At 39.1% G+C, this 72,089-nt stretch overlaps 1 protein-coding gene across 1 annotated transcript; it reads left to right on the forward strand.

Moving 5' to 3' along the window:
- Positions 1–10,905: 10,905 nt before the first annotated feature.
- Positions 10,906–55,444, forward strand: LOC101675074 (NXPE family member 4). Its single transcript, XM_004828337.2, is given in 8 exon segments — positions 10,906–11,070; positions 43,728–43,748; positions 43,750–44,161; positions 44,164–44,458; positions 44,970–45,000; positions 45,003–45,036; positions 49,785–49,991; positions 54,804–55,444. Coding segments are annotated over 8 exon segments (1,806 nt in total).
- Positions 55,445–72,089: the final 16,645 nt, after the last annotated feature.

Below are 72,089 nucleotides of genomic sequence, written 5' to 3' on the forward strand. Positions count from 1 at the left end.
TTCGTAGAAGGTTTCAAATTGGAAAGTGTGAATTCTCTGACTTTTTTTTTTCTCTCTGAGATTGTTTTAACTATTCTGTGTCCCTTGAATTTCCACAAGAATTTTAGGACCAACTTGTTATTTTCTGAAAAAAAAAAAAAAATCCACTGAGAATTTGATAGAGATTGTGTTAAATCTGAGGACCAAATTGAGGAAAACTGTCATCCTCGTAATATTAAGTTCTCTTATCCATGAATGAAAGAGATCTTTCATGTTTTTAAGGTCTTTAATTTCTTGCAACAGTGTTTTGCAATATTTATATTATAATCTTTGTACTTATTCTTAACTATTAGATTTTTTTGCTGCTAAAAATAAAATGATTTTCTTAATTTTCAGATTGTTCATTGATAATTTATAGAAATACAATTCATTATTTATGGCCACGGACTTTATTTAGAAACCTGTTCAGACTTTATATTCTAATTAGTCTAGTTTGTTTAGAAATATAAATTAAAATAATCTAATATTATTGGAAATAAAATCTAAGGCATGTATTTTATAATTATTTTAGTACTTCCACTTCTTTTAAATTTTTGTTTAAATTCCAGTTAATGTACAGTGTAAAATTAGTTTCAGGTGCATAGTACAGTGACACAAAACTTGAATACAACATCCAGTTCTCATCACAACTAGTGCTCTCCTTAATCTCCATTACCTATTTCACCCATCCCCCACCTCCATCTTTGCTCTAGGAACCATCTTGTTTGTTCTTACAGATTAGAGTATGTTTCTTGGTTTGCCTCTCCCCACCCCACCCATGATTGTTTTGTTTCTTAAATTCCACATGAGTAAAATCATATTTTATTTTTCTTTCTCTAACTTATACTATATCATAATAAAGGGAACAATCCAATAATGTCTAACATTTATAAACATTTATGCACCCATCACGTATCTCTCTCTCTCTATTTATCTATATATGACATAATGACAGAGAACAGTAGGAAAAAAATGAGGGGCCCCTGGATGGCTCCCGTGGTTTAGTGTCTGCCTTCAGCTCAGGTCATGATTTCAGGGTCCTGGAATTGAGCCCTGGATCAGGCTCCCCACTTTGCAGGGAGTCTGCTTGTGCTTCCTCTTTGCCCCTCTCCCCACTTGTATTTTCTCTCTCTCTCTCTCTCTCTCTCAAATAAATGAAAATTTTTTTAAAAGTAAAATAATGAAATCAAGAGATGGTTCTTTGAAAAGATAAACAAAGTTGACAAATCCTTAGCCAGACTCAAGAAGAAAAAAAAAAGAACCTAAATAAAATCAGAAATGAGGAAGAAGTAACAACTGACACAACAGAAATACAAAGGGACAAGATTCAACATCCATTAATGATAAAAACTTTCAACAAAATCAGGATAGAGGGAACATACCTGAACATTATAAAGGCCATATACAAGAAACCCAAGGCTAACATCTTCCTTGAGGTTGAAAAGCAAAGCTTTCCATATAAAGGTCAGAAACAAGACAGGATTTCAACTGTCATCACTTTTATTCAACATAGTACTGTAAAAGTCCTGGCCAAATCAGAGAGGAAAAAGAAATGAGGCATCCATAATGGTAAAGAAGTTAATCTGTCACTGTTCACAGACAACGTTATACTGTCCGAAGAAAATCCTAAAGATTCCACCAAAAAAACTACTAGAAAATAATGAATGAATTCAGTAAAGTGGGATGAAATAAAATTATTAGCCAGAAATTTGTAGTGTTTTTATACACTAACAACAAAGTAGCAGAAAGTGAAATTTAAAAAGAAACACACTATTTACAAATACATCAAAAAGAATAAAATATCTAAGAATAAACCTAGCCAGAGATGAAAGACCTGTACTCTGAAAACTCTATAAACGAGTAATGAAAGAATTTGAAGGTGACACAAATGGAGAAATAGTCCCATAGATTGGAAGAACTGATATTTTCAAGTGTCCATATTACCCAGAACAATCTACAAATTCAATGCAATCCCTGTCAAGATACCAATAGTATTTTTCCCAAAACTAGAACAAATAATACTAAAGTTTGTATGGAACCGCAGAAGAACCTGAATAGCCAAAGCAATCCTGAGAAAGAAGAACAAAGTTGAAGTATGATAATCCCAGATATCAAGGTATACTACAAAGCTATAGTATCAAAACAGTATAGGACTGGTGCAAAAATAGATACATAGATCAGTAGAACAGTACAGAGACCCAAGAAATAAACCCACATACATGTAGCCAATCCATCTATGACAAAGGAGGAAAGAATATGCAATGGGGAAAAGACAGTATTTTCAATGAATGGTGCTGGGTGAATTGGACAATCATATGTAAAATAATGAAAGTGGACTACATCCTAAACCATACATAAACATAAACTCAATGGATTAAAGACCTAAATGTGAGACCTGAAACAATAAAAATTTTAGAAGAGAACATAGGCAGCAGTTTTTCTGACATCAGCCATAGCAACCTATTTCTGGTTAGGTTTCCTAAGGAAAGGGAAACAAAAGTATAAATAAAATATTGGGACTACATCAAAATAAAAATTTTTTGCACAGCAAAGGAAATCAACAAAATAAAAAGATAACTTACGAGATGGGAGAATATACCTGTAAATAATATATCTAATAAGGGGTAAATATCCAAAACACATAAAGACCTCCTACAGATCAACACCAAAAAGCCCCAAACACTCCAATTAAAAAATGGGCAAGGACCTTAATAGCCGTTTTCCCAAAAAGGACATACAGATTGCCAAGTGACACATGAAAAGATGCTCAAAATCACTAATCATCAGAGAAAGGCAAATCAAAACCACAATGAGATATCCCCTCACATCTGTTAGAATGGCTAAAATCAAGAAGATGAGAAACAACAAGCGTTGACAAGGATGTGGAGAAAAAGGAACATTGACTACTGTTGGTGAGAATGCAAGTTGAGCTAGCCACTATGGGAAACAGTATGGAGGTTCCTCATAAAAATAAAAATACCATGATCCAGTAATTCCACTACTGGGTATTTACTCAGGGAAAATGAAAACACCCAATGACGTTTATTACAGCATTATTTACTGGATAGATGAATGGATCAAAATTAGATGGTCTGGACCAGTGTTTCAAGGTGGGGTGGGAAAGTAAACCACATCATTCCCCAGCCTTCCTGCAGCTCCTCCCCATGGCCATTCACAGTGTCAGGGTGGAGCTTTCCTTTGTTACCCTGTCTTCATCTCTCTGGCCATTCTCTTTGTTCAGTGGCTGTTCAGTCAGCCCTCACTTGTTCCTCAGGAGGAATTTTTCTATTTTTAGATGTAGTTCAGGCTCTTCCTACATTTCCATCTTGAACCAGAACACAATTTATATATATATATATATATATATATATATATATATATATATTATCTTTTCTCTTGTTGATGAAGTATATCATGTTGATTAGTCTGTGAATATTGAACCCCACCCCCACCCCCTGCATCCAATAATACAAATGTTATGCTCAGTGGTGTCACGGAATTCCCTTAACTTTTTCTCCTATTTATTATTCTTTTTTCTTTTTGTTGGTTTTTTCTTTTTTTTCTTTTTGTTCAGCTTAGTTGCTTTCCATTACTCTATCTTCTAGCTTGCTGCTACATTTTCCTGCTTCCTCTAGTGTACTACTTACTGCTTCTATTGTATTTTTAATTTTAGTTATTGAGTTCATCATCTATAATTGGGTCTTTTTTATATTTTCTATCTCTTTGTTGAAGATTTCAGTGAGATTGCATTCTTTTCTCAAGTCCAGTGAGTATCTTTATGACCATTACTTTAACTACTCTATTAGTCATGTTCCTTATCTCCATTTTATTTAATTCTCTTGTTGTGATTGGTCCCTTTGTTTCATTTGGGGCATATTCCTCTGTCCCCTCATTTAGTCTAACTCTGCGTCTGTTCCTATGTGTTAGGAAAGTCCGCTATATCTTCTGATCTTAAAATAGTGGTCTTGAGATAGAAGAGATCCTGCAATGCCCAGTAGTGCCATGTGCCCTATTTATCAGAATCTGTTGCTTTGGCGGTATCGCCTATGTGTGTTACGTGTGCCCTATTGTTGTGGGTGAGCCACTTTGTCCTTCAATCCAGTCATCTCAATGGTTTTCTTTGCTAGTTGTGGGCAGGGTTTGGTCCCTGTGCTATTGCTGTGCCTTGGGCTTGACTTTGGTTGAATCAGATGTTTGTTGGTGGGCAGGGCTTGCAGTCAGACCAGATGTCTGCCAGTGGTGTATCTGTTGAGGTTGCAGTGATCCCAAACTACCAGCCTCCCTCTGGGCCATCTCTTTTGAAGTGTTCGTTCATAGATGGGGCTTGTAGTTAGACCCGGTATCTTCCCCCAACCTATTGCTGTAGCTGCAGTTGAACTTGTGTAGGTAGTTATTTCCCACCCCACCCTCACCCCCAGGCAGGACTGCCTTCGGGGTGGTGCTGGCCACTGTCAGGTGTGCTTGCACAATGCTATGCTTGTGGCATCACTTAGGATGGATGCCTACCAACTGATATGGGTTGGATGGGGTGGCTTCACAGGAGATTGTGGGGCTGGGGTACATTAATAGGGTATACACTGGTCTGCTTTGGGGAAGAGACCTGGAACTACTTTTGAGGAGCTCCTGCCTAGGAGGGGCAGGTTGGATGGGTAGATCCAGGTGGGGCACATTGTTAGCAAGAAAGGTGGAGAATGCTTGCTCAGGTTCCCTTACAAAAGCCTCTCGGGATAATTCAGGGAAGCACCCTACAATTTTGTGCCACTCCACTTCTGGCAAATATCTCATTCAACCAAAGTCAAGCCCAAGGCAGAGCAACAGCACAGGGACCAAACCCTGCCCACAACCTTTATCTAGGCTGGTGGGCAGTGAAGAGAAATCATAGAAGCCAGCTCTTTTGTTTTTTGAGAACTCTCCTAAAGATTCCTGCCCCTCCTGCACAAGGTCTGACATTAGTAAATAAATCCCCTTTCTGTAGACCCCCAGGCACGTTTCAAACTGTCCTTTCTGTGCTGTATCCCAGTGGTTGTTGGTTATACTGTCTTTTTATGGGTAGGGACTCAGTTTCCCATCTCCTTCCAGCTCTCCCAGAGCAAATCCCACTGATTTTAAAGTTGCTAATGTTAAGCCGCAGTGATTATAAAAACTCACAAAGTTAAGTCCTCTGTTTTTCAAAGCCATATATTATGGGGATTTGTCTTCCTAGTGTAGGTCTCCTGTGCCTGAAGTGCCTAGTGTGAGGCCTGCTCTTCTCCTTGTCCATACTTTCAATGCCCCTCTTTCTTGTGGTTATTCTCACAGGTTGGTTAGTTCCCAACTGGGTCTCTACCCTTCTTACAGATTTTCAATATGTCTTCTTTCTACAAGTAGCTGTGGAGAATCTGTTCTGCCAGTCTTCAAGTCATTTTATGAGTTATTTATGCTGAAGTAGTTGTTACCTAGGTGTACCCATGGGATGAGTTCAGCTTAGGATCTTCCTACTCTGCTGTCTTCCCGTCCCATTTTTTTGTCCCTTTGTTCCTTCTTCACTGCTTTCTTTTGTATTATGTGAATGTTTTCTATTGCAACTCTTAATTCCTTTGGTGATGTTTTTACTATTTAAAAATTTTTAATGGTTGTTCTGACAATTACCTTATGCAATAGATCCTGGTGATCTGTGGTAATGGTGTTCTATTGTGTGTGTGTGTGTGTGTGTACATACATGCATGCATTGTTATGTCAATTCAGATTACTCTTTGAGTCACTTATTTTCACTCTGAAGAATTCCCCCTTACTCTTTCTTGTAAGGCAGATCTGTTAGCTATGGATTCTCTCCATTTTTATTTCTCTGGGAATGCCTTTTATTTCTTAACCCTTAATTTTGAAAAATGGTTTTGCTGGGTAAAAGATACTGGCTGATGAGTTTTTTTTGTTTTTCCCATCTCAGTACTTTAAATATATCATTCCAGTGCCTTCTTGCTCCATTGTTTCTGATGCAAAAGCAACTGTTAATCTTAGTATGATTCTCTTGTACATGACCGGTCATTTTTCTCTTTCTGCTTCTTGGATTTTCCATTTGTCTTTCAACATTTTTTTACTGTTTTGTGTCTGGATGTGGACCTTTGTATACTATTCTATTGGAAGTTGGTTGAAATTCCTGGATGTATAGATTTGTGTTTTTAATCAAATTTGAGAAACTTCCAATCATTATTTCTTCAAATTTTTTTTTTACTTTTTTCTTCCTCTCTTCTCCTGTGGTTCTCCCATTATGTATGTGTCATTGCTTTTAAGTTGTACCGCATATCCCTAAGGATATTTTCTCTCTCTCTTCTTCAGAATGTATAATCCCTATCAATTTATCTTCAAATAAGCTAATATGCTTACTTAAATCTATTAAGGACCACTAGTGGACCTTTTAGTTATTGTCCTTTTCAACTCTAGAATTTTCTTACACTTGTTTTTTTTAATAATTTCTCTGAATTGATCTTTAATGAGATTTTGTCAAAATACCCTTCTCTCTAGAAACAAATTTTCCCTTACCTTATTCCTTTAACATATTTATAACTGTTATTTTGAAGATTTTTTCTACTAGATCTGACACCTTGACCCTCTTTGAGGCCATTTCTTTCTTTCTTTTTTTTTCCCTTCCCCAATCCTACTTTCCTGTTTCTTTGCATGGATCATATTTTTTTGTTGTTGAAAACTGGGCATTTTAGATAATATATTGCAGTAACTTTATGTTCTAATCTCCGCCTATAAATCGTGATGTTGTTGTTTGCTTGTTTATTTGTTTAGCGACTTGGCAGGACATTTTAGAAAAGCCTGTTTTTCCTGGGGTATGCAGATACTGATGTTCGTCCTCAGAAAGTCTAATCTTGGGCATTCATGTAATCACTCTGAGATGACAGTGGTTTTATCATGGTTCTCCTTTACCGTCTCTTATCTGGATCTTTCTGTTAAGCTCTCTGCTTCTGTGGGTATAACACGGAGCTGCTTGTCCAAATTTGAAGGGTCCCACAATGAAACTAAATCAATAAGCCCAGGGTCCCTAGGAATGCATCCAAAGATTTGGAGAATATTGTGAAATATTTTAACATTGTGGGTTATCTGGTGTAAGTAGTTTTGAATCTATCCTGAGTTGGTAGCTCCATATCTCATTCAATTAATCTCTCTGTCTTGAGAATAGATCAGTTCAGTTAAAGGGTTGTGTCTCATGTCAGGGGATGGTGACCTAACCCAAGTTAGGTCTATATGATGCAAGTGTGTGCACCAGGTATTGAATAAGGAGAAAAAGTAATTGTTTCAGATTTCATAAATCTATATTTAATAAAGTATTTCATAAATGTATACTTTACCAAATTGTTGGAAGCCAGAGTTAGCTTATTGGAAAATTCCCTTTAATCTGGAAAACAAAAGATTAAAAAACCAGCAGTGTTTTAAATGGAGGTCATAAAAAATTATAATCATCCTAATCTGTTCACTCAGTCATATGTAATTAATCATTGATCTTTTGTTAGCAGTTTTATGAATCCCCTTTTTCCTTAGAGTTCTGAATTTTTACCCAGTTCTGTGGTATGACCTAAAATTATCAGAAACTTGTACTTGTCAGAGACCTCTCCATGAATCTCCTTGAAGATGAAGTACTCTTGCAAAAGCATCAGAGTAAAACAATAACTGTTTATAAATGACAAAATGACCTAAAAATGTCAATGGTTAGAGATCTGATGAGAGTTTATTATAATGCAATTGACAAAGAAATTTGATTATTTCTGTGACATATATTTTAAAATAACTGGAATTATGACTGGTAACGTTACACATTTGACTTTTAGGAATTTCATGTAACTTCTTGAACACTTATATTAATAATATATATCTATACGAGGATATTTATAAAAAGGTATAGCATTATTTCTTATTTGAGTATACATTCCATGTAATTTAACACATCAAATAAGTCTAGTTTAATGTCTCCTTTTATAAAGAGAGAAAACAAAATTTTTAATATGTTCCAGGGACTCTGAAAACTCTCAAAGTTCCAGTTCAAAAAGACTTCATTTAATCTTGATTTGAGAAAGTTTGTCAAAAGTACCAAAATGTTTTGGATGTGTGACTAAATAAGATCAGAGAACATTATGAAACAATACTCATTATTTAACCAAAATGACAAGAGATCTTAAAGGCAAATACAGAAGGTTACATAATTTTATGCAAACCTAGCTCTTAATATTGAGAAGACAGTTTTCTTAAGTAATCAAAAACCTGATTAAGACAACATGAAACACGGGAAATTATTTTGATAAGACACAAATCTTGGCTTTCTAGTCTGATTGTTTAAGAGGTAAAAATCTTCCATAATCTCTTATCAGAAGCAAACCAATACTCCAAGAAAACTTTGTTCTTTTAGCAGGTCCAAGAAAATTACATAAGTGTGCTACTGATAGTAAAGCTTTAAAAAAAGAGAAATCCATGTAATAATGATTCAATTTTAGCTAACTTGACCATACATAGTAAAAGTCTCTCTCTCTCCTCCCCAAGTTGCTATACCACTTTGTTCTTTATTTTCCTTCCCATTCTGAGAACACCAGCTTTACTTTAAAATAAAATGACTTTTTGTTTCCCTTCACAAAAATGTATCTCCATCCTTCATACCTTTTGTGCTCAAAAACACATCCTATTCCCCTTGCATAGGTTCTTTTATTATTTCTAAACGTTTTAATCACATATGTCAATTAGAAAGCTTAGCCTTTAAAAACCTTAATTTCAAGTAAAAAGTAAGAAGTAAGCAACTGTGAACTGTTACGCCAATTTTCTTTAGATTGATAAAATTATGAGTAAATTTTAAAATTTCTAGAAACGTTTCTTCAGAGCACAGTATTTCAGTGTGGCACAAGGCATGTTCATTCATCCACCCAAATATCATTAGTTTCTCTGTGTGACTAGGGGATGGAAGGCAAGCTGAGGACAAAGCAGAAGCTGACAGCCCACTACACACACCTGTGGTATGTAGATGACATTCCTCAGTCACTCCTGACTGCCCTAATCGGAAAACAGTTAACATGTAGAGATCACCATCCTGCAAGACCCCTCAGTTCACAAATGTCTTAGTGATCTACAAAAACAAAACATTTCTATCAATAACCCAGCTTCCAGAAGGAAATCTAGTTAGAATTAAATGTCCTTATAACCTGCAGGCCATTGACAGATACTGGAAGCAGGCAGAATGTAAGTTTCCTCTGAGAAGTTCCTAGTTATCTTCATGTTAATGCCTTGCTAGAGGGAAAACCAGCCTTTACTTGACAAGGGCAAGGTCTGGGTATCCTGGGAGTCTTCTTTAACATGTGAAAATCCTTTCAAAACCTCCCTTTTTCCTTACCTCCCCTAATCCCATAGTATATAATGAGCCACACATCACAACCCTGGGGCAGCAGCTCTTTCCACCCACAGGTCCTGTCCCCTGCATTAATAAACCACCATTTTCACCAAAGACGTCTCAAGAATTTTTTTCTTGCCCGTGGGCTCCAGACTCCATCCCACTGAACCTCATCTCTATTCCAAAACCCCATCATCTGTACTAAGAGATCAAAAGTAGGTAGACAAACCTGCTTAGTAATTAATGTTTTAATATTTTAACTTATATGGAAATGATCTAGGCACTCAGGGAGCTCCCATCATTTAATTTAACTGAGCAACATTCTAAAATTAGAAGTAACCAAAGGTTTGGGAAACTATTTTTAAGTAGACATACCATAAATAATTCCCAAAAAGGTCACCTAAAAACTTAGCTGGCTAAAAAGCTGTCTAAATCACTTGATCCCAACAATTCTGATTAGACGACCCATGAAAATTTCATTAGACAGTTCACAAAATCACCTGTTACCCCAACAAATTTTTTGCCAACAAATTTTGTAATAGAAATAACATAAAATTATTTGACTAATAAATTCGGGTGGAATAAAAGATGTTTATCTGCATTATATTTAAGGCATACCTACTTTAAATAAATGAAACTAACTAGTTTTATTTACTAAAGATTGTCCCAGATCATGTGAACTTTAAATGAATTGGGTTAGTTTCTCTATTTCCGATTTTTAGGAACACTTAATTTTATGTGCTTATTTTAAGCTGATTAAATAGAGTTGTTTTATAGCTAAATTTGGCAATCCCGTCCAAAGGTAGGAAAATAGTACACATCTGCAACATACCCATATAGACACAGACAGGCTCCAGCATAAATCTTAAAGGTTACATTCCAGAATTTTAGCCTAGAATTGGATACAATATAAAACTCAGTAGTTTATAAATAACAGTTGAATCCAAGTAGCGTCTGGCAGAGGAAAAAGTAAAGATTACCCACTTCAGTGGATAAAACTTGTTACTAATTGTGGAAACTTTAAAAATTTATATTTGTCCTTGACAGGGAAACTTAAAGAGGCTGTGGACTAGATTTTGGGCAAAAGAGCTCTTTTAGCAGTTATATTTTAAAAGGCCTCTTTTGGTTTGGGGTTTGAGGTTTTTGTTTTTGTTTTTCCCTTCATTCTCCAGTGATTGTGAGCGGAGCTTTAAGTTATCTCCTGGGATGTTTACATTTCAAAGTCATGGTAAGATTTACATCTTCAAGGGACTGAGAAAGAAAATGTAAATTTTATCCTAGGAGGTTTAGTGCGGTTTTTTGGATCCTTTTGGCAGTCCCAATTAAAATGTAATAGTGTCATCCTGTAATTAGGGGAGTGCCATGTAAAGAATAATTCTCTGGACTCAAGGTCAAGTGGGGCATCTTCAGAGTTGGAAACAAAGAGGGGTCAGTTGGGTCCCTATTTAGGGAAATGATAAAACCCAGGAATATGCAGGAGGAGGAGGGTTTTTCATTAATGTTTTCTATTCACTGAGAGCCCTCTCTGTGTCGCTGTGATGGAAGTACCAGGTAATAAATATCCAAGTGACAAGTGGAAGGACTCTGGTTTGCCGGTCAATGGCTCTAAGGGGGCTCCGCCTTCCCTTTTCCGCTTTCCCTCAGCAGGGGCCTCAATAACCCTGTCAGCTCTTCCCTTGGTGACAGGAATGAATGCCTCAGGGGTATGATGCTCAGTTCTCGTCCACTCAGGAAAAAGCCAAAGAGTCTTGGAATCTGTGGTATCTTGGAGGAAATGAACATTAAGCCTAGATGGATCTTTAAGGAAGTTATAGATGGTAGGGTTTTTAGAGACACTGCCCAGTTCATACATTTCATTCACTGTGAGTAAAAATCTAGACCCTGTTCCAAACAAACAAAAAATGCACGATAGCCAACTAGCTCTCCTCTCTCCTTCCTGCTGCATAAAATCTTTAAGAAAGGTTTAAGTTAAGGTATAGTTTTTTATTTCAGTTTCTGTTGTTTTTATCTGGTTACTTTAATTACATGTTGTTATCAGAAATGTTTGGATAATGTCACTGCGAGGCTTCCTTAATAGGTGGTTGCTTTCTTTTCTAGAGTGTCCCAAGAGATTTCTCAAGCATTGGGGTCGGCCTGCATTAGCCTGTTATGCACAGTGTTTTGGAGAGCCCCAGGCCTCTGGAGTGTAATAATAGAGTCTTGACATGTTGGCATATGGCACTGAGTCATGTCCAGGAAGCATTCACCAGGTTTTGCATTTATCAGAAAGTTGGCCTACTTCCTCAGGGTTCTTGGGAGGCACCGCACATTTGTATACGTCCGCTAATTTGTTAACAACATCACACCAGGGATTGGACCTATGATATCCCATGGGGCCAGGGGATGAAGAGTAATAGTAATGAGGGAAGTGGTGACAGAGAGACCATAAGCCTCTGTGTATTTTCCCTCTGGTGCTACCACTATTTTCTGGTTGTAAGGCTCTTCCACTCTTCTGGGTTAGGACACATATTCCAAGCGTAACCCACTAACTCAGTGGCCACAAGTGGAAATCTCCTGTCCTCCTCACCTACAGGAATGTTTTCCTTGTACCTTTAGCCCGGAACCCCTCTGTGTGCTATGACAATAGCCTTATAATCCAAACACCCTCACTATCTATCCTTGGCCTTGAGGCATGAAGGACGGACCCTTATGCACACTAATATTCAACTAAGGCCTTTATTGTCTCATTGACTGTGTGGCCTTGATCAGTCTGGTCTGGGAATATATTAAATTATTACAGTGGTCATGACCTTTGGGTTGGATAGAGCAGGCAACACGCTACCTAGGCAGTATGCAAATCACATCGCAGCCTGACAGACCCTCCAGCGAATGGGACTCTTTTTCCAAAGGGCTAGGTGCCTAGTCAAGCAAGTTTCAGGAATAGGGCATTCCCCGGACTAATCCCAATTGTTTTGTGCCAGTACCAGGCTATCAATAACCAATGCTGGGGTTAGACCAACCCTTGTAGTTCTTGCAATAAACATCAAGAAACCTTGAAAAGGAAAGGTTTATTTACAGAATCTGGACATTATACAGCATACCTGGGGCCACAAAGATCATGGGAAGTAGAGAAAAAGATGGGATATGAAGTTCTGCTTTTACTGGGGATGAGGATAGGGGCTTAGAGTTTCACAGGCTCATTCTTTATTGGTGAATTTAAAACACAGAAACAGGAATTTACAGTGTGGGAAGAGGAAAAAAAAAAGGAAGTGGCGCAAATGGCCGGTTATTGAAATCAACAAAGATCTCTAATACAAAGACACCTCCTTGGGGAAGGTGGCCTGCTTCTTTATCTAGTTGAGTGACTAGCCCTGTGTTTAGTAGAGATAGCCATCTCTGAAGTGGGGGTCTCAGCAATCAAAGCCTGAACCAGGCACTTGTGTTACCAAAAACAAATCAAAACCCTCTCAGGGTCTACACTATGAGATGGGTGTGTGATATGTTCAGGGGTGTGTTTTCGATGTGTTTTATGTATCAATATGTAGATTGTAAATGCAGGTTGGTGCTTCTTTTTCCTTTGGTAATTTTGTCCATCAGTACTGAACAAAAATTCAGCTCATATAAAGGCTATTTATATGAAAGAACATAAATACAGTAAGAGAGCTTTCCACTATGAGCTGGAATTCCAGCTACTGGGAGTCTGTCACGGGCATACAGTAGCAATCTAGAGTGGAAGTTGGGTCTCTAGGACCTCTTTAGAAATTATTTGGCAAAACTATGTCAAATCATCAGAGAAAGACAATTATCATATGATTTGCCTGATATGAGGAACTTGAGAGGCAACGTCGGGGTTTTGGGGGGTAGGGAAGAAATCAATGAAACAAGTTGGGATTGGGAGGGAGACAAACCATAAGAGACTCTTAATCTCATAAAACAAACTGAGGGTTGGCGGGGGAGGGAGAGAGGGGGGAGTTACAGACACTGGGGAGGGTATGTGCTATGGTGAGTGCTGTGAAGTGTGTAAACCTGGCGATTCACAGACCTGTACCCCTGGGGCTAATAATACATTATATGTTAATAAAAAAAAAATTTAAAAAACAACTACGCCAAATAATGATTTTTTTAATTTCAATTCAATTAGCCAACATAGAGTATATCACTAGTTTTTGATGCGGTGCTCAGTAATTCATTGCATATAACACCCAGTGCTCCTCACATCATGTGACTGATTTTTAAGATCCAGAAACTCGGGGCGCCTGGGTGGCTCAGTGGGTTAAAGCCTCTGCCTTCAGCTTGGATCATGATCCCAGGGTCCTGGGATCAAGCCCCACATCACAGGCTCTCTGCTCAGCAGGGAGCCTGTTTCCCTTCCTCTCTCTCTACTTGTGTCTACTAGTACTGTCTGTCCAATGGATAAATTAAAAAAATCTAAAAAAAAAAAAAAATCCAGAAACTCAAGGTCAAAGTGGTTTTATGATGTAATAAAGACTACATGGCTGATTAAACAATGAATTTAGGACAAAACAGGTCTCTCACCCACCAGTCCAGTGAATTTCACTTCCACCATGTTATTGTATCTGGAAAAAAAAACCCCAACTCTTTTGGACTGAGAGTCCATAGATAATATTTGAAAACAAATAAGAACTGATGTGAGAGTATATATTTTAAATCTCAATAGTTCTCATTGGAATTATTTGGGAAATCTTCCCCACCCTCAAATTAAGGGTAATTGTGGAGTTGTGGGACTTTCACTATAAAGCAAACCCTGGCACAGGCTCCAGGTGAGAAAGGAATGTTGTAAAGCCGAGGACGCCGCTGTGTGTGGGGAGATGGTCTTAAAAAGAGGAATGGACCTGCTCCTGGGGAGTACAGGTGTTCGTTTTCCATGCTTTGGTTCTTCGAAAACAATCAGGGTCTTAATGAGAGGGGGTCAAGTCTGAGGTCTGGAGCAGTCCGCAAATCATAACGAAGGCGGTAGGGACGATGGGTAGAATGGCATGGCTGTCTGAAGATGGGGAATGAGTCTTTGGAAATCTGGAAAATGTGCCGCAGGGCCAAATAAGACCGACTGCTGGGTGGTTTTTCCTAAGATGCTGGACAGTATAGAACAAACAGAGACTTCAGAATCAGAAAGATGCACATTCACTTCCTGACCCCGTGACCAGCTCCGTCTCTTTTCTAGTAAAATGAGGATAATAATACCTGCACAGAAGTTCATCATGAAGGTACAGGTTTCATTGCAAGTAAAGGCCCTTGGGCATTGTCTCCTTAGGATAAATGGTAGCTTTATTTAGCGTCAGACTATGTAGGAGGGAGCAGTTCCTCTAACTTTGATGTTCTCAGCTCTCCTTTGAGTTCCTGGACTCTGACCCAGACTTTATTTCCATGTTTGCCACCTACGCACTCTGCCCTTATGACTCCAGATTTTGAATTATTTTTAACTCATCACATTATCCCCCACCTACACAGAGTCTAACAGTCTGTTCTGGACCTCCATGTCCCATTGAGTTAACACTCAATGCTAACTATGTGGGGTTCAGAGAAGTTGTCAGAATATGTTAAAAAGTACAGGTCTCTTTGCATGCTTTGAGATCTTTGGACTTTTCACACCCCTTCATTTCTTTTCTTTCTTTCTTTTTTTTTTTTTTTTTAAGATTTTATTCTTTTACCCTACAGACAGAGATCACAAGTAGGCAGAGAGGCAGGCAGAGAGAGAGGAGGAAGCAGGCTCCCCACCGCACAAAGAGCCCGACGCGGGGCTCGATCCCAGGACCCCGGGATCATGACCTGAGCCGAAGGCAGAGGCTTTAACCCACTGAGCCAACCAGGCGCCCCACACCCCTTCATTTCTAACACTGATAAATTGAGTACTGATATAACCCTCATTACAGTATGGCTACCGATGGGGTTAAAATCATCACCTATGTTCATAATACTTTAAACTTTGAGTGAATTTGGGACATACCTTTTTCTTAACGGATCATCCAGCTGGAATAGGCTTACAACCCTACCATTATAATTGAAGAGATTTGGGGTGGGGGGAATCAGCATTTCAAATTATTTAGCATATAACTGGCTGAGAAAATATTTTTGAAAATCGCCAACATTTTTTGGATTTATCTTAAGTATTATATTCTGTATTTTACCAAGATAATAGTATTACTGCAAAGTAGGTAGGAAAGGTATGGCAAACCTATTATAAGCATCTATAATAAAACTCTAATTTGTGATTTTATGGGGAAATGGGTGTCTAAGATAATATATGATGTCATGTGTTTAAGTGTGTACTACTATGTATGTACCTTTAAGAGAGCAGTACCTTCAAGGAGCTCCTTTTCATCACGGTGTACAGAACAGCCTGACAGCAGATGTGGAAAATGACATACTGTCCAGTTTTCTTTTTTTTAGGCCAGTTTATCGAGGCATAATTTACAGAGAGTAAAATTCAGCATTTTTCATATATAGTTCAGAGTTTTGACAATGTGACCATTACCACAATTAGATGTAGAGCACTCCATCACCCAAAACCCCATCCCATGTTCCTTTGCGGCCCCTACATGCCGTGTGTCTATCAGCAGTGTGTTCCTTTTCACTGACGAGTATTTTTCATTTTATGGATGTATTCCCATTTGTTTACACAGCTTAAGGACACTTGGGTTATTTCCAAGTTTTGGCAGTTTTGAATATAAAACATTCATGAATGGGTTTTTGTATGAACATAAGTTTTCTTTTCTCTTGGGTGGTGGTCATGCTGATAAGTATGATGTCTGTCTATTTTTAACATTATAAGAAATTGCCAACCTGTTTTCCATAGAATCTGCACCATTTTTGCATCTTCTTTATCCTTCATCAGTCGATGGACATTTGGGCTCTCTCCATGGTTTGACTATTGTTGATAATGATGCTGCAAACATTGGGGCACATGTATCCCTTCACATGTGTGATTTCTTTTTTTTAAGATTTTATTTACTTATTGGAGAGAGAATGAGTGAGAGAGAGCATGAGAAGGAGAAGGTCAGAGGGAGAAGCAGACTCCCCAAGGAGCTGGGAGCCCTATGTGGGACTCGATCCTGGAGGTCCGGGATCATGACCTGAGCCAAAGGCAGTTGCTCAAGGAACTGAGCCACCCAGGTGCCCCACATCTGTGTTTTTATATCCGTTGTGTAAATACCCAGTAATGCAATTGCTGGATCATAGGGTAGCTCTATTTTTAAATTTTGAGGAACCTCAATACTGTTCTCCAGAGTGGCTGTACCAGCTTGCATTCCCACCAACACAAGAGGGTTCCCTTTTCTCCACCAGCTTGCATTCCCATCAACACAAGATGGTTCTCTTTTCTCCACATCCTCGCCAACATCTGTTGTTTCTTGTATTGTTAATTCTAGCCATTCTGACCAGTATGAGGTGGTGTCTCATTGTGGTTTTGATTTATATTTCCCTGATGATGATGAGCACTTTTTCGTGTGTCCATTAGACATCTGGATGTCTTCTTTAGAAAAGTTTCTATTCATGTCTTCTGCCCATTTCTTAACTGGATTTTTTTGTTTTTTGGGTGTTGAGTTTGATAAGTTCTTCAAACCCTTTATCAGATATGTCATTTGCAAATATCTTCTCCCATTCTATAGGAATGTTTTAGTTTGCTGTGCAGAAGCTTTTCATCTTGTCCCAAGAGTTCACTTTTGCTTTTGTTTCCTTGCCTCCAGTTTCTGGTAAGAAGTTGCTGTGGCCACGGTCAAAGAAGTTGCTGTCTGTGTTCTCCTCTAGGATTGTGATGGTTTCCTATCACACATTAGGTCTTTCATTCATTTTGAGTTTATTTTTGTGTGTGGTGTAAGAAAGTGGTCCAGTTTCATTCTTCTGCATGTTGGGGTCCAGTCTTCCCAACACCATTTGTTGAAGAGACTCTCTTTTTTCCATTGAATCTTCTTTCCTGCTTTGTCAAGGATTAGTTGACCATAGAGCTGATGGTCCTCTTCTGGTTTTCTATTCTGTTCCATTTATCTGTATGTCTGTGTTTGTGCCAGTACCATACTGTCTTGATGACTACAGCTTTGTAATAGAGCTTGAAATTAGGAATCGTGATGCTGCCAGTTTTGTTTTTCCCTTTCAGGATTGCTCAGGGTATTTGGTGTCTTTTGGGATTCTGTACAGATTTTAGGATCATTCAATTTCTGTGAAAAAAAGTTGATGGTATTTTGATAGGGACTGCATTAAATGTGTAGATTGCTTTGGGAAGTATAGACATTTTAACAATGTTTGTTCTACCAATCCAGGAGCTTGGAGTGGTTTTCCATTTCTTTATGTCCTCTCCAATTTTTTTCCCAAGTGTTCTGTAGTTTTCAGAGTACAGATCTTTTAACTCTTTGGTTAGGTCTATTCCATGATATCCTATTGGTTTTGGAGCAGGTAAATAGGATCAATTTCTTGATTTCTTTTTCTGCTGCTTCATTATTGATATATAGAATACAATAGATTTCTATACACTGATTTTACATCCTGTGACTTTGCTGAATTCTGTAGTTTTTGTTTGTTTGTTTGTTTTTAAGACCATGTCATGGACGTGTAGTAGTATCTCATCATGATTTTAATTTTTATTTCCTAAATGTCGAGGGATGTTAAGCATCTTTTTAGATGATCATTTTGCCATTGTTAATGAAATGAATAAGCTTTCGCTCACTCCTTAATTGGATTATTTTCTTATTGAATCTTGGGAGAATGTGTGTGTGTGTATGTGTGTGCATGTGTTTATTCTTTCTCGTCTGAGTCCAAAGGCTTGAGAGCTGGAAACATATCTGGGGGCAAGAAGAAATAGGTATCTCATTTTAAGTAGTGAGACCAAATTCACCATATCTTCACATTTGTAGTCTCTTCTGGCCTCAGTGGATAGGATGATTTCTGTTTACACTGGTGAGGGGTGAGGGCAAGAGTGATCTTTACTCAGTCTACTTGGAATCATTAATTCCTTCTAGAAACACCCTCCTAGATATTCCCCTAAATAAAACTTTACCAGCTATATGGGAATTTTTTAGCCCAGTCAAGTTGACACTTAAAATTAACCATCACAGCTCTCAGAGACATAGTTCACGCCCGTGACTGTCCCTGTCTGATAATTCCAAATCTGGGTCATCTTTAAGACCAAATTTGTTGTTTGCCTTGCTCTTTACCATGGATTATTTTTCTTTGTTCATTTTGTGTGTTTGATTTTTTTTTGATTGCCAAACATAAAGTTGAGAACAGTATACACTGAAATAAATACTATATTTATGCACAGAAAAGTTATACCCGTTCTCCAAGGCCATTAGTGTGTGTGTTGGGGAAGGGGGAATCACTTAGTCTAGGCAGGAATTGAGGTGGATTTGGGTTTTTGTTGTTGTTATGATGACTTGGTTTCACCATTGGCTTCAAAATTCTCTGAACCTACTGGTATTTAGGGTGGATATCATTTCAAGAAAGGGTTTTTCTCAGTGGTCCTATTTCGTTCTTAGTGTTCTCCTTCCCTGTGTCTTACAACGCGTCTTTCTCCAAGTTCTTGTTCTTCCCTGATGGTTGATGGTTGTTGCTTTTCACTTGGTGCTGTCTGCCCTACTGGAGAAAAGAAGTGGGACTCTCTGGGTTCTGACTCAGCCTCAGTCTTAGGCATGCTTTGTGTCCCTAGGTTGGGTGGGGGTTGGAGTGGCTTTCTCAGGGATCCTGCCTCCCTCCCCTCAGCATTAGGAAATCTCTAAAGGTCTGGGTCCAGGTCAGTTTCCTGCCCCACCTCCACCCCCAAGAGCACACAGTTTTATTTCTCCTCCATTTCCCCAGCTATAGTCTGTCTTCATAGGTGCTCTAGAAAGGCTACGGTTCATGGTCCTTTCCCAGCAGCATAAGGCCTTAGTTCTTAGTGGGGGAGGATGCAGGGGAGACTTTGCATCTTTCCCATCAAGGAGCTTCTCTCTCCTGCAGGCCTGCCCCCACTGAGGAGGCTTTGTCCAGTCTTCGGCACAGACCCCAGTATAGACATAGACTGACCACTCTTCTGGTCAAGAAGAGAAGAGTGGTCAGTAAGTATCCTATGTCTTTACTCCTAAGACTTCTGTTCTCTCACACACTCAGCCCACACTCAGCCTTTAACAATTTTTTTTAATGTAACTAAATTCTTGTTACTTGTTACTCGCTGTTCCCTCAAAAGTCAGTTTTGTGTCCCTTTTGTCCTTGGAAGTACTCTTTCATTAGATTTTAAGTTAGATAGTTGGTCTGTGGTCCAGTTTCTGGTTAAGTTAAGCAAGAGTTAGCATTTGGTAGATCATCTGGATTTTTCCTCTCGCTGTGGGAGTAATAGTGTTCCTGCTGGCTAAATATATCGAGGCTGAAGTTAGAAGTCCTCTGGGGTTTCTGTTAAAAGATATAAAACTGTTTTAGAGAGATAAGATCCTTGAACCAGAGAAGAAAACTCTGATTTTGTTGTTGTTGTTGTTGTTGTTGCTGTTGAATTTGTTTATTTATTTTGAGGGTGAGAGAGAGAAAGAGAGTAGGAGAAGGGGCAGAGGGAGAGGGAGAGAGAGGATCCCAAGCAGACTCCCTGCTGAGCACAGAGATGAGGCAGAGCTAGAGGCCATGACCGGAGCTGAAACCAAGAGTTGGACACTGAGCCACCCAGGAGCCACAGAAGACCCTAATTTAAAGAAAAACCATGCTCTGTCTGCTGATTGGACACTGTCTACAACTAACAGTAAGTAATTGCATGCTTTCTTCCTTTTGGAGAGAGGAAGATGATGGCATTAAAGAGATTGATACGTTTTGCTCAGAATGTAAATTTGAGACTGTATATTAATTTCTAACTGAAAAGAGTATATTCATCTAAATTAGTGGACAGTATACTATAGTAATTGCTAGGACAGAGGTTCTTAATGTGTGTGTGTGTGCGTGTGTGTGTGTGTGTGTGTGTGTGCGCGCGCACATACCATAGAATCCTTTCATGATTTCTGGACCTTAAATGTATTATTAAATGTATAGGACTTCAAAGAAAACCAATTACATCAAATTACAGTTTTCAAAGTATTTCAAAATCTGCTGTAGACCTATATGCCCTTCTATTTACCACATTAAATAAAAATATCTAACGTTAAGTCAAATAACTACAATTTCAAAGTAGTAATGGGAGTAAATACTGTTTTATGATATCTGCAACTGTGATATGATTCAAAATATTTGCGATTTCTAATCATGTGAATGTTAGATATCGCTAATATTCTGGCACTATTGTAGAGTCGAAAAAATTTTTAATGCTGAATTTTAGCAAGACTTTAGTGAAAATGAAATTTAATCTTTTTTTTTTCCAGCCAAGGTCACACCCTCCTTTGATTCCTATCTATGGATGCCCCAAGGGGATCCTGGATTAAATGGTCTCTGTGCTGAAGCAGAGAGCCATCAAAAACAATCCAGGGTAAATATAACACTGTATGTTAACTGTACTGGAGTTAAAATTTTAAATAAAAAAACAATCAGGTAGAGGAAAGTCAGAGAAGGGCTTCCTTCCAGGTGGAGGTCACAATATCTAGAAAAATATGCAGTTGGGTATGAGTGTAGCACATTCAGAGAACTGAAAGTAGTTTTGTATTTTGGAGCACAACTGTCATTACCCTAGTTACCTTCTACTGAGAACTTTTTAGAAGCAGAGTACTGTGTTAAGTATATTAAAAACACTCATGTAATTAAGTCCTCACAACCTCTCTTTGAGATAAACATACCTGATTCCCATTTTACAGATGAGGAAACTGAGGTCCAAAGAATTTTAAATAACTTTCCTAAGGTCACGTAGCTGGTACGTTGTAGAGCATGTACTTAAACCTAAATATCTTTCACTCAAAGCTCAGGAAGGGCTTTGGGTGTGTCTTTGTCTCTGTGGGAGGGAGACCTTCCACTCTGGAAATGCTCCAGAATAAAGTCTTGGAGGCCGTTCTAAGCGTAGATTGTATTGTGGAAACCAACTTTCCAGCTTCATCTCCTGCCTCCTCACATGTTCCGTAGTCACCCTGTGCCACAATTACTCCCAAACGTAACTTGATTTTTGTTACCTTTATGCTTTGTATTTGCTTCTTTCTCTGCCTCGCGTGCTCCAGGCATGTCTCCGTCTCCCGGTTAACTAGAACTCAGAGTGTGTGGTGAGCTCCTCCCTAGCCCGCAAATATAGATGCCAACCGTGTTTAAGAAAGCTTTCTAGAGGCAGGTGGGTGAGAAAGCAGGGTAAAAGCAGTCCTAACAAGAAAAGAGAATACAATATGGAGTACAAGCAGCAAAGGGTAAAATGTTTTTAAAGCTGTCTTCTGGGTCAGAAAAAGAAAGTGGCATCAGAAGAGCAATCAAGAGGAAAATTAGATGATTCACTGCTTGTATAACAAGACTGTTGAGCTTACTGAAAAAAATAAAGGAAGTGTATGCTGACTGAAAAGACTAACACTTCCTTGGACAATTCTGCCTGGGGTTTCAGCCTATATAATATGTTTGTAGAGTTTGTTTCCTTTACATCTCTAATCTTAAATTGTTCAATATCAAACAAGAAAGGTATGTTTTTTAAAATCCCTTTTCCCAAACAGTTTTATAAATTCGAAACTTATAAAACCAGTAAGTATTGGTGTTCATGCTTTATGGAAAATCCTTTTATCAAAAATCCACATATCTAACCCATATTTAATGAGAACCCTTAAAAATGTGCAAGGCACCGTGGGAAGTGTAATGATGAATTGCACAGCAGCAGAACCTCTAAGATGCCACACAGAGGCTGCAAATTTGCATCTCACAGTCATGTATTATTCGCTCCAGATTTTTAGAAATATAAAAAATTCAGGAGATTTCATACATAGTTATCTGGGTTTCTGGTTTCAGTTGGAAAAGCAGTGAGTTGGCTTGCAATCCCAAACAGAATGGGCTAGAGCCAAATGGGCCGCCTTTTACAGACCGAGGCATGCTTTCCAGTGTGCTGATGTCACCACCTTTCTGCCAACACTTGGGAGTCTCAAAAGGCAGATCCATTTTCCATCCTGTTCTCTTTCTCATCCTTCAACTTAAAAGAGTCTACAAGTTGATTCAGTCACTACAATATCCTTCACTTCTATCTCCTTCTTTTCATTCTAACTTCAAGAGTGATTCAAGGACTTGATTCTCTCCTGATGAGAATTTTTATCCTAGCTAACATACACTGAGTAGCCCTCATTTTATTAAGCATTTTACATGGGCCATCTCATTGAATCCTTGCACCAGCCCTGTAGGACGAATTCCATCACAGCCCTTATTTTACGATAGAGAAAACTGACACACTAGAAACTTAATGCACCTGTTCTACATCCCACAGCCTGCAAGTGCAGTAGTCTGACTCTTGAAACTATACTCTTAATCCCACAAATAAATTGTAGAGATAGTTTCAAGCTCAGATACAGGTGGCCTGATGATTTTAAGCCTTTCCAAAGGGTGGGAAGGAATAAAAGGCTGTAGAAAATCATTTTCCATTCCATTTCCATTCCATTCCATTTCCATACAACCTCCATAAATATTCTTTTACAAAAGAGATCTGCCTACTAACTCAAGTGACGTTTCAGAGTCCCCTTTCAATATGACTCCTCTCACCGATTATCCCTCTCCCATCTTGAGTCTTACCAGGGTGCATTGCCCCACAGGGTAAAACACCATAGACGGTAAACAAAAGAACAATTTGAAATACTGGGTTTTTTGTGTTGGAAAAAGTGAATAGCTTTTGCCGTTGGGTAACTGGTCCTTTTGAGGTTCCAACACAATGTCAAGTACTTCAAATCAGCATAAAGAAAGATGGTGTCGGAAAACAGCATGGAGGTTCCTCAAAATGTTGAAAATAGAACTGCCCTATGACCCAGCAATTGCACTATTGGGTATTTACCCTAAAGATACAAACGTAGTGATCCAAAGGGGCACGTGCACCCGAATGTTTATAGCAGCATGTCCACAATAGCCAAACTATGGAAAGAACCTAGATGTCCATCAACAGATGAATGGATCAAGAAGATGTGGTATATATACACAATGGAATACTATGCAGCCATCAAAAGAAATGAAATCTTGCCATTTGCGACAACATGGATGGAACTAGAGCATATCATGCTTAGCGAAATAAGTCAAGTGGAGAAAGACAACTATCATATGATCTCCCTGATATGAGGAAGTGGTGATGCAACATGGGGGCTTAAGTGGGTGGGAGAAGAATCAATGAAACAAGATGGGATTGGGAGGGAGACAAACCATAAGTGACTCTTAATCTCACAAAACAAACTGAGGGTTGCTGGGGGGAGGGAGGTTGGGAGAAGGGGGTGGGTTATGGACATTGGGGAGGGTATGTGCTTTGGTGAGTGCTGTGAAGTGTGTAAACCTGGCAATTCACAGACCTGTACCCCTGGGGATAAAAATACATGTTTATAAAAAATAAAAAATTTAAAAAAAAAAAGAAAGATGGTGTCGTGTTGCTATTCTAACAATGCTCTAATAACTCCTTCTTGGTGTTATCACCTTCATTGTACCACAGGCTTCAAATTCTTTGTTGCCCTATGCTTAGGGTGGGGTCGAAAGGTAGGCAGATCTTTCCTCAGTGTTCCTGCTACATCCTGTGTTCTTGACCATCTCTGAAGCCAATGGCACCATGATGTCCATCCCCAACCCCCTCACAGTAGCAGGCTGCTGTTGTGCCTTTGTCACTGGGTAGCAGTCCTGGAGTGGAGGCAGGAGAGATTCTCTGTTTTCCTGGCTCAGCCCCAGTCTTAGGCAAGCTCTCTGTGCTAGAGTCTTTGAGAGAGCCTTTCAGAACCCCTCCTCCTTCCCGGGGCAGCTGCTCTCTGGCTTGGATTCATGGTTGATCTTGGGTGGAAGTTTCCTGCCCTGCTTACCATGGTAGCAGACCTTCACTTGCTATCAGTGTTGATCCTGGGTCCAGTATGGCTCCTTGTCCCTTTCCTAGGAGTAGAGAATTTGCTCTTTTGCCTCCCTCTCTTTGCAGTAGTGGATTTTTGCTAGTGTCTTGGGGACAAGAGAGCTACGTATCCGTCTCCCAAGGGAGATATATTTCTAATCTTCCTCTCTCAGCAGTGGGGTTTTGTCTGAGCCCTTGGAGCTACAGAGTTCTCAGCCTTTCCTCAAGCAGTTTAAAGCTATTGCTTAAGGCTTGGAAGAGAAGTCTGCAAGGCTTTATACTCATCCCTTAGCAGATACCAGTCACTTCCTTCATGCCTGCACCAAACAGTGGTACCTTCTCAGTCTGCTGCTCAAACCCCAGTCTTCCTCTGGAGCACCAGTGCAAAGCCATGAGGAAGAGCTTATGGGTGACTGTGACCTACTCATTTCTGGTATGCCCAGTTATTTCAAATGAATACACTAAGCCCACGCTTGACCTTGAACAAGTTTCTTCTTTCCTTTCTCTATCACTCTCTTCTCTTTCACCTGTGTTCCAGTGAAGATAAAATGGTTTGTATATCTCAACACTTCTTGAAGGGTTTGTCCCTCTTCTTGTTTTTAGTCTTTTGTTTTTTTTATGAGTATGGTTGACACAGTGTTACATTAGTTTCAGGTGTAAATAGTGATTTAGCTTCTCTGTACCTTATGCTGTGCTCGCCAGAAATGGAGCTGCCATCTGTCACCATGCAATGCTACTACAACAGCGTCAACTATAATCCCTAGGCTGTGCCTTTTATTCATAACCATGACTTACTCACTTGGTAACTGGAAGCCTCTATCTCCCTCTCCCCTTTCCTTATTTTTCCCATTTCCTGAGGCCCCTTTTCTCCAGCAACCATCAGTTCTTTGTATTTATAGATCTGATTCCACCTTTTGTTTATTCATTTGTTTTTTGTTTTTTGGGTTTTTTTAGATTCAACATGAGCAAAATCATATGCTATTTGTCTTTCTCAGTCTGACTTACTTCACTTAGCATAATGCCCTCTAGGTCCATCTCTGCTGTCATAGATAGCATGATCTTATTCTTTTAAAAAGTGCTTAATATTCCATTATTTGTAATAGAATCTATTTATTTATTTATTTATTTATTTATTTCACATCTTCCATATCCATTTGTCTATCTATGAACAGGTTGCTTCCACAATTTGGTGATTGTAAATAATACCACAATAATCATAGGAGTGCATATATCTTTTTGAATTAGTGATTTTGTTTGCTTTGGATAAATACCCAGTAGTGCAGTTAATAATCATATGGTATTTCTATTTTTAAGAGTTACTTATTTTGGAAAGAGAGAGAAAGCAGGGGGAAGGCCAGAAGGAGAGGAAGAGAGAGAATCCTCAAGCAGACTCCCCACTGAGCACAGGGCCCAACCTGGGGCTCAATCCTAGGACACTGAGATTATGACCTGAGCTGAAATCAAGACTCAGCTGCTTAACCAACTGAGCCCCCTAGGCACCCTAGTATTTCTGTTTTTAATGTTTTGAAGAACTTTCATACTGTTCTCTGCAGTGGCTATACAAGTTTTTATTCCTACCAACAGTATGAGGTTTTCTTTTTTTCTACATCCTCTCCAAGACTTGTTATTTTTTGTCTTTTTGATTCTAGCCATTCTGACAGGTATAAGGTGATTTCTCACTGTGGTTTTGATATGATTTTCCCTGATGATTAGTGATGTTGAACATCTTCTCAAGTGCCTGTTAGCCAACTGTATGTCTTCTATTCAAGTCATCTGTCCCCTTTTTTTAAAGATTAATTTATTTATTTTAGAGTGTGTGTGCATGCAAGTTGGTGGGGGGGGGGGCAGAGGCATGGATCCCACAACCCATAAAGCCATGAACTCAGCCAAAACCAAAAATGGGACACTCAACTGACTGAGCCACCCAGGCACCACTCATCTGCCCTTTTTTAAACTGGATTATTTGCTTTTTGCATCATTTGAATGTCTTGCTACTTGAGCTCTCTACTCAAGAAGTTACACTTTTGTATATTATCTGGCTTTTTTCCTGAATGTTAGAATAAGAATGTGTTTTTTGCAGCTTGTTATGTCCTGTAGAAACAGAAGTCTTTATTGACTTAGTAAAATATTACTTTATTAAGGTATATTTCACATATTGTATAATCTACCCATTCCACGCATACAGTTGAACCCTCTTTCAAACTGCATATATATCCACCCACCACCCCTAGAAACCCCGCTTTAGTGATTAGCTGTAACTGAGAGGAGTGTCATAGCCCTGAAGAGTATGTTTAAAACATGGAAAATGGTTGGTAAACATTATCCCAAAGGTAAAAAGACTGTGCAGTGTGCAGTCAAAAAGGGCCCCTGGATCTGTCCTTCTTTTGCAATCTTATAATTACTTCTTCCTAGCTGCCCTCCTGCCCTCAGACCTCCTCCATTTCAACCTATTTTTGTTTCAATGCTATGTACCACCATTACCATGAATCAGTTTTAGAATATTGTCATCACCCCAAGATGACCTTTCTTTTTTTTTTAAAGATATTTATTTATTTATTTACTTATTTAACAGAGAGAGAGAGAGAGAGAGAGAGATCATAAGTAGGCAGAGAGGTAGGCAGAGAGAGGAGGAAGCAGGCTCCCTGCTGAGCAGAGAACTTGATACGGGGCTTGATCCCAGGACCCTGGGATCATGACCCAAGCTGAAGGCAGAAGCTTTAACCCACTGAACCACCCAAGCACCCCCCTCCAAGATGACCTTTCATGCCCATTTACCATTAATCCCGCTTCCCAGCTCATCCTCATCCCCAGCCCAGCAACCACCATGGTAGTTTCTGCCTTTATAGATTTGCCTTTTCTAGAGGCAATTTTTTTCATATTGCAAGTGAAATCATGCAGCACGTAGTCTCCTGTGTCTGCCTTCTTTCACTGAGCACAGTAGACTGGAGGTTCACCAGACCCTGGAATATACAAGTAGTTCCTTCCTTTTTATTGCTGAATACTATTTCATGACATAGATATGCCACATTCTCCAGTGAGCAGACATTCAGGTTTCCTCCAATTCAGAGTTATTGTGAATAATGCTGCTGTGAACATTCATTCACAAATTCATGCATGGCTCATTGAATTTTTTTTTAAGATTTTTATTTATTTATTTGACAGAGAGAGATCACAGTAGACAGAGAGGGAGGCAGAGAGAGAGAGAGAGAAGGAAGCAGGCTCCCCGCTGAGCAGAGAGCCCGACGTGGGACTTGATCCCAGGACCCTGAGATCATGACCTGAGCCGAAGGCAGCGGCTTAACCCACTGAGCCACCCAGGTGCCCCTGGCTCATTGAATTTTTAATTGTTCCTCTTTGTTTTATTATCAGCGGTCACTCAACTATATCAGCTGTGGTCTGTAGGTCAAAAGTGGCCCACATCTTGTTTTTCCAAATAAAACTTTATTGGAACACATCCCAGCATACCTCTTCGTCCAGTCTGTGGTTGTTTCCACATTGCAGTACAACAGCAGAATTGAATATTTGTGACAGAGACACTCAGGCCTGCAAAGCCTTGAATATGTACCATCTAGCCCTTTATTGAAAAATAAATTGCTCACCCATGCTCTAGAGTTTAATAAAGTAAATCTTTCATTTATCACAGTCTGTTTTCTAGGAATATACTGCTTCATGACTAATGTAGGAACTCTTCAGCAGCATAATTCTGTTTACTCCCTGCTACCTTTATGCCCCTGGGATCATATAGTTTTATTTCTATTTCTGCTAAGCTACTCCTCAATATGTAATATATACACACATATTTTAGGTTGCATTTCTTAGGAGAACCCTAATACACTTTGTATTTCATCTTTTTCTTTGGCTATTAAAAGATTTCTCATCTTCATTTCTCAACAGTTTGACTATGATATGTCTGGTCAAGGAAGTCTTTGTTTGGTTCTCCTGAGGGTTCATCGAGCTTCTTAGATGAGTGAGTTGAAGTCCTTTATGAGTTTTGGAAAATTCTGTCATTATTTCCCTGGATATATTTACCTCCCCATTATCTCTTTTCTATTTTAGGCCTCTAGTTACTTATGTACCAGACCAGTTGATATTGCCCCACAGATCTTAGATATTCTCTTGGTGTTTTTTGCTTTCTCATTTTTAAAAAAATTTTATGTAATTGCTATTGGCCTGTCTTCAAGTTTGCTGTTCTTCTTCTGGGTCTAGTCTGCTGTAATTCCAATAAAATTTTCATGTCTGTGATTTTTTAATTTTAAACACTTTCTTCTAAGTTCCATCAAAATAATTAGCTCTCTTTCGTTATTTTTATCTCTCTGCTGTAATTTCTATATCTAGTCATGCTGTCCAATTTTTCCACTAGATTTTTTTAAACTTATTTGTCATGGTTATGTTAAATATCTCTGTACTGATCCCAGCAGCCTTTGAGTCTTCCTTATGTGACTTGTAATTTTTGACTGTCAGATATTTTGTATAAATAAGTAGTAGATATTGAAGGAAGGAATATTTCCCCCCCTCCCTAAAAAGGGTGTGCTTCTTTGGTCAAGTTACCAGAAGGCAGGATTGGGTCAACTTAGTCTATAGTTGAGTTGTGTCTGGGCTTTATCTTGAGTCAGTGCATCACTGGCTTTAAAATTGTTGAGGGCAGGTTCAGGGCTCTTTCTCCAAGAGAGCTTGGACCTGATCATGCACAAGACTCCACAGATCCCTTCATGCTTCAGGGACCAGATACCAAATCTCTAGTTCATGACACTAGCTTCTTTGGTTCTCTGGAGATTCCTGTTTGCTCTCTGGTCTTACTCTAGAATCTTCTACATCCAGAGGACTTGTCTCTAAACTTTGGGGAGCACGGCCGTGCATTAGATCAGTGCAGCCTGACGTGCTCTGGAGGCATTTCTCTCAGTCTTCCCCATCTCTCCAGCCCCCTCACTTGGGCAGACCCTTGCAGTGGTGAAGGCCTGGACTGCCTCCTAGTAACGTGGCTCACAGCATCAGCAGGCCTTGTGAGTCTTGGAAGGAATCTCTCTCAGCCTCTCAGCTCCTACATCTCAAGTATAACAGGTGTCTTAGACTTCTCCTGGTCTTAGAATACATTCTGTCTTGCTCTGTTAAGTCTTATGTTAATGTAGTTTAGTTTCAATGACACAAGGTTAATAGTCACAATTTATAACAAACATCTAAACAAAACTTAGAAGGAAATTTACTTCGAATACATTTAAAAGGAGAAAGGTGTTGGGTTTTTTAAAGATTTTATTTATTTATTTGACAGAGATCACAAGTAGGCAGAGAGGCAGGCAGAGAGAGAGGGGGAAACAGGCTCCCTGCTGAGCAGAGAGCTCGATGCAGGGCTCAATCCCAGTACCCTGGGATCATGACCTGAGCCACAGGCAGAGGCTTCAACCCACTGAGCCACCCAGGCACCCCTAAAAGGAAAAAGTTTTAATAACTCTTGAACTTAAGAAACCAGAGGATACAGTCCCAATAAGCAATCAGATAAAAGAAATCGAGAACCAAAAAATAATAGTGAATGTATGGTTTTATTCAGATACCACATGTGCCATTTACCAACATACCAGTCTATTCTCCACAACCAGCTAGGCATCTAACAATTCAGTTCTGTCACTAATTGTCCAGAGTTAGCAGAGATCCCACAGGTTAAGAGTTTAGTCCCACAAGACAGCCCCCATATCACATACTAGCTGCAAGTCTCAGGGGCCACTTGTACTTTTGACCAACCAGTATACACGTGGGGGTTCCCACAACCCTCTTCTCAGGTTTGATTGTTCACTAGAATGACCCACAGAATGCAGAAAAGCACTTTACTATTACCTGTTTATCATAAAGGGTACAACTAAGTAACAGCCAAATGGTAGAAATGCATAGGACAGAGTATGAAAAGAAAGCTCAGAGCTTGTACACCCTCTCTGGGTGATCTTCCCTCTCAGGACACTGATGTGCTCACCAGCCCAGAGGCTCTCTAAATACTGCTCAAGAGTTCTTATAACTCAATCTCCAGCCCTTTCCCTCCCCAAGGGGGACTGTAAGTTCCCACTCTATAATCACATGTTTGGGTTTTCTGATGACTAGTCCCTATCCTGAGGTCATCTACGGTCCCACCTTGGGTCACCTCATGAGCCCCGCTGTGGTCTAAAGGTGCTCATTATGAAAAAAAAAAAAAAATTCCTACTCCTCAAGAAACTGAAAGTCTTAGGAGCTTTGTATCTGGATCCAGGGACAGAAGCCAAATATACTTTTTACTATGCCATAGAGAGTAGTAACAAAACTAAAATAAGGTTGTTTTTTTTTTTTAAAGACTAAGAGGAAAGATACGTCTCTTAAAAATTGACAGTCTTAATGAACAAAATATAGAACAAGAGTAAATGCTATAAATCTATTCAGCAACAAATTTGAAAACTAGAAGAAACGATACATTTCTGGAGAAATGTAAAATTCCAAAATTAACTTAAGGAGAAATGGAAAACTTAAAAAAAAAAAAAAGCACTAAGCATGAAGAAAATAAAAATAATTAAAGACTTTATTTTAAGCAAGCACTAAATTTAGATGGTTTTGCAAGTACAAGTTATTAGACTTTTATGTAAGAGATTATCCTATCTGAAACAAGCTGTTTCAGAAAACAAAGGAAAAGCCTGCAATTTATCCTATGAAACTTTATACGAAAACTGATAAAGACAGTACAATAAAAGAAAATTATGAGCTTATTTAACTTAGGAACATTCATATGGAAATCCTAAGTGAAACATTAGTTAGCTAAATCTATCAGTATAAAGATAAATAAAATACCCATACCAGTGATAAGGAACCATTCAGGGTATCAGAATACAGCTTAACTAGGGATATTAAATAAAGCCCCATATATGGCCTCATGTTGGTTTTACAAGGGTTAATTTCAGTGTAAGGCACTTTGCCAGCAGGTAGGCTCTATGGGGTTAGACCCTCTACGCAGTCACCTTTCCAGGTGTGCTATCGGTGCCTTTCCTCTCAGAGTTCATGTGCTGGTTTACAGAACTCCTAGTCTCATATCCAAAGTTCTTTATTTATCAATGTTTGCAGCAAGTGTGGTATAATTTGCCTTGTTGTTTCCACCAAGTTCTTTTGCTCTAGCTTTTCTTCTTGTATTTTCTTTTTTCCCCTTAAAGGTTGAATTGCACAAACATTGAAAATCATGTATAACACCTTTTTGTAAGGATATTCCTAAGAGTAAGATGTGTAATAATTTAAAAAGAAAAATCCTTAAAAAGAGAAGATGAAAACTATTATACAGTTAACATAGAGAGAAAGCCTTGGCAGATTGTATTCCCAAAATGAATTCTAACTATTGAAGGAATTGTGTCATTTTAATGGTATTTGGTGTCATTATAGTAAAATAGATGTTATTTTGATGCTGAAAATATTTAGAGTATCTTATTGAAATTAATAGTAACAATTACTTAATGAGAATTCACTTTAATAATTCAGGTTTAAAAAAAAAAAAAGATAAATTCCCCACTTAAGGTGAAGTAATCTTGATAATGGGACCATATGTGGTTTGTCTAAAGATCTTCCAAAAAACAAGAAAAAAAAAAACCTCTCAGTGGAAATTTACTAGACTCCCATTAAGGAATTCAAGAAAAAGTAATGCTTATTCTCATAGATGCATAAAAGTATTTGATAAGGTTATTTATGTTTATAATAGCTATTGACGATAAAAACTCTCAAAAAAATAGCAATAGAAAAAAATCATTCATCTTAAAAAAAAAAAACAAAACTATCTGCCAAAATTCTGCAGCAGTCATTTTACTTAAGAGTGAAAATTTAGAAATAGTTCTTTCAAGATATGGATGGAAATAATAAGGATGACCACTGTTATCCCAGGCCAGAACATAAAGATAAGAGGAATTTCCAAATATAAGAGCTTGAAAAGACACAAACTGTCATTATTTGCAGATCCTAGGATATCTTCTTTAACCTAGCAAATTGAGAGATTTTTAATCTGCTTTATGAGTGATTGATCTACTACCTTTATTGTATGTTTACTTTAGCTCATGAAAGGTTTTTGTTTTTGTTTTTGTTTTTTTGGTCATAACTTTCTTACTTCCAGATCTGGCCTTTTTTTTTCCACTTAAAGAAGTCCTTTTATATTTTTAAGGCTAGTTTACTGATGTTGAGCCTCTTTAACTTTTTTTTGTCTGGCTGATGCTTTATATCTCCCTTCCATTCTGAACAATAATCTTGCCAGTAAGAGTATTCTTGATTGTAGGGTTTTTTTCTTTTTCAGCAGTTTGAATAGATCATGTTACTTCCTTCTGGCATACAAAAAAAAAAAAATTTTTTTTTAAGGTTTTATTTATTCATTTGAAAGAGAGAGCGAGAGCAGGAGAGAGAGCGCACAAGCAGGGGAAGCAGAAGAAGGAGAGGGAGAAGCAGATTTCCCACTGAGCAGGGAGCCTGATGTGGGGCTCCATCCCAGGACCCTGAGATCATGAACCAAGCTGAAGACAGATGTTCACCAACTGAGCTATCCAGGCGCCCTGGCATATAAAATTTCTGTTGCCAAATTAGCTCTTAGCCTTATGGACTTACCCTAGTAAATAATTATTTCTCTCCTGTTGCTAAGATTCTCTCTTTGTCATTAACCTTTGAAATTTTAAATGTTATGTGTGTTGGGGTGGACCTCCTGGGGTTCATCTTCTTTGGAGCTCCCTGCTTCCTGGATCTGGATGTCTGTTTCTTTGCCAGGTTAGGGAAGTTCTCTGCTATTATTTTTTCAAGTAAGTCTTCTTAGTCTCTTCTTCTTGTGGCACCTTAAAATGCAAATGTTAGTACAGATGACGTTACCTCAGAGATCCCTTAACCTGTCATCAATTTTTTTATCCCTTTTTCTTTTTGCTGTTCAGCTTGGGTGCTCTCTGCTACTTTGTCTGGACCACTGATCTCCTCTTCTGCATCCTCTAATCTGCTAACGATTCCCTCTAGCGTATTTTTCATTTCAGTTATTTCTTCAACTTTGATTGGTTTTTATATTTTCCCTCTTTGTTGAAGTTCCTGCTGACTTCTTCCACTCTTGTCTTTATGCCCTTTACTTTGGATTGTTTTTCTGGTAGGTGGCTTATCTCCATTTTGTTTAGTTCTTCTTCTGAGGTTTTGTCTTGTTCTTTCATTTGGAACATATTCCTCTGTTGCCTTTGTTTACATTCCTGTGAGTTTTCATCCCCCCCACCCCATGCATTGGACAAATGGCCTTGTGCAAGAATACCCCCTGCATAGACTGCATATACCTGGTGGCTTGGCCAGCTGGCTGTGATTGCAGCCAGTGCAGGTTGGGAGACTTGGGACCCTCTACGCTGGGGTCACCATGGTGGGATGGCTGGAGCCAACATGGGCATGGCCTGGAAGGTCCAGGGCACTCTGTGCAGAAGCACTCTGTTGAGACAACTGAAGTGAAGCAGGCAAGGGCTGGGTAGGTCCTGGGACACTCTATGTAAGGGGCATCTGGGCAGAGCAGCTGGAGCCAAAGCAAGTATGGAATGGGGGCACCAGTGTACTCACTCAGGGGGAGCCTGACGAAATGGCTGGAGCTCAAGTCAGTATAGACCAGATGGTCTAGGGACACTCTGTGCAGGTAGCTCCCTGATGGGACAGCTGGAGCCGAGGTAGGTAGGGGCCACAAGGTCTTGTGGAACTCTGCACTTGGGGGGCTCTGGTGGGACAACTGTTGATGAAGCATATACAGACCTGGGGTGTTCCAAAATGCTCTGTACCTCTGTTGTCTTGGTGAAATGGCTGGGGCTGTGGTAGCACTGTTCAGGGGTGTCCTGGGGGCATGTAATTCTGGGCCTGTCTTCTGGGGCCTCCTTGGAGGACAGCTGAAGCTGGTCACATAAGGTCCCCATCTGAGATTCCAGGTGGATATCAATTTGGGGGAGACAAAATTCAACTCATTATCTTATATCAAACAATTTGACCAAACTTTCTTATTACTTCTAATAATTTGTGGATTATCTGTGTGGATTTTTATATTATGAAACAGACAATTTTATTATTTTGTTTCCTCTTGCCTTCCCCCTACCCCCTCCTTTTAGGTCTTCCTACTTTTAATACAACTCCAGCAAAACATTGAGTAAAAGTTGTGGTGGCAAACTATTTTAATTTCTTCCTAACTAGTATAAATTCTTCTAAAACTTTAGAGGTAAGTGTAATGTATTAGATGTAGGGTTTTAATAAATATCCTTTATTATACTAATCAGGTTTCTGTTTCTAGTTTGCTGAGATGTTGTTTTTACATTGTTTTATTTTTTAATTATAAATGAGTGCTGCATTTTATTGACTTTTTTTCAGCATCAAGTGAAAGGATCACATTTCCTTCATCTAAATGTTAATGTGGTTGTCAGGAAGGAAAAACTGTTCCTCTATTCCCTTCTGCTTAGTAAAGGGAGTCCTGTGAATTACACTGACAAAAGACAAAGTAGCATGAAGAAAAAAATGTTCAGATATGTGCATGTGGGAGCCAACAAAAAAGTAGCTGTCTTATTAAATGTTTGAGGTTGGAGGCTTATCCATCTAATTTATTAGGGAAAAGGGAGGAGGGAGAAAAGGCTCTTGGGGAAGAACAAATAAGTTTCTTTAGAGAAGACAACCTGTTCTTTAGAAGAACAAATAGGCTATAAGAAAATTTGTGATAATGTTGGTTTATGCAGGGGCCACTGGTCATTTTCACAGAAATGAAACTCCCCAGAGGGGCATTTATGATAGCTGCTTTTCCCAGAAGTTGCTGCTCTTCCTCAAATAAAGGATGCTCCATGAAAGGTTCTTTCTGCATCTATTGAATCTCAAAAGTCTTCAGCTTAAAATAAGCTCTGTATGAACCCTGGGGTTCTGACTTGGATCCCTCATGGCAAAATAAAGTGGAGGTCCATTGCTGTCTTTCTGGGACAAAATGAAGCCGTGGTGGTTTTCTTCCTCTGTATATTACAGAATTCAACTGGGTAGTTACCTACTTAGCATTATTCAGCTCTGCCCTATAGTAAAATTAATTTTTTCCCTTCTGTACTTTCCTCACAAAATAGTTTGAGGGATTTTCAGCTTTCTTTCTATTTCTAAATAGTTTATATAACATAGGTAAAAGGGTAGAAATCAGGTAAAACTTGTGCTTTGTGGTACAAGTTGAAGAGGTTTTTATTATGAATTTATATTCTTTAAAAATTACACTTTGGATTTTTTAATAAATTTAATTTTTTAATTTTTTATTAACATATAATGGATTATTAGCCCCAGGGGTACAGGTCTATGAATCGCCAGGTTTACACATACCTTCCCCAATGTCCATAACCCAACCACCTTCTCCCTACCCCTGTCCCCCCGGGAACCCTCAGTTTGTTTTGTGAGATCAAGAGTCTCTTATGGTGTGTCTCCCTCCCGATCCCATCTTGTTTCATTTATCCCTTTCCTACCCCTCAAACCCCCCATGTTGCCTCTCAACTTCCTCATATCAGGGAGATCATAGATTTTTTAATAATTTAATTTTTTAAAGATTTTATTTATTTGGAAGAGAGGAAGAGAAAGAGAGCATGAGCAGGGGAGGGGCAGAAGGAGAAGCAGGCTCTCCTGGAGGTGGGAGCTTGATGGGGGGCTCCATCCCAGGACCCTGAGATCATGACCTGAGCTGAAGGCAGATGCTTAATGGACTGAGCCACACAGGTGCCCCTAATAAATTTAATTTTTTAGAACAGTTTTAGATTTAAAGAATGGGGAAGATAGTAGAGTTCCTAAATATTTTTTCATTCTACACTGTATTATTAAAATATTGTCATCAAACATTTATATTATGATATAAACATGCATATGTTGTATATGTTACTATGAGAACACATATTCTATGGTATATGGTTATAATTAATGAGCCAGTATTGATACATAGTCATTAACTAAAAACTATATTTAGATTTCTTTAGTTTTTAATATAATGTCCTTTCTCTGTTCCAAGATCCTATGTTACATTTAGTTGGCATGTCTTTTTAAATTCCTTCTGGCTATAATAGTTTTTCCAACTTCACTTGTTTTTGAGGACTTGATTTTCAGGAGTACTGATCAAGTATTTTACATAGAGTGTTCAGCAGTTGGGATGTATCTGGTATTTCTCATGGTCAGGTTGAAGTTATGGGTTTGGAGAAAACTACAGAGGTGACGTGTCTTTTTTATCACTGTGTATCAAGGGTACATCTTATCAATTTGATTTGTCACTATTGATGTTGACCTTGGTCATCAGGCTGAGGATATTCACCAAGTTTCTCTGCTGTTGGAGTTCTTCTCCCCGCCCCCACCCTATGTCATAATCTTTCCAAGAAAGGTACTATGCATAGAATAAGACCTTTCCTGAGTTTATTTCTTCTCCCATCAATTTTATTGCCTTATATTTTTAAAATAGTTCCTGTGTCAAGCTTTGTAAATGTATGGCTCTAGTTATTTTAGTATTCTCTCGTGATTTCGAACGTCTTTGCATCAGCTGTAGTAAACCCGTTTTTCCCCAGATGGATTATTTGTATATTTTTCCTTTCTGTTGATCAAATTTATTGGAAAGGTGCACATGTTTTAGTTTTGTTCTAGGAATTAAACTTTTGTTCTGATGGTTATTACTTCTTTGTTTTAGCTCCTATCAACATCTGCTCTTTTACTTGGCATTTCTTTACTACTTCAAGTTTACCACGCTCTTCTTTGGTGTTCTGGACGTGGGCATCCAACTCATGTGGTCTTCATTCTTCCTGCTATCTAATGGCTGTATTTACAGTTGTAAATTTCCCTCACAGTATAACGTGGTGGCGTTCTACATTTGATGGAAGGAATTTCGTTATTATTCACTGTCCACATTTTGTTGTGATTTCATTGTGATTTACATTTAAATAATGAATTTAACAGCTGTTGAGGTTTTTTCTTGTGACCCCATACATGGTCTATTTTTTTATTTTCACATGTACTTGAAAATAATATGTTTGTTTGTTTACTTGGATTTTACCTTGTCTTTCTTGGATTCTTATGGATGTTGACCTATTTATTTCTTTGCTCCAGATCTTTTGTCTTTCATATTCTTTCAACTCTTTACTCTCTGATTTCTGGGAACGATCCTCAACCTGATCTTTCACTTTCCTAACTGGCCTTCTGTATGCATTCTCCTCTTGCACCAGACTATCATTTATTCCGGGTATTATTTATTTCAGACCAAGAAGCTTCAACTGGTTCTTTTTTTTTTTTTTTAGATTTTATTTATTTATTTGACAAAGATCACAAGTAGGCAGAGCAGCAGGCAGAGAGAGAGGGGGAAGCATGTTCCCTGCTGAGCAGAGAGCCTGATGTGGGGACTCAATCCCAGGGATCATGACCTGAGCTGAAGGCAGAGGCGTAACCCACTGAGCTACCCAGGCACCCCTCGACTGGTTCTTTTTTAATGACTACTTGTTTTCTGCTTTCCAATCAGACAATCAGCATCTCCACTTGCTCTCTAATACTATAATAACTCTAATTCTTGTTCAGTGTGGTCCATTACTTTTTCCCTTTCTTACGTAGTGCGTGTACCTTCGGCTGTCTCATTATTTTTCCTGCGATGCCACATTTCCCTGGGATTATCCATGACTGTCAACAGTCCTGTCTCCCTAGGAGAACCTGCCAAACTGTAAGCCCTAGCTCGTGCCCTCGGTGTAGTGAGTATACAGAGATTCTTGGAAGGGGTCTTTAGAGCTAAGAGCCCATTTTGATTTTTCCTCAACAATTTCCAGTTTGTCATGCACACACACTGTGACACTGACCTCAAGTGACTTTTCTGTGCCTCCCCCGAAGTACAGCTTGTCCCAAGAGCTGTCATCCTCTTGGGACTCGATCCTCTAAACCACAGCTTCTCAACCAAAAATGGTGTTGGGAAATATGTGCAGGGAATTCGGCGGCTGCTGTGATGACACTGTTGCTAAAGCATTTGGGGCAAGGGGTTGGGAATATTAAACATGCTATAGGCATGGAGAAATCCCACACAATAAAGTACCATCTTGAAAAAAATGACAGTAGCCTTCCCATGGGTAGCAAGAAGACAGGAGTTAAAGCTGAGGACTAATTCACTCATTTGCACCTGCGGGTTTCGCCTCCCTGCTCTCAGGTTTCTGTAGCAGGGCTGGATGCTGCTACACCGCCTCCAGGTAGGTCCTGAAAGATGGTGCTGCCCATTCTCTCCCCTATAGTCACCAGGTAGCAGTGTTCTAACCAGGGCACTGCAAGGAAATTAAAAGGACCCAGAATGCTTGCCTCCATCTTTACCCTGTTCCTGACTACCAGCTTTCTCCTGCCCTGGTTTGGCTTCCTCCTCCTAAAGGCTAACCTCCAACAGGGACATCAGAATCCAATCATCTTGGACTTCCTCAGGATTTCTTACAGCTTTTACTAAGATCTAAATATACCAGCTTCTCCCTTCTGTGGCACACCTGGTGTTGAATCAAACAAAGGAACCAGCATCCTGTTAGTATTCTATCTTGGAGCCTCAATCTAGGAGCATGGAGTCTTAGCAACATGGGAACAGAAAGGTACAGTGGATCGCTAATTTTAGCTAATTTTGAAAATTTGGAGCATTAAAAGTGGATTTACCCCCAGAAAATAAGATATACAAAGACATGTTAAAAAAAAAAAATGCTGGGGCAGCTGGGTGGCTCTGACTCTTGATTTTGGCTCAGGTCATGATCTTGGGTGGTGGGATCAAGCCCCACGTCAGTTTTCATGCTCAACATGAAGTCTGGGTGAGATTGTCTCTCCTTCCCTTCTCCCCATCCTTCCCATGTTCTTTTTCCCTCTCTCTCAAAAAATAAATAAATCTTAAAAAAAAAAAATAGTGCAACATTCATAGATGAAAAACATACCAAGCAAGATGAAAAGCCTAGAACTCTATCAGGTATAGATGACAACATGAAACAGTGGAAGTCATAGCACCTCTTCTGTATAGACATAAATCATTTGCTGAATTATTTGGTAGACAATATAGGGAAAATGAAACATTTCATGGAGAAATATATTATTTCTACCATTTGAGAAAGTTTTTAAAAATTTATAAAGATTTTATTTGAGAGAGAAAGAGCACCCACAAGCCAGGGTAAGGGGCGGAGGATGAGGGGTGGGGAGCTTGACAGAGGCAGAAGCAGACTCCCCACTGAGCAGAGAGCCCAACACAGGCTCATTTCCAGGACCCTGGGTTCATGACCTGAGCCAAAGACAGATGCTTAACTGACTGAGCCACCCAGGCGCTCCTAAGTTTTTTAATCTGAAATAATTTTATAAGTATAGAAAGGTTTTCAAAAGCAGTATAGAGAGTTCTTATATAGTCTTCAGCCAGCTTCACATAATAACATCTTGTATGATTATTGGACAGTGTACAGAACCAAGAAATTAACATTGGTGCATTAGTGACTGTTAGCTAAACTACAGACTTTGAATGTCACAGTTTTTTCCACTAATGTCCTTTTTCTGTTCCAGAACCGAAGACATGATCCCACACTGAATTTAGTCATTACCTCTTTAATCTCTTCCAAGCTCAGTTTTACACTGTTTCTCATGATCATAAATCTTTTTTTTCTTTTTAAGATTTTATTTAGGGGCGCCTGGGTGGCTCCATGGATTAAAGCCTCTGCCTTCGACTCAGGTCATGATCTCAGGGTCCTGGGATCGAGCCCCACTTGCCTACCCCCCGACCCTGCCTGCCTCTCTGCCTACTTGTGTTCTCTATCAAATAAACAAATAAAATCTTTTTTTTTTAGATTTTATTTATTTATTTGACAGACAAAGATCACAAATAGGCAGAGAGGCAGGTAGAGAGAGAGGAGGAAGCTGGCTCTCCACGGAGCAGAGAACCGATGCGGGGCTCAATCCCAGGTCCCTGAGATTATGACCTGAGTCGAAGGCAGAGGCTTTAACCCACTGAGCCACCCAGATGCCCCTAAATTGGGTATTTTATTATTAAACTGCTTCCTTGGAATGGCTTCCACCTTCTGCAGAATTCTCATTGACCTGCATTTGGAGCCATGATTTTCTTCCTTGATCTAAGCTCCTCTGCCTTTTGTTTTTCAGATCGATCTTTCTTTCTTTCTTTCTTTCTTCCTTCCTTCCTTCCTTCCTTCTTTCCTTCCTTCCTTCCTTTTTTTTTTTAAGTAATCATTCTGCCCAATGTGGGGCTCAAACTCATAACCCTGAGATCAAGAGTCTTGTGCTTAGGGCACCTGGGTGGCTCAGTGGGTTAAAGCCTCTGCCTTTGGCTCAGGTCATGATGTAGAAATTGATAGTGGGATATTGAGTGGGATATCCCCCATGATAGTGGGAAATTGAGGCTATAATATGTCTTCCGCCCTTCATCTTGAATCAGGTTTTCCTGCTTATTTTTTACCAAAACATTTTTTGCACAGAGTAATACTCTATCATACTAAATATCACTTAAAATTTTCATGTGAAGTTGTAGCAATTAAAAAATACTTTGTAGTGCATTGTGATGGTTAAGACATTAATTACTATGATAACGTTCATATTCTCTAGGTCATTACTCATTTTTTAAATCTAAATAGCAACTACTGAGATAGTAGCTTTAAGTTTTAAGTTCCTATCGCAACTACTGAGACAGATTTTAAGTTTTTAATTATTATTATGGATTTCTCTGTCCCTTTAATTCTGTCAAATTTTGTTTCACATAAAATATATGTCCATGTAGGCACAATACACATTTATAATGCTATGTTTTCTGAGAAATTGATTCTTACCACTCTTTGAAATGTCCATGTCTATGTCTGGTGACACACATTGTCTTGTCTATTTTAACATTAATATTAGCTTTTTCATGCTTACAGGGCATGTTGTTTTCATCTTTACTTTCAATGTATAGAAAACTTTATATTTAAACTACATTCTTGATAAACAGCAGCTAGTTGGGTCTTGCTTTTTTATCTGTCTTAGAATGTCCAGTCAACTTACTGTTAGTGAAATTATTGAATGGATGTAGGTTTACCTGCTTGCTGTTTGTTTTCTCTTTGGCCTCTCTGTTCCTCTTTTTGGATTAATTGAGATTTTTTTTTTAGAATTTCCTATTAGTTTCTTTATTCTTTTTACAGCTGTAAGGTTTTTTTTTAAGTAGTTCCTCTAGAGATTATAATGCATATTCTTTTATAGTTAGTATCCTGCTACTTCGTGTGATCTGTAATAACCTTTCAAACATTTACTTCTATTTGCCAAGCCATTCTTTATGCCATCATTGTCATATTATTACAAAATTACAGTTCTTATTTAGAATAATTACATGTATTTTAGAGAACTTAGGACACAAGCATACAGTTTTTTTTTATTAACACATACTGTATTATTTGCTTCAGGGTACAGTTCTGTGAAACATCAGGCTTACATAAGTCACAGCACTCACCATAGCATGTGCCCTCCCCAATGTCCATAATATTTTGTATTTATCCATATAGTTACCATTTCTGGTGTTGTTCGTTCTCTCCTGAAGATCTGTGTTTCTATTTGTATAATCCCCCTTTTGCTTAAAGAACGGTAGATAGCGCCCCTCATAATACAATCCGGTGCTGTTCTTTACTCCAAGTTTCAGCTTCTGTCCAGTGTCCATCTGCTTGTGGTGGCCACTTTCCAGCACTTGCAGAGATTTTCTTTCTTTATGGTTTAGAGTTTATCATTGTTATCAGCAGGAGAATTGTTCTGGAAAACAATTTCATAGTGTATATTAAGACCCTTAACAGTGTTGGGGCACCTAGGTGGCTTAGTTGGCTAAGCATCAGCCTTCGGCTCAGGTCATGATCCTAGGATCCTGGGAGGGAGCCCTGCATCCGGCTCCTTGCTGGGCACGGGGACCTGCTTCTCCCTCTCCCTGTCACTCCCTCTGCTTGTGTTCACGTGCGCATGCGTGCTCTCTGTCTCTCTTACAAATAAATTTAAAAAAAGAAAAAGACCTTTGACAGTGTCACCACGTTGGACCAGTAACCTGGATTGCAAAGATTTATAACAAAGGTTTATACTGAAGTATAAGTGAGAGAAAAGTTGAATGCAATAAATGTCCAAAAAGATGGAAATATGTAAAATATTAAGCTGTATCCATGGGCTGGAATACTATGTGAGCCAGTGATATAGATGAGGTTTCTTTTTTTTTTTTTTTTAAGATTTTATTTATTTGTCAGAGAGAGAGAGAGAGAGAAAGAGAACGCAAGCGGACAAGCAGGCAGAGAGGCAGGCAGAGGCAGAGGGAGAAGCAGGCTCCCTGCCAAGCAAGGAGCCCGATGAAGGACTTGATCCCAGGATTCTGGGATCATGACCTGAGCCAAAGACAGCAGCTTAACCAACTGAGCCACCCAGATGTCCCATAAGGTGGGGTTTCTAACAACTGATTTTTAAAATATCAAAATTCGTTGGTAATATTCAGTTTATTCACAATCATGTGAAATGGCATGTAGAGAATGAAAGAAAAATATTAACAGTGGCATATCAGTTGTTGGCCTATATAGTTTGGCATTGTCTCATTTTTAATAATCAGTGTTTTTTTTTATTAGAAAATAAATATATTTTTAAAGATTTTTATTTATTTATTTGACAGAGAGCATATTCATTTGACATATGCTGAGCAGAGAGCCTGATGTTGGGGCTCGATCCCAGGACCCTGGGACCATGATCTCAGCCGAAGGCAGAGGCTTTAACCCATTGAGCCACCCAGGCACCCCTAGAAAATAAATATTTTTATAAACCTATGTTTATTATTTCCTAAGTTAACTAAAGCAATCTGAAAAATACTGATACATATCATAGAATGTTTAAGCAACATATAAAATATCAAATGGAAAAAATCGTATTTTACATAAAAGCCTCATGCATTTTTTTATAAGAATTTATTTATTTGACAGAGAGTGAGAGAAGGAGAGAGAGCACATGTTGGGGGAGCAGCAGAGGGAGAGGGGTAAGCAGGCTCCCTGCTGAGTAGGGAGCCCGATGCAGGATTTGATCCCAGGATCCTGAGATCATGACCCGAGCCGAAGGCAGAGGCTTAACCCACAGAGCCACCCAGATGTCCCAAAGCCCCATGCATCTTAAACATTTTCTTAGGGATTTTTTTAATGACTGAATTCTAGTTTTAAGATTAAGACATTATAGGACAATAAACATTTGTTGTGCGCTATGCAGTTAAAAAACATTTTCCATGTATTCACAACTGCCCAGCAAATGTCTATTTTACCATCATTTTAGGGAAGAAGATCCTAGAACCCAAAATATATTAGCCAGTGAAAAATGGAGTTCCACCACCAAATTCAAAGAAAATTATTTTTCCCACGAAACATACACGATGATAAAATCTCAGTATCATTTTATTTTTTTATGTCCCATTATTCTATAAAAGATCAAAGTTGGCTAGCCTACCAAAAATCATATTACATAAAAACATTCTCTATATGTTTATTGTATTCATTATCATTTCAGATATGGACGGTATTTAAGCTGTCCCCCTTCCCTTCATCACTGGAACTTTATCATGAAGTCCTCAAGTCCTGAATTACCACTGCATCCAGTAGTTTCATCAGCAGAGACTGAGCTAAGAATTAAGAGAATCATAGAGAAACTAGACCAGTTGATCCCACCCAGACCTTTCACCCACATGAGCACCACCACCAGTGCCACACACGGCACAACCACCATCCTCCACCCTCAACATGCCTACTGCAGGGGGGATCAGCTAGACATCCTGCTGGGGGTGAGGGACCACTTGCATCACAGGAAGGAATATGGCGGACACTTCCGGAGGGCCAGGATGTCCTCCCCAGCCCTGAAGGCAGGTGCTTCTGGAAAGGTGACAGACTTCAACAATGGCACTTAACTTGTCAGTTTCACCCTCTTCTGGGAGGGCTGGGTCTCTCTGCCCTACTCATCCACCCCAGTGAAGGGATGTCGGCTGTCTGGAGGGCAAGTAACCAAGGCTACGACAGGGTGATGTTCACCGGCCAATTTGCCAGTGGCATCTCCCATGTTGACACTGACTGTGCCCTGGTTTTAAACTCTAGCACTGAGATCTGTGAGTACGTGGGTGCTCAGGACCAAGAATCCTTCTATGGCGTGAGACCTCAGCACATGCCCTGTGCTGCACTCACTCACATGCATTCCAAAAACACGGAGGTTTCTTATCTTAGCAGACAAGAAGGGAGACTCTTCAAAAGGTAAATAATTATTTCGGGAGACTACCTGGGAAAATGTGGCAATGATTTAGCCTCCATGTTGATCCAAAGAAAAGTGCTCTGAATATATCAATTTTGGGACTCTATGAAGAGCCATTTTAGAAAAAAAAAAATCTGTGAATTCATTTTCATTTGGGGACAGTGTTGATGTTCCATTAGTCCCCAGTCTTTCTGGATATTTAACCCTTATCAGTGAAATAAAAAGATATGTAAACAAAATAAAAATTGAAAGGAAATGAGGAACATACATGTAAGTGCGTGCTCGAATATATTCTTACTTTGCCTCAATAGATTACCTTGCACCCCTTCTGGGTATCTGTACCCCTGGACTAATAAACAAAGGAAGGAAAATGTGATCAATGGCCTGAAATTATGGGTACAGTAGCCAATTATTAGCACTAAGAAATCACTGAAGCAATAAGTAATGTGGCTGTTAATGTTTCCTGATCTTTGGGGTCATCTGCAGATTAATTTTTGTATCTGTCTCTTTAAGAGCAAATGTGGGTGTAGAGATTATGGAAAACAATGCAACAATGCCATTAATGTCTCCAAATGCAACAGTAAGTTCTCCCTGGGATGATGGGTGGTGCTTAGTACTAAACTCATTCAAGGGTTTCTTTCTTCTGGTGGACTTGTTCATTGTTATCTGCCCTATTGGTATCTCTGCACATCAGTCTTCTCTGTGGTGAGCCAAGATATCAGTTACCCAAGTAAATAAATGATTGGAATCACTAGGGTATCATAAACCTGTTTAAGTAACTGTAATTCATCATTAATCTATTTATCGGGCAACAGATTAACTGCTTATTCAACACGATAACCTTCAACTGTCCAAACTCTCTATTTACACCTAGGTGTTTCCCTCCCCACATATCTCCTTCCCACATCACTATAAACCCAAAAATCACCATCTAGAGGTTTCTAACCTGCCATTTAAGAGTCTCTTGGGTAGACATATGTTTTTTTAATATTCAATTTTTTAAGAGTTCTTATAAATGTGTATTGAATGTTGTCATATTCATTCTCCGCATCTATTAAGGTGATCATGTGATTTGTATCCTAATTTGCTAATACATGTAACACATTGATTTGCAGGTACTGAACCATCCTTGCATTCCTGAAATAAATACCACTCGAGTGTGGTATATGATCTTTTTAATGTATTGTTGAATTTGGTTTGTCAATATTTTGTTAAGGTTTTTTCATCTAAGTTCATCACGGATATTGACCTATAATTTTGTGTGTGTGATGTATTTGCCTAGTTTTGGTATCACAGTAGTGTTGGCCTTGCAAAATGAGTTTGGAAGCATTCTTTCTTTATAATTTTTTTTAGAATAATTTGAGAAAACTAGGTATCAACTTTTCTTTGGGTATTTATTAGAATTCACCTGTGAAGCTGTCTGGTTCTGGACTTTTGCTCTTTGAAAAGTTTTGAGTTACTGATTCATTTTCAGTCCTTGTAATTGGACTCTTCAGATATTCTATTTCTTTATAATTCAGAGTTGGGAAGCTGTTTATTTCTTCTAGGTTTTCCAAATTTTTGGCCTGTAATTTTTCATATAATCTCTTATATTTTACATATGTAGTATCATCTGTGATCTCTCTGTTTTCACTTTTTTTTTAAGATTTAATTTATTTGAGAGAAAGAGGGACAGAGCTAATGAATGAGGAGGAAGGGCAGGTGAGAGGGAGAAGCAAGGCTTCTGGCAGGGAGCCAGATGTGGGACTCTATCCCAGGAGCCTGGGATCATGACCTGAGCCAAAAGTAGACGCTTAACTGACTGTCACCAACACCCCTCCTTTTTCATTTCCAATTTTATTTGTGTTCTCTTATTTTCATTAATGAATCTGGATAGTGGTTAATTGATTCTGTTTACCTTTTCAAACAACCAACTTTTAGTTCATTGAGCTTTTCTATTTTTTTTTTCATGTTCTCTTCCATTTTTTTTCCACTCTGATCTTTAGTAAGTCTTTTCTTCTTCTAACTTCGGGCTTTGTTCTTTTTCTCTAGTTTCTTTAGGTTTAAAATTGGACTGTTTATTTGGACTTTTTTTGGTTTATTTTTTGCTATAGTACTACAAACTTTCTCTTAGAACTATTTTTGCCATGTCCCATGGATTTGGGGGAGTTGTGGTTCTGTTTTCATTTGCTTCAAGGTGTTTTTATTTTTTTACTTCCTCTGATTTTTTTTAACCCATTAGTTATTTAGTAACCTGCTATTTGGTCTCCATGTGTTCATGGTTTTTCCAGTTCTTCTTGTAATTGATTCCTAGTTTCATGCCATTGTGATTGGAAAAGATTCTTGGTAAGATTTCAGTCTTTTTGAATTTAATGAGACTTGTTTTGTGGCCTAACACGTGATCTATCCTAAAGAATGTTCCCTATGCGCTTTAAAAATATGTGTTCTGAAGGTTTTGAATGAAACTTTCTATAGATCTCTGTTAAGTCTATTTGATCTAATGTGACATTTAAGGCCAGTGTTTCCTTATTAAAAGGATCTGGATGATGTAACCATTGATGGAAGCATGGGGTATTTAAGTCTTCTACTATTATTGTGCTACTGTCAATTTCCTGTGTCTGTTAATATTTGTTTTATGTATTTAGGTGTTCCTATGTTGGGTTGCATAAATACTACAAACATTATATCCCCTGCTTGGATTTAGCCCTTTATCATTATGTGATGCCTTTTTCTGTTTTAAAGTCAATTTTGTCCTACACAAATATTGTGTACCAGCTTTCTTTTTAATTTTCATTTGCGTGGAATATCTTGCTTTCCTTCACTGTCAGCCTGTGTGTCTTTAGATCTGAAATGAGTCTCTTGTAGGCCGCATACAGGTGGTCTTAGTCTTTTTTAATCTGTTTTGCCACCTTATGTCTGTTTTTTTCTTTCTGAGAAGTTTTAATTATATTTAATTTATTTCCCATGAATATGCCTATTCAGATGTTCTGTTTCATCTTGTATCAATTCTGTAAGTTGTATTTTTCAATGAATTTATCTATCTCCTCTAAATTTTGAAATTTGTTGGCATTCACTTTTATTGTAATATTGCCTTGTCACCCTTTTAATGTCTACAGAATCTTTAGTGATCCTTTTTCATTTCTAATATTGGTAACATGTGCATTCTTTTCTCTTTCTTTCCTTTGATTAGAGCATTTAATCCACTTAAATTAATTATAGACATGTATGTACTTAATGCTATTCTATTCATTGTTTTCTGGTTCTTCTGTTCTTATCTTCCCTTTTATTTTCTTAACAGTTATATTTGGGTTCTTTCCTCTTTTGTTTATCTATTATAGATTTTTGTTCATGGATACCATAAGATTCATATATTCACATATATGTATTAAGCTGATAGTCAATTAAGTTTAAATGCATCGTAAAACAGTACAATTTTATTCCCCCCACTGCCCATTTTTTTGATGTCTTATTTTATGTCTTTTTATTTTGTGTAAACTTTAACTGTTTTTATGGTCATAGTCTAACCTATTTTTGTATTTAACTTTCATACTAGTTCTTCAAGTGGCTGATTTACTGCCTTTACTGCATAGTTGCCTTTATCAATTAACTTTTTCTTTTATATATATATATATATATATATATATATTCTATAAATATGTATATGTATATTTCTCATTTTCTGTTTTAAGAAAACACTTTATCATTTCCAGAAGATTCCATTCCTGTGTTTCATCTAATCCACTGTTGGTTTACTCTAGTTTACTTTCATTTCAGTTTGTGTTCTTTAGCGCTGGCTCATTTTTACATTTTCTAACTCTTTATTGAAGTTCTCCATTTGCCCATTTTGGTCAGTCTCTTTATAACCATTACTTTGAACACTTTATCGGGTCAATTACTTATCTCTGTTTCATTTGGGTTTTTCTGGGGTTTTAATTTTTTTTTTTTTTATCTGGAACGTAATTCTTTGTTTCTTGTTTTGCTTGACTTTTTGTGGGATTTGTTTTGTTTTGTTTTGCTATTTTTTCTAATGAATTAAGCAGAATAGTTACCCCTCTCTGTCTTGAAAGAGTGGCCTTGTGTAGGAGCATTCTCTGTGTAAATTGTGTGCCTGGTGGTTTTGGCACCAGGTTGCCAAAACCTGGATGACTGGGGCAGGACCAGTCATGGGCCTGGGGTCTCTAGGGTTTTACTGGGGTGGGGCCACCCTCATGAGATAGCTGGGCCTGGAGTGGGTACATGCCAGTGGGTTCCTGGTGTCAACCATGCCAGGGCTGCCTGAGCCACCTTGGCAGGGTAGCTGGGTCAGGCATGGCCTGGGGAAATCCCGTGGCCTGCCATTCTGGGGCCTGCTGGCAGGACAGATGGAGCTGGGGAGGGCACAAACTGTTGGCATGGGGTGGTGCCTTTGGGGGCAGTGGGAGCTGATGTGAACTAGAGGCCCGGCACTTCCTAGGGCAGCCCTAATAAACTGGCTAGAGCACCTGGACTCTGCTCCCATCCAGACTATTACAGTGGAGGGGGAGTGCACACACACACACACACACACACACACACTCCTTGTCCATCTCCAACCCCAAAAAGAGTTTCAGTAGTTCCACTACTTTTTTGGCAAATGATTCAGTATGAGTGAGTGGATTTCCTTTACTTAAACACCAGTTGCCTTTTAAATAGCTGTTTTTTACTATGTCCCAGGACAAGCAAGTCTAATATCCCTCCCTAATCAAGTTGCTACACTGGAGGTAGGGCTCCTATGGTTACCATCATCTTTTTATCCTCCTCTTTGTGGTCCCTCTGTTGTTCATTGTGAAGTAGCTGTTCAACCAGCCCTCAGTTCTTCAGAAGGAATTGCTGTGAATGTGGTGGTAGACTTGGTGTATCCATGGAAGGGGATGAGTTCAGGGTGTGCCTGTGCTGCCATCCTGGACCCTCTATTCAAAGAATTTCCAGTTTGATGATGTCACTTATGACACTATGACAAAGTGTGAGAAACTTGAGGGTAAAATGGGCTAAAATGATAAAATAATTGAATTTTTATTACTATGCAAGAACTGATTACTTTCAGAGGAAGCCAAACAAATATTTAAATTTTACCCAGAGGGTTCTTTTTGGGGGGAGGGAGAAAAAAAAAACATGTTCTCTATAATAAACTTTAATGAGCACTATTTAAAAAATTCATATCAGAAAGATTTTACTAAAAATAACTATTTATTAAGAGAATGATGCTTTCAATAGGGTTTTTCACCTCCCTCCTGACCTATTAAGAGAATACTTAGAAATGATAGTAGGTTCTTAATAATTACTGGTGAATATGTGATATTTTAGATCTTCTCTTGCTGTTATTTTTGGTAGGAAAAACAGTTCCAATGAAAAAGAAATGCAAGTTTGGAATGGCATCTAGAATCCCTGGGGGACATGTTTGGAAAGAGACATGGAATCCAGTCTCCTGTAGTTTGACTCCAATCAAAATGAAAGAACGCCTAAGAAGAAAATTCATGTATCTAATGGCCAATTTCATGATCCGCCAGTGGATGGAATATTTCAAAAACAGTATCAACAGTATGCCTCAGTCTAAGCTATTACATATATCCCTTTCAGAAATTTCACTTTTTGTTCCAAGGAAGCAGTAGGATATGCCTTCTTCATATTTCTTAACCACAACACAACTTTTCAAGACATAATTGTTTTTCTTTCTTATTTTTATTTTTTTAATTAATTTATTTATTTATTTTCAGAAAAACAGTATTCATTTTTTTTTCACCACACCCAGTGCTCCATGCAATCCATGCCCTCTATAATACCCACCACCTGGTACCCCAACCTCCCACCCCCCCGCCATTTCAAACCCCTCGGATTGTTTTTCAGAGTCCATAGTCTCTCATGATTCACCTCCCCTTCCAATTTGCCCCAACTCCCTTCTCCTCTCTAACTCCCCATGTCCTCAATGCTATTTGTTATGCTCCACACATAAGTGAAACCATATGATAATTGACTCTCTCTGCTTGACTTATTTCACTCAGCATAATCTCTTCCAGTCCCGTCCATGTTGCTACAAAAGTTGGGTATTCAACCTTTCTGATGGAGGCATAATACTCCATAGTGTGTATGGACCACATCTTCCTTATCCATTCGTCCGTTGAAGGGCATCTTGGTTCTTTCCACAGTCTGGTGACCGTGGCAATTGCTGCTATAAACATTGGGGTACAGATGGCCCTTCTTTTCACGACATCTGTATCTTTGGGGTAAATACCCAGTAGTGCAATTGCAGGGTCATAGGGAAGTTCTATTTTTAATTTCTTGAGGAATCCCCACACTGTTCTCCAAAGAGGCTGCACCAACTTGCATTTCCACCAACAGTGGAAGAGGGTTCCCCTTTCTCCACATCCTCTCCAACACATGTTGTTTCCTGTCTTGTTAATTTTGGCCATTCTAACTGGTGTAAGGTGATATCTCAATGTGGTTTTAATTTGAATCTCCCTGAGGGCTAGTGATGATGAACATTTGTTCATATGTCTGATAGCCATTTGTATGTCTTCGTTGGAGAAGTGTCTGTTCATATCTTCGCCCATTTTTTGATGTGATTGTCTGTTTTGTGTGTGTTGCGTTTGAGGAGTTCATTATAGATCCTGGATATCAACCTTTTGTCCGTGCTGTCATTTGCACATATCTTCCCCCATTCCGTGGGTTGCCTCTTTGTTTTTTTTTACTGTTTCCTTTGCTGTGCAGAAGCTTTTGATTTTGATGAAGTCCCAAAAGTTTATTTTCGCTTTTGTTTCCTTTGCCTTTGGAGACATATCTTGAAAGAAGTTGCTGTGGCTGATATCGAAGAGATTACTGCCTATGTTCTCCTATAGGATTCGGATGGATTCCTGTCTCACGTTGAGGTCTTTTATGCATTTTGAGTTTATCTTTGTGTACGGTGTAAGAAAATGGTCAATGGTCGAGTTTCATTCTTCTATATATAGCTGTCCAGTTTTCCCAGCACAATTTATTGAAGAGACTGTCTTTTTTCCACTGTATATTTTTTTCCTGTTCTGTCGAAGATTAATTGACCATAGAGTTGAGGGTCCATATCTGGGCTCTCTACTCTGTTCCACTGATCTATGTGTCTGTTTTTATGCCCGTACCATGCATGCTGTCTTGGTGATCACAGCTTTGTAATAAAGCTTGAAATCAGGTAACGTGATTTTATTTTCTTTTTGTTTTGGGGTTTTTTTAATAATTTTTTAAATTAAATTTATTTATTTTTAGCATAACAGTATTTAGTATTTTTTCACCAAACCCAGTGATTTTATTTTTGTTTTATTTTTGTTTTTCAACATTTCCTTAGCGATTCGGGGTCTCTTCTGATTCCATAAAGATTTTTGGATTATTTGTTCCAGCTCTTTGAAGAATACCAGTGGAATTTTGATCGGAATGGCATTAAAAGTATAGATTGCTCTAGGCAGTAGAGACATTTTAACAATGTTTATTCTTCCGACCCAAGAGCATGGGATGGTCTTCCATCTTTTTGTGTCTTCTTCAATTTCTTTCATGAGTTTTCTGTAGTTCCTTGAGTACAGATCCTTTACCTCTTTGGTTAGGTTTATTCCCAGGTATCTTATGGTTCTTGGTGCTATAGTAAATGGAATCAACTCTCTAATTTCCCTTTCTGTATTTTCATTGTTAGTGTATAAGAAAGCCACTGATTTCTGTACATTGACTTTGTATCCTGCCACATTGCTGAATTGCTGTATGAGTTCTAGTAGTTTGGGGGTGGAGTCTTTTGGGTTTTCCACATAAAGAATCATGTCATCTGCGAAGAGAGAGAGTTTGACTTCTTCATTGCCAATTTGGATACCTTTCATTTTTCTTTGTTGTCTGATTGCTGTTGCTAGGACTTCTAATACTATGTTGAACAAGAGTGGTGAAAGTGGGCATCCTTGTCTTGTTCCTGATCTCAACGGGAAGGCTGCAAGATTTTTCCCATTGAGGATGATATTTGCTGTGGGTCTTTCATAGATCAATTTGATGAAGTTCAGGAATGCTCCCTCTATCTCTATACTTTGAAGCATTTTAATCAGGAACGGATGCTGGATTTTGTCAAATGCTTTTTCTGCATCAATTGAGAGGACCATGTGGTTCTTCTCTCTTCTCATATTAATTTGTTCTATCACACTGATTGATTTGCGAATGTTGAATCATCCTTGTAGCCCAGGAATGAATCCCACCTTTAAAAGAATACATTCATCTAACTGGAATGGAGGATGTGCAGAGAAGGTTTATTCCATCCCTATCCCAATGCATACCTCAGAATGTAGTCAGCATGTCCAGAAAGTCATTGACAGAGCTGAAAACAATGTAAGATCTTGTATTGCCCATTTTCTACAGTTGGCATAACACTTAAGGGTGTGGGTTGTCCCTCTACGTTTCTTCATCTGTAAAATGGAGGTGAAAATAGTACCCACCTGCTAAGTGTACCCACCTGGTAAAATGAAGTAATATATACAATGCTTTTAGAATTGTTTGTTACAGAGGTAAGCCCTCTTTGGTGTAAGCTATCATCCCTATTGTTGTTACATGAAAAGAGAGACTCCAGGAGCAAGGTGATGACTTGGCATCAGTTAGAAATAATACTTACAAGCATGGGCTGTGTTATCTATCATACATAGACTGTGCCACTTAGAAGCGATGTCCTTTGACTTGTTACTTATTTTTTGTGCCTCATTTTCCTCATCCAGCTACACAAGAATATTATCTGGTGGTTGTTATGAAGACTAAATGAGATAATGATTATAAATACTTAACAAGCAAGGCCCATAAACACATAGGGTCCAGTAAACAAGAGCTACTGTAGCTGTATCCCATGTCCAAGTTGGGGTTGGAATCCAGTGGCTAGAATCCTAGACCAGTTGCTCCACCTACTAAACAAAGGACGCACCAATAATAATTCAGAATTCATCGGTAGATCTGAGCACTCTTACCTGGCTAACTTCCTGCCTACTGGGTCCTGGGTCTTGTCTGTCTTCCCTGGGGACAGTGCACCTTCTGTGGTTCTGTTATGGCCTGACATGCTGCCACTCTTGGGATCTCAAACTTAGAAGGTCCTCCCAATAAAAAGGGAAAAACAGTAGGAACTTGGCTCCAAGCAATAGGTAGAATTCGCAACAAAAGGGGGAGAGTTGTAAACTGTGACCTCTGAACTCCTGCAGACCTCAGTTTCCTCATCAGTAAAACTCAGGATCTGGAGGTAATCTTCAGCATCACATTCCGTGTAACAGTGGATCTCTCAGGTTATGAAAAGCACAGAATTTAATGAATTACCCCCCTCTTTGTCTAACCTTTTAAATTGTAGCAAAATATCTGTTGCACGTTTTGTTAAAAGTAACATTTTATAGCAGGCTTTGGAAAAGGAAGTTGAAGTAAATTAGAAGCAGAATGAAGACAATGATACTGCCATTTTCCTTCAACTAATGCTCCGGTGTCTTTATTTTCAAACGCCGTGGGTGAAAACTTTAAATATAGCCCTTTACTTCAAAGATGGCACTTGTTACAAAGCATTATTAATCCTTTTCTACATATTTTCCTCAGAAGTTCTGACTACAAAGCAGCTGGCCCCAGTAGTCTGATAAAGGCCTAATTTATAGGATGGAAAATGGAAGGACTTCATTTTATTCTATTCATATTAGGCTCCTATTTTCATGGGTTCTAAGATTGGGTAGACAGTTTTCACAAGAATTGGGAGGAATTTCAAATTGAGGTGCCGCATCTGTCACTAGCTGTGTAACCCTGAGCAGGTCATTTAATCTCTTGATCTTCTACAACATGACAATTGTGTGTGTTCTATGGATAAGAAGTTACATATGTTCTCTTGTAGAACCACATAAAGCAAACTGACTGGGGATGGTAAGCACTGGCGTAACTTCATTGGAGCATGATGTAGTTAATTTTTTAGGTATTGTTTTGTACATCTTGTGAGCTGTAGATTAAGCTTGAGGATAGAGAAAGTACTAATTGATGTCTTTGCATTAAAACACACACACACACACACACACACACACACAAGTAAACCTACTTCTCCAAATACTCTGTTTCCCTAAGACTGGAATTTTATATACTTATATATATTCTATATATATATAACTTAAGTTACATCAGTGCTTACCATCCCCAGGCAATTTGCTTCTACATCATTCTACAAGGGAACTTCTTATATAACTTCTTATCCATGGAATACTTTGGATTGTTCAAGTAAGTTTCAAAACTATTCCTTCATTTAAGCCTGTAATCAGTCATGACTGACATGTTATAAACACCAAACCTTTTCTTCTGTCCTTATCATCTTTGTAATTTCTCACTTGTTTCATTTTGGGATTGCCTATTGGTCATCAGCACTGAAGTCCGTGGATCTGCATGAATCTGGAAGACTTCAACACCAACTTGCTGTGGACTTGGACAAGAATATCAACATCCAGTGGCAAAAACATGGCTACTCTCTGATTGGACCATTGACCTATTCAGTGAAAGAAACTGAATATATAGCTCGAGTCGTTGACAGAACTGGAGGAGGAAAGAGCACGGTCATTGCTATTTCTCTGGGCCAGCATTTCAGACCCTTCCCCATTGATGTTTTTATCCAAAGGACCCTCAGTATCCACAAGGCTGTTCAATGCCTTCTTCTATGAAGCCCAGACACTATGGTTATTATCAAGGCAGAAAACATCAGGGAGATTCATGGTGATGTGGAAAGATTCAGGGACTTTCATGGTTATGTCCAGTATCTTGCCATTAAGGATATCTTTCAAGATCTCAATGTGGGTATCATTGATGCCTGGGATACAACAATTGCACGTGGCACCAATAATGTCCACCTGCCGCAATCTGTAGTGATAAATCAAGTTAGTATATTGTTAAACTCTATTTGCCAGATGACCCCTCTGAAATCCATTCACTTAATTAAAAACATTTATAAAGTGTTTGCTATCATGCCAGTTCCTGTGTTTGGCTCTGAACTCACAATTAGCATGAGATAATCTGCACTATGGCTAATCCATAAACCACTGATTCAACCAAATTATTTCTAATTGGGCATCCACTTAAGAATAAAAATTAGAAATGCCCATGAAAAGGAGCTACACTTCTTGACCAGAGTCCTGCTACTCTTCACAAATGGGAAGTCAAGACACCTAATGGTTGTAAGGGCCTCTGATTCATGGAAATCCCGTGCAATGAAGTTATCTGAAAATATTTGGAGAAAGCAGTCCCATTTTCTTGTCTCTGCTGCTAAAGACAAGCTCAAGATGATTTCCAAGTGGCAAGAGAAATTCTGTAAGGCAATTCTGCATGGCTGCTGTCCTAAAGGGGCAACAGAATTCTAGGCAAGGCCTCCTGGATACTGAAACCCTCTGACTTTTCTCTCCCTATAAGAACTCCCACTGGTAGGAGCTAATCAGATTTGATAGAATTTATCCTCCAGGAATAAAAGACAATACGTGTAAAGGCACAGTTCCCTAGGATTCAAGAAGTTGGTCACAACTTCGGATAAAGCACATCAGCTCTCTCGGCCTAGTTCCCAAATTAAGAAGTCAGTCGAAGGCTTGTGATTTCTTCAGACCTTGCTCTGTGCAGATCTGTGTGCTGTAGGTCGTACTTCAGGTACTGCCTGGAGGGGTAAGACTTAGAACAGGTGCCTGGCAGGCAGGGTGCAAGTTCTGGCACACCATGTTAGCCTTGCCAGCAGCCAGGCTAACTTACAGGTGTGTTGGACTTGCCGGAGGGCTTTTGATTTGAAGAAAGCTCCACTGCTTGAAATATATTGGAAAACTACAATGTAGATGATCAAAAACATTGGTTCCTATACTCTACACATGTAGGTTAACATTTTAATCTCTTTCTCTTGTGTTCTAACAGACCTTCCAAAACCTGACCAAACAAGAATGACTGATAGAATTTCAGTTGAAAGATGCAGTATAATTACTATAAAACAATTTGGCATCCTATTCTTAATTTTTCACTCTAAGCCATGCCCCAGATACCACGGGGCCTCTGACCTACTCTTGCCACTTCTAGGAAAGAACAATTATAATAGAAACATAATCCATTTATCCAGTTTCCTTTGGGTGAGAGATAATAAATTTTCTACTTATTTGCCCATGAACCACGGTTCACGGTTTAGTGTCCAGTAAACATTTGGATGGTCAAAAAATATTATCTAGCATGTGCCAGGAACTGATCTAGTCCTTAAGAGATAAAGTGACCAAAAGGCACATGAATTCTCTGCCATCAAGTAATTTACACTCTAATAAAAAAAGATAAGATATAAACTAATTCCAACCTACTAAAGTCGAATCAATAAAGCATGTGACGTAATTAATGGACAGGGATGGTGTGCTGGCAGTGCAGGAGACAAGTAGAGAAGGTATCTCAGAGAGGAAGGCATTTCAAGGGAGATAGAACTCCCGGAAAGGAGGCATCCATGAGAGGAAGTAGAGACCCAAAAAATGACAATTGCAAAACCCCTGAGATATGACGGAGCTGGGTTTAATTAAGGAACAGGAGATCATGATGCCTGGAGTACTGCCAAACCAGGAAACATGGAGGGAGAAGGTAGAGGGGAAAGCAGGGGCCAGGTTCTGTCTGGCCTTTGTAGCCTATGGCAAGGAGTTTGAATTTTATCCTAATTACCATGAGAAAGCAGTTGAGGAAGGAGAAAATAGAAGAAGCAGGAGAATAAGAAGAAAATGCAAGGGGGGAGAGGGACTGGTTATCTGAACCTGGGTGTCACTGTAGACTCTTGTAGTTGCTAAGGTCCGAATGAAGGAGAGTTGTGAAACCACGGAAACGGTCAGAGCGTGTGTTGTTCTGTTATGAAGTGGCTTTCCCTGACCACACTCTTCACCCGCGGTGAGAACCAATCAGGGGCGCTAGAGGTCTTGTGAAAGGAGCAGATTTTTGAAAAAGACACACAGAGGGCTATAATTTCAGAACAGAGACCAAAAATTAGAATATGACCTAGAGTTTTTAAGGAAAGAAAAAGAAATAGGTTTGGGTGCCTGGGTGGCTCAGTGGGTTAAGCCGCTGCCTTCGGCTCAGGTCATGATCCCAGGGTCCTGGGATCAAGCCCCGCATCGGGCTATCTGCTCAACAGGGAGCCTGCTTCCTCCTCTCTCTCTCTGCCTGCCTCTCTGCTTACTTGTGATCTCTGTCTGTCAAATAAATAAATAAAATCTTTAAAAAAAAAATAGGTTTGTAATGTATAAAAAAAGAAAGGGTAGGCTCAGATAAAACATTCAGAATAGCTCTCAGAAGTTAGCACTTCTGGTTCTTCCAAAAACTGAATCATCAGAAATGCAGAGGTAACTGTCTCTATGTCTCCTTGACATTTAAGGTGGTCCTTTCCTGTCTGCGATGATTGCCAAGTGTGCACACAGCAGATGCAAGCTGGTCTTCTAACAGGAGGAAGAGGGGGAAATGCCCGGCACCCAACCTTTTGGGAAGGATGGATAAATATTCCTAAAAGAAAGAAGTAAATATTTGCAAAGAAAACTATTTCCAAGAAGCAAGGGTGTTAAGAAATATTACTGAGAAGAAACTGAGAAGGTGAGTGGTTTTGTTTTTGTTTGGTTTGGTTTGTTTTAATTAAAATATAATGTATTATTTGTTCAGAGGGTACAGGTCTGTGATTCATCGGTCTTACACAATTCACGGCAGAAGGTAAGCGTTTTTTAATTACACATATGAGGATCTTGCCAAGGAGAATGTTCAAAAACTGGTATATTCTAAGTACTATTTACTGCTGAATTATTACAGTTATAACCTCTTGCCATTGTATTACTCTGGACCCCGTTGGAAGGTAGGCCCCACACTGTGAACTAAACCAGGGATGTCTTCTAGAATTATGAAACCCTTGATGAAAGAGCGATGGTAATGTATAAAGAAACCATATGCTATCCTTAGGGTAAAGGGAGGGAATCCAGGGAAGGGGCAATAGGGAAGGGGCCCTCCATGTTTGTGGATCAGAGGATCAGACCTTGTCGGTGAAAGTAACGGAGGGTGAAGGTTGGCCCAGGCCACAGCTGGTGTGCAGTTGCTGGGCAAGCAAAAATCAGCCCTTGTGGTGCGCGCAGGGTGCAGGTGATTGGCAAGCAGGGGCACAGGCAGGCAGAGCAGGCGGGGACCTGGACTTGGGCAAACTCTGCAGGAGACCTGCCAAGGAATGGATTGCCCACGCAAACAGGAGGCCATAATAGGCAGGAAGTTTTGTTTTCCTTGTTGCAAAGGCCCGGGAAGATCATCGCTAGTCCGAGAGGAGGATGCGAGGTCCCCAAATGATGGACAGGTTCTGGGAACAAGACTGGGGAGCTCCACCAGATAGCCCCATACCCACACCACCAGCCCACCGCAGAGCCGCTGGAAATAGCAGCCTAAGTCCTTCCTCCTGTAATGTCCCTCCAGCGCCCTCTACTGAGAAAGTCTGACAATGTGCAGGAGAGACGCTTGAGAAAATCGGGTCCGTTATTGCAGAGAAGATACTGAGGGGTGAGTTTGTAGCTGAGAAAAAAGAAGCTGGTAACTGTTACAGTCATCAGCCTACTCCTTTTTACTGGGTCGTTTCCTCGGGAAACAGGACCGTGCTCTAATAATACTTTACATCTTCAAAAAAGTGAACACAAATTTTAAAACATAGATATTAAAAACTCTGTAGATCCCTGATACTACATTTCTTTTCAGTTATTGTCACGCGTCTTCTCCCCTTGGAACAAAACCTTGACGGTGGGATTCTGTATTCTCTGTCCTCACTGCCTCCTACTCTGTTTCAACACATTCCGTGTTGACTTATGTTCTCCACTGCTCCTGTTAAGGTCATCTTTGCGCTGTCAGAGATAATGGCCACTTGTCTGTGTTCATCCAAATCAGCCTCTTGGTGGCATTTAAGTGGACAATACGCCTTCTTTTTCCAGACCATCACTTCGCTTTGTGTGACATGACTCTTTCCGTGTTCTCCTCTTGCCTGCCTAGAGACTTCTTCCCCCTCTCCTTTGGCCATTCTGCCTCTGCTACTTGGCCTCTACATTCGGAATACCCTGGGGTTCAAGCCTATTCACCTGTTTTGCGCTATAATCTCATTCCAGGTGATACCAACCCTTTGCTTTAAATCCTGCCTATAGTTTCAGTGACTTCTAAATATTTGTCTCCAACTCTGATCTATATCCAATGGCCTACTTAACTCTCTATTTCCTGCCTAGGTGGTATCTCAAACTCATCATGCTGAAAGTAGAATTCTTGATTTACATTCCAAACACATTTGTCCCTAGTCTTCTCCAATTCAAAAAACGTTAGCAAGACCCAGACAGTAGCCAGAAGCTATCCTTCATTCATCCGCTGCTCTCCTCACCAAGTCCTACCGTATTTTGTTGTATTTGGACAACCTGTGTCTCTTCTCTCCTTCCTGGTTCAGGCTGTAGAGCCTCTCTCCTGCAGATAGGAAAATCTTAAAACCTTGAAACGTCTGCAAAGCATTCTCTACCCAGCAGCCACTGATCTTTGGAAACTGCAAACCGGATTATGTCACACCCTTAGATAGTGATCCCAGAGGGCTGGGATCAAGTCCCACATTAGGCTCCCTGCTCGGTGGGGAGTCTCCTTCTCCCTCTGCCCCTTACCCTACTCTCATGCTTTCTCTCCTGCCCTCTCCCTCAAATAAATAAATAAAATCTTAAAAAAAAGAAGTGATATTCCCTGTCATTGTGAAATATGTGATTTAGTTTCCATGTTACCTACCTAAATACTATCTTAGATAGTATCTTTCCATGGATTCTACAGCCTCAGGGCAAGTGTCTCGTAAGACCTGACCACACAATCTAGATGTAGGTCCCTCCATCTCTCTGTTAGTTAATTACTTTATTGTGCTCCCTTTTCATGTCACTAAATGTCGCTTTCCAAGATGATCTCATTAAGTTGGTTTTACCTATGATCTTACCTGTTCTACTTAATGCTGGAGTCTAAGCTCCCTGACTGGGAGGGTCTCAAGTTGCCCACCAGGTGTTTCATCCCCAACATCTACAGAATTCCCAGAATATATTGGTTCAATCTGTATGTGTTGAACAAAAGACTCCTCTTAGATTGGCCAGGGAGAAAGCTAGATGTAAGAGTGGCTAATACCACCCATTTGTAATTATAGAGCTATGTGTGTGTAGAATGGCATGGCCTATAGTAAGGACGTGTTCTCTCTCAGGAGAACATATCCATGATTATTACGGAAAGACTCCAACATGCACCAAGTCTGCAAAAGCCCAATAAGATGTGTATCACAAAATATTTCCATGTTGTGACTCAGAAATAAAAAAATTTAGGGACAAAGACCGTAGTTTTCATTATTACCTATTGATGATTGAAGCTTTAGAAGAGAACAGAGAGTACGGACACATGTTAGTAGTTGTATCTTTGTGTTGCCAGGAAAGATTTGCTCTTTTGGAACACGAACAATGATACTGATCCAAGCGGCTCCTGGAAAGGGCTTGGCACACATGGAAAACTAAGGTAGGATAAGATTTGGTCTCTGACCAGAAAGTATCTATAATACAACTAAAGAGATAAACTTGTATAGAAATAACTTGGAAGTGAAACCAGGGGGTCTGCCTGCATAGCCTAAACTTCTATATGTCATACTAAATTAGGCTCTGAAAGTGTCCCTTTGATGGGTTTCCCACTTCCAGAACCAGGTAAGGATCTACTGACTTTATATTCCTGCTTTAAGTCTATTGTCCAAGCTGTTCCTTTTTAATGGGAAGAAAATCCTTCCTAGCATTCTCTAATTAAAGAGAATAGTCCTCCAAGTCCCAGATCTGTAAAGCCATACTCAACCACTGCCTCTCCTGTGCACTGATGGCACAATTTTCATATGGCTGTAATTAACATTGTATTAGAAATTCTAGGGGCACCAGGTTGGCTCAGTCAGTTAAGCATCTGCCTTCAGCTCAGTCATGATCCCAATGTCCTGGGATTGAGTCCTACTTTGGGCTCCCTGCTCAGCAAGGAGTCTGCTTCTCCCTCTCCCTCTGCCTCCTCCACCCTGCTCGTGCTCCCTCACTCTCTCTATAAGAGAAATAAATAAAATCTTTAAAGAAAAAATAATTCTGTATGTGTCTGACAACATAGGTAACCTGGAAACTAAAATCACATATTTCACAATGGCTGGGAATATCACTTTTTTTTTTAAGATTTTATTTATTTATTTGAGGGAGAGGGCAAGAGAGAAAGCATGAGAGTAGGGTAAGGGGCAGAGGGAGAAGGAGACTCCCCACTGAGCAGGGAGCCTAATGTGGGACTCCATTAGTCCCATAATGTGGGACTCTGGGATCACGACCTGAGCTAAAAGCAGTTGCTTAGCGGATATGAGCCACTCAGGCACCCCTGCCTTTATCACTTATAAACAATCCCAAACCATCAGAGCTGAGAGACCATCCATGGATTTCCAGCTGTTTCCAAGTCGGCAGCTGCAGGCCCTAGGACTAAGTACATGAATGAGTGATTAAATAAGTAACTTATATGACTCATGGGGATAAAGCAGACTTTCAGATAGAACTTCCCTAGAGGTAAAGGATTCATGACTGGATATATGACTCCCTCTCTTACCTGCCTTCAACTGTATTCCCTTCTTTTTTTTTTTTTTTAAAGATTTTATTATTTATTTGAGGGCACAGAGATCACAAGCAGTCAGAAAGGCAGGCAGAGAGGTAGGGGGAAGCAGGCTCCCTGCCGAGCAGAGAGCCCAATGCGGGGCTCCATCCCAGGACCCTGGGATCATGACCTGAGCCGAAGGCAGAAGCTTTAACTCAATGAGCCACCCAGGCACGCCTGTATTCCCTTCTGTATTAAAACATCTGTTGTTTCTGCCCTGACCAATCCTCCCCCTTCTAGTAAAAGAGGCTCTCTTTTCCTAGAGACCTGCACTTACCATGCTTATCATGCTAGTGGACCTGTCAACCATGTGGTTCTCTGTCTCTTCCTCTTCCATGGGCGCACTCTCCCCTGTGTATAAGTGGTTGCTCCTAGTGGAGTCTTTTGGGATTGTTCTGTGTGGTGGTTTTTTCTGTGACTTATAAATTCTGGATCTCTCATTGAGACATCTTGAACACTGAAGACCATGTATGTCTTAAACATTTTGGGACTACACTGTGCAAAGGATCATCTGAGAGTAGATCCAAGGAAAGAGGATAGTAGACCCTAGAGGCTTGGAGAGTTGGCTTACCTTATTTGACCCCCAGATGAGTCATTCAGTTTCCTTTCTCCCGTTCCTTCAGCTGTCATGGAAACTACTAGCATGAGTTGAAAACTAGAACTGGAAGAGTCCTGGATAATGTGTTTTTGTAAGGTCAACTTGCCTCTGGAGAATAATGAATAGAGATTGCAGATACAGTTGTAAAAGTCATTACGTACCATAGAAAATTAGCGAATTCAACAGTCCTAAGTCCTAGAATCTGTGATTGATACCCCCCAAAATTTTTTTCTGGATACTCTGATAGGCAATGGTTTACATGATAGTACTTCTGTCTTTTGCTGTGAATCTTCTTGAAATAAGTAAAGGTAGACATAAAGAGTTTGTATGGAGACTGGATTGTTTTATTTCAAATATTTCTCCTGAAACAAATAGTAAAAGAAACAGATTAAAGCACTACCAAGTGTCTGCGTATGTTTTTACACTTATTCCTCACAAACCCTAAGAAATTCATACTGTTAATATCCCACTTTATAGATGACTAAATTCTGCCTATTGAGTAGAAAGGGAAAAACTTGTCCAATTCTAAAGCCAGTCTTTCGGAAACTTTTGTTTATCAGTATCTAGTGATAAAAGATAAACCAGTGACTCACAGTATAAAGGAATAACAAGATGGTAACAGTAGAAAGTAGGAAATGACGGTAAATAAGAAAAGTTTGGGGAATTTATTCAAAATGGTGGACTTGGCACACACTACGGACTTATTTTATAAGTCCACAGAAATGTCTGAAAGGAGATTTATAAAACTTCATTACCATAACAGAGAGGAAGAAGAATTTCTTTTTACAAAACAGAGAATGTGAGAAAATCCAAAGACTAATATTAGAAAGGATGAGATTAAACTTGAAAACTCCAGTCCAAGATGCATTCGGGTCTGGACGGCCACAAAAGTTTCATGTGCCAGAATCAGGAGAGAGCCCTGAGAAGATTGTACTCTCCTAAGTGTGCAATAGAATTATGTCTAAAAACTAATGTGTATACTTTAATTTAAAAATAATTTATTGCTAATTTTCCCATGAATCATAATCACTGATCATAGATTACTATAACAAATATGATAATGAAAAAGTTTGAGATATAGCAAGAATTATCAAAATGTGACAGGGACACAAGATGAATGCAAATGCTATTGAAAAAAAAAATGGCACCAATAGACTGCTTGATGCAGGGTTGCTACAAGCCATCAATTTGTAAAACAAAACAGAAATGCCGTATCTGCAAAGTGCAATAAAGTAAGGTAAGTCTCTATAAGTAGGCCAGTAGTGAATTTCAACTCCAAAGATGAGCACATAACCAAAACTTACCATTTGAAAACAGTGAATACTCGAAAGAGAAAGCTTCAAGCACAACAATGAGAAGAAATTTGCATGTCAAGGAAACATTAAGTTACATAGGACCTAAAATCTAATTCATTTCTGGAATGACATGAGAAGATACTGCAGCCATATGTAGAGTTAGTTAGACGCTCGGTAAACGAAATGTGTGATAGATGAAATAAAGGAAAAACCTGAAGGATACACTAAAAATCAAAATGAGAACAATACACTGGGTGAGACGAAATATTAACTCAAGAATTCATCCAGAATATAGAATAAAAGAAAAAATGAGATCAAAATGGTAGAAGTTAGTAGATATGAGTTCTCAGATTTAAAGGGTCATGAGCCATTAAAAGTGCCAAGCGAGATAAAAAGATTTGCATAAATTTCATAAGACCAAGGATGAGGAGAATATTTTAAAAACTTCCAGAAGGATATTAACTTTGATATCTGATATTTTGTCAGCCACATTAAATGCAAGAAGAAAATAGAACAGTGTCTTCAAAGCTGTGAGACATCTCATAATGCTATATCGCATAAACTTAACTGTTTGTAGAGGCAAAACAAAAACCTGTTCAGTTTTCTGTTAGCCCTTTCTGAAAACACTAAAGATTTCACAACAAGATGAGAAATCAATTTAGTAAGATAGGAGTAGATTTTAGAAATGTTGTTGAATAAACCAGGAACACAACAATATTGTTTTAATTGTGAGCTAATACGTAATATATAAAACCTAACTCTTAAGCATAAAGATTAGTTGTACCGGTGGTAATGGTTGTAGTTGATAATTGCTGACCTTAGAATTAGACTGAATGCGGGGGGTGGGGTTATGGACATTGGGGAGGTTATGTGCTTTGGTGAGTGCTCTGAAGTGTGTAAACCTGGCGATTCACAGGCCTGTACTCCTGGGGATAAAAATATATGTTTATAAAAAATAAAAAATTTTAAAAAAAGTAACAGTCCCACAACTGTCTACATGGAGAATTTTCCACAGACTTTGTTAAATAAAAGTTAATATTAAGAACAACTCCAAAATAAAAAATAAAAAAAAATAAGTGTTCATTACTTCTCAAAAAAAAAAAAAAAAAGAAGAAGAAGAAGAAGAAGAATTAGACTGAATGCAAAACACAGTTCTAGGATGCCTGGGTGGCTCAGCCAGCTGAGCGTCTGCCTTTGACTCAAGTCATGGTCCTGGGGTACTGGGATTGAATCCTGCATCAGGGACCCTGCTCAGCAGGGAGTCTGCTTCTCCCTCTCCCTCTGCTTTTCTTTCTTTCTTTTTCAAATAAAATCTTTTTTTTAAAAAGATGTTATTTATTTATTTGACAGAGATCACAAGTAGGCAGAGAAGCAGGCAGAGAGAGAGGGGGAAGCAGGTTCCCTGCTGAGCAGAGAGCCTGATGTGGGGCTCGATCCCAGGACCCTGAGATCATGACCTGAACCCAAGGCAGAGGCTTAACCCACTGAGCCACCCAGGTGCCCCTTTCAAATAAAATCTTAAAACACACACACACACACACATAGAAGCACAGTTCTAAATATGATACATATATTCATTTAATTTTCCTCACAACCCTGCGAGCTATATACCTGGAAACTGATAATACTGAGGCACAGAAAAGTTGAGTAGCTTGCTATTTGTCACAGAGCCAGGAAGTGGTAGAGCCGGGATGTGAACCTGTAAATCACTGAGATTCCAGACGATACTAACATGGGTAATAGACAGAATTGTGTTCCACCCAAATCCTTATGTGGAAGTCCCAACCCCCAATACTTCAGGATACAACCCTATTTAGAAATGAGGTGTTTAAAGAGGTTATTAAGTTAAGAGGAAGCCTTTTGTGTAGGGTCCTAGCCCAACAGAACTGCTGCCCTCATAGGAAAAGGAAGAGATGCCAGGGAGGTGCATGAACAGAGGAGAACATGTGGGGACACAGCAAAGAGGGGACCATTTGCAAGCCAAGGAGAAGGCCCAGAGAAGAAGCCACACTTGCCGACGTTTTGACCTTGAATTTACAGCCTCTGGAACTGTGAGAAAGTATATTTCTGATGTTTATACCACTCAGTCTGTAGTATTTTGCTATGGTAGCTCTAGCAAACTAATACTGATTTGAGTGATAACTGTGTAGCAATAGGAAAACCTTACATGCTAGGAAATTCTAGATGCACCTTTTAAAGTAGAAATGGGGGCGCCTGGGTGGCTCAGCGGGTTAAAGCCTCTGCCTTCGGCCCAGGTCATGATCCCAGGGTCCTGGAATCGAGCCCCGCATCGGGCTCTCTGCTCAGTGCAGAGCCTGCTTCTCTCTCTCTCTCTCTGCCTGCCTCTCTGCCTACTTGTGTTCTCTGTCAAATAAATAAATAAAATCTTTAAAAAAAAATAAAAAATAAAAATAAAGTAGAAATGTAACCTTACTGTTTTTTTTAATTAAGAACAGCTTATAAAGAAATATCTAATTTTAAACCAGAAAAGGAAAAAATCTAACAAAGGAAACACATTTTTTTTAAAAAAGGAAATGAGTGGCGCACCTGAGTGGCTCAGTTGGTTAAGCGTCTGGCTTTGGCTCAGGTCACAATCCCAGGGTCCTGAGATCAAGTCTCCTTAATGTTAAATATCAGTGATTTGTAGATTAGAATTAAAAAAAAATTAAATCCTGGGCACCTGGGTGGCTCAGTGGGTTAAAGCCTCTGCCTTGGGCTCAGGTCATGATCTTGGGGTCTTGAAATAGAGTCCCACATCTGGTTCTGTGCTCACCAGGGAACCTGCTTCATCCTCTCTCTCTCTGCCTACTTGTGATCTCTCTCTCTCTGTCAAATAAATAAATAAAATATTTTTAAAAAAATTTAAATCCCTTTTTTTTTTAAAGATTTTATTTATTTGTTTGACAGACAGAGATCACAAGTAGGCAGAGAGGCAGGCAGAGAGAGAGGAGGAAGCAGGCTCCCTGCTGAGCAGAGAGCCCGATGCGGGGCTCAATCCCAGGACCCTGGGATCATGACCTGAGCCAAAGGCAGAGGCTTTAACCCACTGAGCCACCCAGCCCCCCTTTAAATCCCTTTTTAAGCTGTTCAAAATATACATCTGAAACATAACGACACAAAAAGGGTGAAGGCGGAAGAATGGGAAAATAGTAAGTACAAACAAAAGAGATGGTATAATAGCAATTTTCGCATAAAGCAACTGTTAGGGGAGCATAATGACCAATTAATCTTTCTATTCTGTAACTGCTTCTTCTACTTAGACCATATTCCTGGATCAAGAACCAAGAGTGGCACATCTCCATTCTGGATCTGACACCTGAAAGGTGAGTCACCAGAAGGATATGTTGTCCTCAGGGAATGTTTAGATGTAGGAATACGGTGCCCAGGAAGGCAAATAAACCTCTGGGTAGGATGAGATGGTCTAGGAAAAAGTCTGTTAGTGCCGTAAAGATTATAACCTTGGGACAACAAGATTATGAACTTCTAAAGATCAACAATAATGTTTTATTATTCATGCTTGAATCACTAGCACCTAAAATATAGGTATAAAATAAATGAGTGCATTAATGTATCGTGTACATTGTATATTTTAATGATTTAATTCTCCATTATCATGCACATACCTGAATTATAAATATAGTAAGTGTTGCTTTTGCCTTTATGCCAAAGACCTGTAACATGCAAAGGCAATATCAGAATATCAGAATGCTCAGATAAACTCTGTCCTGGCTTCTCATGCTCCCTTATGAAGACTTTTCGACTGTAACCTCCTGACCTATGGTGTATTTCTACCACCTCATTTCTTGCACAGCCTTTCCTTTACAGCAGCGATTCTCAAAGTACGGTCCGTACAAATACACAGACAGTCCACACGCCAGCCCACTGACCTCTTTTACTGGTCCTCATCAAGATACATACAGAAATTGAGAGGAAGCATTTGAAACATTCTAGACAGCTTCAATTACCATGACAATTATGCAGATTTTTATTGTTTGTTTTCCAAAGTCATGGTAGAGGACAGTTTGGAAACAAGTAAATAACTTGTCTTTCAGTTCAGGCAGCTGGAGAGGCTTTGTGGCTGAAAGTTGGCTGAATATAAGTCAGTTGGGATCTTCAAAACCAAATCTTAGGAATTGGCGCAGAGTTGAGGCATAAAGAGACAGATGAGGTTGGAGTTCTGTTTCAGAGCTAGAGTAATAGTCACATAACCAAACCAAAACCTAAGGGGTTAGGTGGGAAGGGCCTGAAACCCCCTCAGCAGAGTTGGGATTCATCTTCCCTTCCCCTATCCTACAGAGCAGATAGTCCTTCCTGTTTTAGATCTTTTTCAACCCAGTAGAAATCTCTCAACCACCCACCATTTCCCTGCCTGGTGTTCACCCACTATGTGTCTTACGTGGGGTTCTTTTCAGACCCCAGGTTTTCAGAGCAACGGCTATCCATACAGTAGAGCCACTGGGGTATTTTTACACTATGACCACAGGAACTGACATGTGTTAAAACTAAGAAATTTCTATCCCAGTGATTTCTGGTAAAATATAGGGAGAGATGCAGGAATCTCAAAGATTTTCTGGGTGAATCTCTGGGACCCACCCCGTGAGCAGAGCCGGTAGTCTTCTGTCACCATCCAACTACTCTTTATTGGCTTTTCAAATTTATGCCCTAGGTTGGTCATAAACCAGGAGACAGTGAATACAGATAGATGAAAATAAACGTCTTCAGGGACAAGAAAAAATAAGTTTTGTACAGCCACAAAAGACCGTTAAGAACACAGGTGCTTTTCCACTTACCCAGATGAAGAAGTCATTGAAACAGGTGGTTAAGCAAAACTACAAAGACTTCACTGTCTCTAATCTTGCCTGTGGTGAGTAGGGGAGAGGAAGAAGCAAAGCAAAAGGAATTAGAAAGACTGTGTCCATGTCAAAATCTTTTTTCAAGGAAGAGAAAGGAAGAGAAAAGGGGAAAGTTCAGAAGAAAAATGTAGTAAACAAAAATGATTGCAAGAGCCTGTCTTTGTGACAAGAACAGGCTAGTTGTCCTGACATGGCATGAAAATAAGATTTTTTTTTAAGATTATTTATTTATTTATTTATTTGACAGACAGATCACAAGTAGGCAGAGAGGCAGGCAGAGCGAGAGGGGGAAGCAGGCTCCCCGCTGAGCAGAGAGCCCGATGTGGGGCTTGATCCCAGGACCCCAGGATCATGACCTGAGGCCCAAGGCAGAGACTCTAACCCACTGAGCCACCCAGACACCCTGAAAGTAAGATATTTTTCTAATAACCAGTGATCCAAAGTACCCAGAGCTCCATGGGGAACAAGCATATAGACAGTCACTCCACCTAACATCCAGTTGGAGAAAGATGTGAAAATACCTGCTCACAACTGATCTTATTTTTTTGCCTTGTTTCATGTAAGACATTGACAGGGTAGAAAATGTATAAATATGTCACAGGAATTTGGAATGTGGGAGAGATCAATGTGGTCTAGAACTATGCTAGGAAGATTTCTGGAGAGCTGGGTCCTAAACTAGGGACTGACTGCCTATCAAGTTTGGATTGGTATAGGGCAAGGCATCCCAGGAAGGAAGTAGGCTGTGTCATATAACATCAAAAAGCAGGAAGGTATTTTTGATTTTTGTCCTTGAATGTGAGTATCCTTGTACTGTATTTTTTTTATTTATTATTTTTTAAAGATTTTATTTATTTGACAGAGATCACAAGTAGGCAGAGAGGCAGGCAGAGAGAGAGGAAGGGAATCAGGCTCTGTGCTGAGCAGAGAGCCCAATGCGAGGCTCGATCCCAGGACCCTGGGATCATGACCTGAGCCGAAGGCAGAGGCTTTAACCCTCTGAGCCACCCAGGTGCCCCCTTGTACTGTATTTTATGTGTATGATTTTAATTTACATAAAAAATTCTTGTGGTAAATACTATTTCTTTCTTCACTTACTAGTGTGTTAAACAACCCTCCATCTTGTATGCTAATGTCCTAAGTTGCTTCTGACCTCTGCATAGTGGCCCACATTACAATCCACTGCATATGTCTTAACCATTCCATAACAATACATAGTCCATCTAATTCCCTGCAGAGACAGAAACAGATATACAGGAAACTGAAATAAAATTTTACAAGTGATTTTTTTTTTTATGGACCTGACTGATGTACTCAGACTGGATTGCTTGGACTTAGTACATAGGTATACACAATTTCGGAAAGAAAAAAAAAAAAACCTATCATAACACTTTCAAACTTTATTATACTCACCAGTATACTCGTCAAGAGTACAACAGACTTATGTATAAAAATGCAGTATATATTATGACCCAGTTGGGTTTAAGTGAGCAAGGTAAGGTGCTATAGCTTTAGAAAACATATAAAGATAAAGGAGAGACATCATATAACCACGTCAATAGCAAAAAAGCCTGTGACAATTCGATTTCCACTAATTCAACTTCCACTGAACACTTAGCAAACTGTTTTTTACAAGATAGCTTCCTTTTTTAATTGAAGTATACAGGACATAAAATGTTATATTATTTTCACATGTACAACATAGCGCTTCAATAATCATGTACATTACACAGTGCCCCCCACTATAAGAATAGGTAACCGTCTATCACCGTACAAAGTTATTACATTATTGATAATCCCTATGCTCTACTCAACATCCTTGGGACCTGTTCATTTTATAACTGGAAGTTTGGACTTCATAAACCCATTCTTCTATTACACACACACACACACACACACACACCCATATTACTCCCCTCTGGTGACCCCCAGTTTCTCCTCTGTATTTACAATTTTGTTTCTTTTGTTTGTTCATTTCCTTTGTTTTTTAGATTCCATATATAAGTGCAAATACATGGTATTTGTCTTTCTCTGTGTGACTTATTTCACTTAGGACAGTGCCTTCTAGGTCTATCCATATTGTCATGAATGGTAAGATCTCATTCTTTTTTATAGTCAAATAATATTCCTGTCTCTTCTTTATGCATTCATCTTTCAGTGGATGCCTTGGGTTCTTCCATATTTTGGCTATTGTAAATGATCTTACAATAAATGTAGTGGTGCTTACATTTTTTTCAATTAGTGTCTATATTTGATTCATGTAAATACCCAGTGGCAGAATTATTAGATCATATGGTAATTTTTATTTTTAATTTTTGAGTAATCATCATAGTGTTTTGTAGAGTGACTGCATCAATTTACGTCCCCTACAACAGTGTAAGAGATTTCCCTTTACTCTATGTCCTTAACACTTGGTATTTCCTGTTGATACTAACAATTCTGACAGGTGTAAGGTGATATCTCATTGTGGCTTTGATTTGCATTTTGCTAATAATTAGTGATGTCAAGCATCTGTTTATATGTCTATTGGCCATCTGTATGTCTTTTTTGGAGAAAGTGTCTATTCAGATCCTCTGCCCATTTTTAATCAGATTATTAGGGGTATTTTGGTATTGTATGAGTTCTTTATATGTTTTGTACATTAACTCCTTATTAGATACTATCCTTTGCAAATGTTTTCTCATATCCAGTAGGCTGCCATTTTTGTTTTCTTGATAGTTTCTTTCAATATTCAAAAACTTTGTATTTTGATGCAATCCCAATAGTTTATTTTTGCTTTTGTTTCCCTTGCCTGAGAGACATATCTAGAAAAATGTTGCTAAGGCCAACGTCCAAGAGATTACTGCCTATGTTTTCTATTATGAGTTCAGACATGCCTTTAAACCATTTTGAGTTTATTTTTGTAAATAAAGTGGTCCAGTGTCATTATGTCCAGCTATCTAAGAACTATCCTTTTCTCATTGTAAATTCTTGCCTCCTTTTTCATTAATTGACCATATAAGAATAGGTTCATTTCTGGGCTCTTTGTTCCATTGATCTGTGCATATGTTTTTGTGTCAATAGCATATGGTTTTGATTACGAGACCCTTGTAAAAGTGCTTGAAACTAGGGTTGTTATAACACCTTAAGCTTTGTTCTTCTTTCTCAAGATTGCTTTGACTGTTCAGGGTTTCTGCCATTCCACATAAATTTAGGATTATTCTAGTTCCGTGAAGAGTGCTATTGGTATTGGTAGGAATTGCATTGAATCTATAAA

Source organism: Mustela putorius, unplaced genomic scaffold, assembly GCF_011764305.1.
Source record: "Mustela putorius furo isolate JIRA1106 unplaced genomic scaffold, ASM1176430v1.1 tig00000460_pilon_pilon_pilon, whole genome shotgun sequence".
NCBI classification, from domain to species: Eukaryota; Metazoa; Chordata; class Mammalia; order Carnivora; family Mustelidae; genus Mustela; species Mustela putorius.